We start from the raw sequence: 59,497 nt of genomic DNA, 5'->3' as shown, positions 1-59,497 counted from the left end.
AGGAAGTGTAGGGTAATTGTAATTGAACATGTAAGTTGGCACATGTAAAGTTATTACAAATTAGTAAAATGTAAGGTGAGAATCATTTTTTTGGCAAAGAAATGAATTAACGGTGTACCCCATAAGGGGGCAGAACCAGTACTAGATGATGCCTCAGGCTTTTTTGTCCTTGGTATTGCTTCACTGTGGTATGTTTATTTCTGACTATTGGACCGTCACCAGAATTTTGAATCCTGTTTGCACAGGATATCTGTTCCTGGAACGATTTTTAAAAAAAATTTTTTTTTTTTTTCTTTTGCTACCATATGTCAAATGTGCTAAGAACTTGAAGCTTGTTGTACTGTTTTCTTAAGGTATCTAGTGCTTCTAAAAATATAGTAGCTGTAATTTAAGCACTTGATATGTTCGTAGTCTGTATTTAGGCTCTAGTTTTGAAAATTCTTGATTTTTACTGGGAACTGTTGCTTTATATTTGTCAAGAAGAAAGCACTCGTGGCATCTGTGATATCGCTGATTTAAATGGAAGGTTGCTATAACTGATTTTTCGAAGAAAAATTGTGTGTATGCTTTAGCAATCAACCGTGGGTTTGTGAGACTGTTACTCCTAGGTTTCATGGCAATAGGCTTTGTGTTCTGAAGCATGTGGGATGTTTGTGCTCTTTTGCAGCTCGAGAGTTGTAACTTCCCTAGGGGATAAGTTCTTGTTGTAGGATCCGTATTTGCCATCATAGCCTACTGAAAGGAATGGTAAAATACAATGAGAGAATTAAAATCCTGTAGAAAAGAGGGGAAATCATTCTGCCTCCTTGAAAGTAAACCAGAATTTTATTTAAGTGTACAAGTACAATTTAGTATTTTCAGTTCTTTATTGACCTTAAAAACTAAGAGATGATACTCTTAGCTTTATTTTCAGGCAATGACATTTGGTTCATGAAGCTGGCATCTTCATATTTTTGTAAGTGAAGCTTATGTTCCTTAAAGTCTATTGTATTGCTCAAAGTTGCAGACAGAGTTAATTCGGGGTCTGTGGTCTTTGGCTTCTGTTGTTCCCTAATGTTCCCTGCCTGTAGTTTTAGATATAAGGTGAAGATAAATGGGAAGGACTTAAATTGGAGCAAAAGATAGGTAAAGCAGTGGGGAAGGCATTTTAAAGAGCATGCAGAAAAAAACCCATGGAAATACACTAAATAGTAATATACGTGGAAAAATGCCTCTGCCTTTTGATTCCTTTTCTAGCAAAGGAATTTTCTTCTAGGAAGAAAATCAATAATGTTACTTTCTTTATAATCTCCTCAGCGCAGAGAAAGCTCTGGCCCAAATCTTCCCATTCTAATTGCAGAATTGGAGCACAAACCTTGAAATGACTTAATTACCCTCCCGTCAGCATCCTCACTCCCTCAACCTGGAACTTACCTATTTCTTATGGTTTTACTCACTATTGGTGGTAGGCAAGTAAAGGACAAAGTTTAATGAAACTGTAACTTAAATTGTTTAATGGGATGACTGAAATGTTTAGAAGTCTGTTCTTGAAACTTGGAACCTTTCTGTCCTAGCAACAGAGTGTCTGGGGAGTGTGTTTGAAAGTGGACAGCCTATGTTTTCCTGGCTTTTGTGCTTTAACAACAGATCATGTGTTTAAATGTCAGCATGACATTTTGATGTCTCGCCTGCACGAGGAAGATGATTTAGTCAGGTCAGCTATTAAGGAACAGCTATTCAAGGCTCTTGCGCATCCTTCAGAGACAGCATTGACTGTGGTGACTGCTTACTACGAATGAAGGAGTTTTTGTTTGTCTTCTTTGGGTTTTTTGCATTCCCAAATCCAAGGGCAGACCTGGACATCTCTAAAGAGTAGTCACTGGGTAGTGAGACAAGCTTGGGAAATACTGTAATGAAGGTAGAGGGGCACATGATTATAATATAGCCATAAATTAACTCCACTGAAGTATTTGGAGCTTCTGCAAGTTGTGCAAATTTACCTTGCAATATTTAGCAATGGTAGTTTTTTATATCCACATAGGATAAGAGCTTACTGAAAAATACCATCATCTTTTCAGTACCCTTCAGATTGGTGGGGTTTTGTTTTGCTTTCCCCTCCTCGCTTCCCAACCTGATGTTAACTTGCATCAAAGGATTCCTTATCCAGGAAATTAAAAATAAAAAAAATGAAACTGTGACACCTTTGGGGTAAATGTTGAATTCACTAGGTGGTGATTGGTAGGGTTTGCATGTGTTTTAAGCATTGAGCACCAGGACAAACTTCTGTGCCACAAGCAGGAGGCTTGAGAAACGTGAAATTTGAGAAACATGAAATAGCGATGGCCAACTGGCTTCTTCAAGGGAGAGTGGGAAGAAGCAGCGTTTCCCAAATCTCCCTGAAATGCCTGGCAGGGAAAAAGAAAATTCAGAGCTACCTTCCTTGTAAATGAAATTTTATTAAGCTATGATTGCCATCTATGTCATACTGTAAAGATGGTTGAAGAACGTGCTGATGCTCATTTCGTTCAGTTTATTGTCGTACCGTATGGGATTTAAATGAGACCTAATAGAGTAGTAATTGGATTTGCAGTGCCTGTATGACATAAAGGAGGATTCATGGTGCTGTGCTCAGTGTGTTCGAGAGAGCAAATGCAAAAATGAAATATCTTGTAATAAAGAACTGGCAACAAATGGATTCCTTGTATATATTCTTAAACTGAAAAAAAAAAACCCAACACTGAAGTTGAAGAAATTGTTCTAGACTTTGCCAAAATGTTTCTGGCAGCCTCAGTGACTGCATGGTTCAACTGGAAGCTATTTTAAATAAACTGTGTATTTTTTTTGTTGTAAGAATATAGACAGAGTAAATTCTATTATTAACAAGTTTAGTTAAAATTGTCTCTGATGTTCTAAGTTATGCTTTAACATCAGAAATTGTGGTGGGTTACTGATTTGAATTTGGTCCAGACTGGTAATATACAAAATTGCTCATTTGCAGAAGGATCTCTGTGCTTGCCTCTAGAAATGATTTTGAGATTAAATGCACTGAGAGGGTGAAGATGGTAGCTAGGCTTTGTTGGCACTGCTCTAAATTAAGGCTATCTTGAGTTCTGGAGTGCAACCGTGCATTTGTGTATTACCCATTTCTTTGAATTTCTTTCTGAATTAGCTATATGCTCTACAATGTACCAGATTTTGAGAAGAAAGCTTCTAATTTTCAGACTTTTCTGAATATGCCTAATGACTGTGCTCAGGGGAAAAAAAAAAAACAAAACAACAACCCAACAGCAACAAACTCCCTGCCACCTCTAACTGTGTGAGTCTTGGCATAAATAAGCACAGCCTGGAATTTGCAATCCTAAATATAGACCCATTCATAACGAATGCTTTATCCAGAATTTGATATTGTGTTGATAGCAGAAGCACTTGCAATATAGGTACAGTGAGTTCTATCCTTACCTTTGAAAGTGTTTTCTCCCGCATATGGATGGATCAGGGTTAGAAACTTTGCTTAAATCAGTCTATTTTTAATCATCATTCACTTATATTCATTTAAAGGTTTATTTATCTGTTCATAATAGAAATACAGCTTTCTAGTTACAGTGTAGTGACTAACCAATATATATTGCTTCAGTTATTTGGCAAGTGCAGTTTTTTCTTTAGTTTAGTAGCAGTTTTCTGAATAGTTTTATTAAAAAAACAGGTTACCTTGTGTTTATCTGTATTTTCAAAAGCAGTTGTTTTAATATGCCTGCAAAGACAGAAACCAAAAATCCTTGTAGGTTTTTCTTTGTTGAATTAATCTTTTAATTTATTATTTCCCCCCCCCCCCATCTTAATCATTGTTTTAAAACCAGAAATAAACAGAATCCTGTGGAAGGTTCAGCAAACTAAAATTGCCACATAATTAAGCAGTAACACAGACACTTCAAGGCAAAAGGGAAACGAGCGGTTACAATGGTTTAAATTAAGGAGAGCAACAAAAGCAGCAAGAAATTGTACTCTGAATTAAAAGCCCTGAATACTATTTGTCATTGCTGCTTAAGTGAGGGAGAATATTGTTTTATGTAGGTTTTAGATAAATTTAGTTTTGTGCTTCTGGGAAGTTGGCATGTTCTACTACTGCTATCAATATTTGGTTGGGAAAAAGATGTTTTGGAAAAACCAAAGTGGTAGCGGAGGATGTAGAGGTAAGCAGAAATCTTTTTAATTACTGGAGTCAATACATCTTATTTCTAAGAAGTGATCCTGGAAGCTATTATCTTCGGGGACAAATTTGGACAAGGTAATTGGCTTTGACCTTTTGCCAGATGTCTAACAGTTCTTTTTCCCCTCTCCCTTGTGTCCAGATAAATGTCGTGCCTTTAGGTTTTTGTTCCCTTGTTCTGGTTTCAAGTGTGGAGCTGCTTATGTAGCTAATCTGCACTTAAAATTATTTCCACTTCTAACCCCAGTAGGACTCTCTTTTGGGGTATTCAGACAGAATTGACATAATTGGCTTTCTGCCCAGATACTGTATTTAGATAGCTTTGGAGATGTCATTAATTTGACAGCTGCCATAGGAAATCTTTGTTTTGACTGTTGTTACAGGGCCTGCAATGTTTCTATTGCATTTTCATTTGTAGTCTGCCACTGAATTGGTATGATTAAAATGAGTAGAATAAGACACCATCAAATTTGTACAAGACATGAAAGGGAGAAAATCAGTGCTGAAAACCTCAGAAGGTAGGCTGTTGCCAAATTTTATTTGGGTATTATGAGATTTTGGAATATCTAGTTATCTTTCAAATAGCAATAATAGCAGTGCCTGCGGCTAGGGCTGCTGTGCTCCGCGCTGGAACCAAAGCTATGTTCATGTTTCTCTTCTTGTTGTCAACCTAAAGCAAAGTTTCTGGGGTAGTTCAGCCAAAAACTGCTTCAACAGTTTCAGATGATCAACTTGGAAGAAAAAGCAAGTGTTCTGGGGCACTTGTGTGTTCTCGGGCACCAGTGACCCTAGCAACTCAGGTGTTTGTTCCTTTTCATGGGTCGGAGGAACCCAGTGGTTTTGTTTTGACCAGCACATTGAAGATGCAGACTTTGGGGGCTGCCATTCTGCCATCTGCGGAGAGAACAGCCACGGTACTGCACGTCACCAACTACCAAGTTGTGTAGGAACCAAAGCCGCTCCTAGGTTCCAAGTGTTTGTCTTCTGCTTACCTTTGGCTCTTAGTTGTGAACACCTAGTTATGGTAGTTTTGTACTTGAACCACGTGAAGTTTGTTGTTTTCTTCAGTTGGGTCATCAGAAGAGACTCAGAAAAACTTTAAATCTGGAATGCTGGTTTTTCCCAGCCTTTGATATACAGAGGTATTGGGACAAAAATATCTCGTTCCTCCCAAGGAAGATAATTTTCACCAGTGCATTACCGAATTCTAATGCTATTTTTGCATATTCCAGTTTTGGTAAGTGATTTTGTTTTGTGGTTCTTTTCCGCTCCCTCAAATTTACTAATGTGTTCTAGTTTAACATCTATTTATGTGAGTTCTGCAGCCCTGTGCTTTTCAACATTGTAAATGAAATACCAAGTTTGAGTAAACAGTAAATCTACTCTTTCTGCTGGTGGTGATTGAGAGAGAGTTCTTCAACTTGCTCCCTCAGCTGAAGTCATTATAGATTTCTACACCTGAGGACCGAGATGCCTGGACTTCTTTCTGCCATCCCTTCAAAGTGAAGCAGCTCTCGTTTGTGCTGACGGTACTTCAGATGCAGTTTGTCTTGCATACTCCTCAGAAATGGGAATCTCTGCTTGGACAGTAACGCCTACAGCACCATGGTGCCTGGAGGAAGGGTAAACCCCAAATCCCCTCAGCAGACAGCTGGGGCACGGGCAGTGATTGCTGGAGCTGCTGGTGATGGCTGCTTTTACAGCAGGTGGGGAGTGCCCAGCCCTCCTCCTGTCAGCGTAAGGCATCAGGTTGCCACTTTGCTGTATGTTTCAAGTTTTCAAGTCATTTCTGACAATATTTTCCTTGAGGGCATCAGTCAGAATCTGCTCTGTGCATTTAATCTGGTTCCCTGTATCTGCCTGGTGGTGCCAAAGACAGCCCCATACCTTGACCTATCCCTCTTAGCATCACCTTATCTGTAGATTTTAGCACCGAGAAGGAGTGGCACTCTTATTTTGAATTCAGATAGTGCTATTCTGGCACAGACAAGCTACTTTGTTGAATGTACACATAGAAAAGATTTTCTTTGGACTAAGAAAGATTGAATAATTTACCAGAACAGGAGCTGTAATAAGGGTTGCAGTCAACCTTTAACTTTGAATTGCTAGTGGGCTAAGTCTGCCTTACTTGACTTGATCTGTAGTCTCTCTGTAACCCTTGTTGCAGTCCATTTTCTGTTACATCTCACCCCAAAGCAAATCTTCTCTGTGTAGATGGGAGATTTATTTGCTTATTTTAAACATTTGTCTCCCTAGCCAAGTGTGGTAACCAGGTGTCTCTACCTAGTCTTTCTCTGATAGTGAGTTAGCATTGCATCCTTCTGTGGTACTGAATTCATCCGAATATGTGGTTTTCACTTCTCCAAAAGGCATCTCTGAATGCCTTTTTCCAGTGGAGGCGTGCATTTTCAGTAATTTACATGTGCGGATTACTAGATTACTGTAAGCAGTATATTAATATGCTGTTTGTAGTCATCTTTCACAGCTCTGAAATCCACAAGTATCGAATTAAAAGCTCTGACTCTAGCAGAGAGGTTTGGAAGAACTGGTATGATTCGGTGGGTCGTATATATCTTTGTGTAAAACACTTTAATGGCAAAGATGCAATAGGAAGAATAGATTTGTGAAGGAGCTGCTTGGGCTGATGAGTTGTTAACCACTTGGGCCCTCAAAGATTCTGAGCTAATTTTACTTAATGGAAAAGTCTGTCATTATGCAGTTTTTACAAACAAAAAATTAAAGTATCAATCAGAAGGAGGCTGAAGTTCTACTGGAATCAATTATTAAACTATGGGTACAAAATACTAATTTCTAAAGTGCTGAAGAAAGTTATCTGACTATAAATGCTAAGATGTTTCTAAAAATCAAATCTGTAATTTGAATAATAAGGTATCCTATTAAGGAAACCAAAATAATTATCTCGTATTCAGACCATGACCTGAGAAGCTTGCTTAGTTAAGTACTACCTCAGGTTGACATCTAATCCTTTCCTTTCTTATACTGTGATTCAAAGTTTAAGAACAGCCTTGGTAGATATAGTTCCGTTTTGGTGTATCTATCCGTAATTGGTAATTCAGGTCTTTCAGCATATGTTTTTAAGGGTTCTTGAGGTGCTTAGAGCTGTCCTAAGCATAAATCAAGACCTTTGTTGCTTGTGCTATGTGGGCTTTAGGGTTATTTATACATGTGCTTACATAGCCAGCTTGTAAACCTTTAACTAAGGAAAATTAGAAATGTTGTGAGTTCCTATTCCTTGTTGTAAATAGAAAAGAAAAACTAGGGGAGTTCATATAAAATGGAGTTTGAATACTTCACCTTTCACAGATGGCTTTTGAATGCTGAAAAAACCTGGGGCTGTTTTGGTAGCCTGGTGCCTCTGTCGTGAGCCTCCCTCAGCTTGCAGAGAGCGACTGGGCATGGCTTGCATTTATTCTGATGGTTGATGATCAGTCTGAAAGGCAGGAGTGTCGGGGTGTTTGTTGGTCATGGGTTTTTTTGTTCGTTTTTGAAACTGTAATATTGTATGTCCTTTCAGAGAGTTTGTAGCCTTGCTGGGGGAAGCTTCCTGACCTCCCATTCACGATTTCTCAGCTCTACTTTGTGGATTTTTTCTTTTTTCTCATGCAGGGACTGCCCTGGAAGTTTGCAGCTCAGCATAATCAAGTTTAAATTAGGTCAATATCAGTAAGTATCAAGATGGAAAATCCTGCTTAAGCCAGAAATTAAAAAATTTGCATATTACAGTGAGTTTAGGTAGTAATTTGGTATCAGTATTAGGTTTTTTAATAGCTCAGGCTTTTGGGGGAAACTTCTAGCTGACAGAATGTAAGAAGCATGTGATTCCTCTTAATAAAATAATGTGAATCTCTACAATATATATTGTAGAATTCTTAGCAGATACAGTCACTAACAGATGTAACCCTACTTATTTTTTTCCAATTTAAAGAGACGCTAGTCATACATGTATTTGGATTGCAACTACAGAGAAAGCTGGCAATAGAAGTTGATTTTTGAAATACAGTATTTATTTTAAACGTTGATATTATTCAGACAATCGACTACTTGTGTTTCATGAGTAGATTGGGAGTTGGTGGTTGTGCAAGTAGATGTGAAAAATGTTTTTTGAAAACGTATCAGGTATATAGCAGAGTCTGCAGAGAATATGCATTTGACTGCAGGAGTTAAATGAGAATATAGGTCAGCGTAACCTCTTTGATTGCATGTAGTTAAAGTGTGAGCCATTGCACTCTTTCTCTAGCTGCGTTCCTCTCCCCACTCCTCCCCTGCCCCCAAGTATGTTTATTTAAAACCAAAAACCAAACAAACACACCCACCCCCCCAAACCACCAAAAAAACCCCAAAACTTCGAGTGTCCAGTGATACATGTCGAGTTGGCTACAGCTCTTGTGTGCCAGATAGGACCACAAAGAAGATTCATAACCTCCTGCCCATGCACTGTTTGGAAGAAACACGAATTTCTTAGACTAACCCTTACAGCCTCTGGAGATGGCTCCAAACCTGGACTGCTTAAGAAAGCCTATTTAAACACAGAAGTTTGTCTTTGATTCAAGGGCCAGTCTCGTTTTCACAGCTGGCATACAGGCTTAAATATTTTCCAGCGTTTTAAGTATCTGGCAGTCTTTTCTGCATGCAAGGCTGTGAACCTGTTCTTGTACCCCGTTTCGCTTGCTTCCTTGCCATTAAAGATCCTCAGTCTTAAGAGAAGAGAAGCTTAGTTGTGTAGAGTATATAGTATGAAAGGATTTTAATTTTTTTGCTTTCAGAATGTTATATGTGTTGTAATGCAATGTTGCAATTTGCTGTCTTTTTGAAACCTTAAATACGATGTGAATCCAGTCTTGCTTTCTGTTTTCTCCCTGTGTTTCATACTCAGTTTTAAAATGTAGTATGCAGTGAATGCCTTGACTTACCTGAGTTAAAGAATAGTTGAGTATTTTAACATTACCATTTTCTTAGCTTTAGAAGAAGGTAATATGAAGTGAGTCTTGTGAGGGTACATGTGACTAGGAGGTTAAAAATACTAAGCATGTACTAGAGTTTTGAATAAACTTGGTGAGTTTCCTTTCCCTTTAAGCAAATTCAGGCATTGAGCATTTGAGTGCTTAGGCTGATCTCTCTGCTGCTCCGTGGAACTAGATTGTGCTTCCCTGATTGTCTGCATAGTTAAAATATTTTGAACATAGCCTATTTTGATGTAACTTCATTTGAAATATCTGCCTAATGGAGAAGTCTTAATGGAATACTTTAATAGCCCAAAGTGGTTACCTGCAATTGCTCCAGCATATTTCAGTCAATTACAAAGGAAGGCAATATTTAATGTTGGAGTGGAGCTAGATGGTGTAATGAACTGGCAGATTGCCAGCTTGATCTTCTCCACAGGAGAATTTGTATTAATGTGATGCTTTTCATTTGTTCTCCAGAAGGTCACCAGTAATACGTCAACTGTTGAATTTTATCGTCGTTATCGCAGTCACTTGAATGCTTTACCATTGGAGTTAAAATTCCCACTCTGTGCAGTACAGGTTTATGGTTAGGTCATTCTTGTGTATTAGCATATTAAGTATCAAAGAGATTATTTTAGCTATTTCATGTCAGAATTTAAATAGGAGGTGGTTGGGTATTGGGAAGGAGAGCCTGAGAGAATTGTCATTAAAATAGTCATTGTAAAGCTGAATCTGGATTTTAGCCATGGGGATAAAGAAAATGGGGCATATTAGAGCTATTAGTGAAGGAAAGGTGGTTAATAACTTTGGATGTTACTTATAATCATGACAGGAGCACTAATTTATTCTTAAGGTTGTAATCTTTAAAGATTACACAGTTAAATATAAGGTGCTTATATCAGATGTTACTGATACTTATCTTTTGGTGCTTGTTTGCAAGCATCAAGTTCAACCTTTTATTTCTGACGATTCAAGAGTACTTTTTACTTGTGTAGTCCTTGTGTTCGGAAGACCTTGGTCTAGAAAACAAGCAGGAGTGACTGAGGTTGCTGTTCAAAGGTGGGCAGAGTTATCTTCCTACCTTGCATGTTCATAATCACATGTTCATCCAGCTCCTACACTCTACCATTCCTGTTCCTTGTTGTTGTCTTCTCTTCCTCTGCTTTGGGCCTCATGGTAAGCGTAGGATATGAAGGCAGTCATGAGTAGTAAAGGAACTGTGGCATTGTGCATGCAGCAGGGCTGGCATTCCTACAGTAGTACTGGTATTAAGATTGAGATATCACAAATGGATGTCACACTAGATGGGACAGAAGTGATGGGTGCTGGTGATACCACAGGACACGACTGCCCAGCTCTGTGCCTCCATTTGCCTTTCAAAAAAGTTGTTGACTTAATTTCCCAAGTTTTCTAATGTTGCGCCGGTTTGTCTCTTGGGTGGGCAGTAAGTGTTTGCCATGTGTGCTCCAAGGCTTTTGAAGGTTGATGAAGATTATTTTGTACTCTCAAAGTTTAACTATTCATTCCGCAGCCTGGCTTTGCTATCAAATACAGCTCTCCAGAGTCCTGGTAGGATGCAGCAGCAGAACCAGAAAACCCCACCTACGGTACAAACCCTCTGCCTGGGGCCAGATAGTCCCAAACCCTAGCCACTGTTTCCATTTGCTGCCCTTTAAGAAGAAAGATCTTGAACTTCTATAACTGAAAGATTGTTTCAAGGAACATATTTAAAGTATAGACGAATTATTTGCGGTCCAGGTTTCCATCCTGAGTTTGAGTCACGTTGCAAGTCACAACGTTGCAGGCGAAGCTTTGGGCCGCGGGGGTGTGTGATGGAAATTGGTTACTCTTCTGGGGAAGTGACTCTTGGTGTGACTCCCAGCAGAAAACTTCCTCTGGCTCTTCCATAGCAACGTGAAGATTTTTACCAGCAGAAAAATAGAAAAGGAGGTCACAATACAACGGAATTGAGCCCAAAGAGGACAGAGACCAGTCTGCATCTTGTGCTCATATGTCTGTTAGATTAATAGACTTTTATTTCGATCCAAGTGTTGGTAGAAATGAGGTTTTCTTGTGCATCTTCTTCCTTTGACTCTTTACACTATCACCATTAACATTCTGAGCTACTTTTAATGTATATTAATTGAACTGCGAAAATAAAACCATTCTTGCTGTACAGAAGGAAGTTAGCATTGTTATATTGAGATAAACACGACTCATTGTTTTCCTATGTGTTTAGATAGAATTTAGACTCTTATTTTCCCCACTGTACTTCCTCTCCAGTTGTCTAATAAATACAAAGTTAGTTTTTCAGGTATTGATGAGCAACAGTACTTTTTTTTCAGCTCACTTTCAAACACAAGTTCTATATGCAAATATGTGTTTGTGAAGGTGGAAGCAATAATTGAGAGGTGTTGGGTTTTTCTTCAAGGAACAAAACAAAAAAAACCCCTGAACAAAATCAGAAGCTTGGTACAGTACTTCTAGTGGTGGCTGGTAATGGGCAGTAGATGATTTGTGAGGTAGAAAGGGGAAAGATAGTACTGCTCCGAAGATCTTGTAACAAAAAATGAAGTGACTTTTATTTTCACACTTTTTCCTCTTAATAGTAAAAATGTTCTTGCATTATTGACAGCAGAAAAACATGTTCTACAAAACATTTAGCCAGCAGGAAAATAGATCTGCCCTGCTTCAGGGTTTTAATGTTGCTTCATTTATTAAAGTATCTTTCCCATTTACTTGGTATCTGTCCTATAATTTCAAACATAGAGCAGTTTTCAGCAACAACACAGTCAAGGTCCATAACTGGGTAGGAAAATTGATACAGCAAAGTGTGGTTGCCCACGGTCTGTGTCTGCAGAGAGCTGGAAAGGCAGGTGGGGTGGTGGGTCGGCACCGTTCCAACCAGCACCCTGGCAGGGGAGAAGGGGGCAGATCACACTCCAGTCCTGGTGGCTCTCTGCTGTCATGGGCCTGTCTTCATTCACGTGCTGAACTGGATCAGGAGGCTCGTCTGTTTGAATAACACTTCCTTATGATTTGCCTTCCTCTGTTTTTTTTTTTTCCTTGTGTGTTTTTTGGGATGGCTAGCAATGCTCTGGCTCCCCTTTCTAGTTGCTGGGGAGCTGAGGGGCAGGGACTTTCTCATGCTTTGCCCCCTAACAAAATATGTTTACGCTTAAATATTTGTCAAACTGTGGGTTTGGTAGTTGTGTTACTCCGCTTACTAATGGGTGGAAGTCTAAATCTCACTTTTAAACATCACTTTTAAACTTTAATACCTTTGTCAACGCACCCCCCCTTCATTATGATGCATGGGATCATTGGATGAATTGCTCTCTTTAATTTAATTTCTTCATGGGATGCTTTTGTAGAGCGGTAACTGGTTGGAATCTGTTCAGTGAAGACTTTGAACAGAAATGTTTGTGCATGAGTGGCCTCAGGTTGAGTAGGAGTTGTAATATATCGTCCTTATGAGCTAGGGGTTGCAGCGCAGGAAGACACACAGAATTTTTTTCCTTCTCTTTGAATTGGATCTTAATGGGTTTACACTGCCTGAATGTCAGACATCCTATGGAGTTAGAAGCGTCATTAAAAAACAGAAGCAAATATTTAAATACTTTGAAGTCTCTTCTGAAAGGTTACTTTTGTGCCCTGAAATACTTAACAGGACAATGGAGGCCAGGAGGGACCTCTGGAGCCTTGTGGCATCGAGCTCCCGGCAGGGCTGATGCCACAGCTGGGGCCATGTCCTGGAGAATTTGAGACTCTCCCAGGAAGAAGACCCATCACATCTCAGGGAGCAGGTGGCTGTGCTTAGCCACCCTCATGGCTTCTTTACATCCACCCAGAATTTCCCTTAACAGAGTTCTCCAGCCCTATGACCAACTTCACCACCTCTGTCAGAACTCACTCTTTTTTGGGTCAGTACCTCTTGTGCCGGAGGCCCCAAACCACCCGTGGTAGTAATCCAGCTGGATTACACGTCCGAACGTGTGTGAGTGCCTCCTGGGTGGAAATAGTCATGTCCCACAAAAGTGCTGGCAATGCTTTTGCTGATGTACCTCAGGTTTCCATGTGTAACAGCATTTCCCTTTTCTTAAGAAGTATGGGCAAGTTAAACTGACTCATGTAAAAGTGAAGGAAGCAGTAAATAACGGTGCTTTTTAGAATGTAATCTTTCTAAAACTGGGCTGACTTTTTAATTCAATTTCTTGACTGATTTTTCTTTGTACTGTGATGGCTGGGTTTGTAGTTGCTTTTTTCCCTAGACGATTTGGATTGTCTGTGGTAAAATTGACCTTGTATTCATCAAGAAAAGCTAAATATGAAGATGGGTTCTGTTTATCCTAAACAAGTGGATCAAGTTAGAGCCATTCTACCTGCTCTTCAGCATCTCTTAGGAGATTTTGATAGCATGAAAACTAAATTACCTACCTAGAGGTCTTCTAAGTTTATTGCTGAAACTAAAATAAGTGTTGTTTGTTGTTTCAGATAGCGGTGTACTTAACTTTGTTGGAGAGTCCTGCCTTTCACTGCCTGGGTCCTTTTAACAGTGTGCCAAAGGTGAGTGGTTGAAGTTCGGTAGTTATTTTCATAATTAAAGATAATGAGTGAACTGGATGCATTGCTTGGGTTTTGCTTTTATGTAGTGTAGTACTTGCAATTTTTATGTTATGTTTGTTTTTTTTTTTAAACTGCTGGATGGATGATTAAATAGCAAGCCTTTCTCCTTCAGTGATCTGAGACAAATCAGTTTTAGCTCTTACTTTCAAAAAAAGACAAGAAAAAAGGGTAGGCTTGGACTATTAATGAAGTACTAGATATCGCTACTACTGGTTTTTGACTCCTATCTCCCATTGCCTGCTGCTTTGACTTGGAGGTTTTCCCCTGAAGGTGCTGTAGGCAGGACATGATGGTGCGGGAGGTATGGTGGAGTAGTGGCCATCAGTAGCCTGTGGTGGAGCAAGCTTAAAATTATTCTTTGATTGAATTCTAAAAATTCTAAGGAATAGCTTATAAAGTATTGAGAGGAAAGGAGGTTTGTGGGTTTTCTGTGAGAGGAGAACAGAATTGCATTCAGTATATATAAAGTATCTTCCTGGGCTGGCTCTGAAGACCTGAAGTAATCTAATGAAGCTGATGTTTTCCATAGGATTCATTTTGTGCTAGAGTCTGGCTATCTTTGTTAATTCAGGTACTGTGTTGTCTGTTTCTAGTAAGTGTAGTTGATCTCTGTGGCTTAGTAGAGATTTATTAACAGAAACTTTTAATAAAGTGAAACCTCATTACAACTGTACCAAAAATAAAAGCAAAAAGGCAGAACAATGAATGAACTTTCAGCATTGTAATGGAAGTGTAATTTCTGCACGGAGCAGAAAACGGGGAATCTTAGTTTCATTCATTACTTTACCAGGTGATTTATTATCTGTTACTCAAATTCTCTGTTTATAAAATAAAAATGATGTTACCTTCTTCAGAAGGAAGATATGAAGGCTAATTATTGACATTTTGGAGCATTCAAAAGGAAAGTGATGCATGAAGTCTTCATGTGCCTTGATATTTGTTGTGAGTTCTGTTAAATACTTGTTCAATGAAGTGTTATCAGATGTTGAAATTAGACTTAATTTGTTTAATAAAGTGCAGGTGAACCAGTTAGAATTGAAAATGCAATCCAATCTTAAGTATAACATCTACATATGTTTTTGCAAATGATTCAGTTTCCTTCAAACTGAAAAGGAAATTCTGCAGTACTAGGATAGAAACTCTGAGATGCCACAGTTGGCTTTTGCACTACATTTCTACATTTTCAAATTGTCTGATATATGTCTTTAAATATAATGGACAAATTTATAAGCCTGGCCTTTCCAATAGATGAGACTATAGTCCTGGACATTTTGTATTTGTGTTTAACGACTAACAGTGAGAAAATTTTTGTAATAATTTTCTGGAGTAGAAACTCCAGTAAGTTTTCTTTATATTTTTTGTGTGTTGTGTAGGTAGCAACATTAAAATATTTTTGAAAGGTCTGTTAATGTAAAAGCAAAACATACAATCCTAAAGCTAATAATTCATCAAGCTGTAGACTTAACCATAGTAAAATTATTCTATTTTTTCTACCAAAATTTCTACTGAAAATTAAGCTTGTATTTTACTGACTATGGCCCAAATTTTGTATTTATTTCAAATGTGTAATATAAAACTCTTTAGAGTTTTATTTTAGGAATCTCATTCTTTTTTATAATAATTTTAAGTTAAATGTTCAATGAAAATAATTAAAAAAAAAATATCCACAGCTTTTTTCGAAGAAATAGTTGTTTGGAATCTGGGTTATGGATTTAGAGTCATCTTTATTTATTGGACTTATTTCTGTAATATTAGGCTTATTGAGCAATTTTTTTTCTTCTACCCTTTAAAACAAGAAGGAGGGAAGGGAACCAAACATGCCCAAAGTCAAGGTGTTTACAGCAGGTGAAGGTTTTATATACTTCCCAAAAAGGCAATAAATAGATAATAGCTCACTGAAAGGAGAAGAGGAAGAGCTATTTGGACATCTCAGTTGGCAGGGAGTGTAGGGGGGGTGTCCTTTTTTTTTTTTTTTTTCTTTTCTAAAATATGGGTACCCAGAATACTTGCTGTGTCCAATTAGACAACACTTAATTTCAGCAGCAAAATTAAATCTAACTTCTGTATTAATATTTTATGTGCATGTTTCTGATGGACTATATTCCACTTGGTAAAGATGTGATTTTGCAAGAACATGGAGCGTTCTAATGCCTTTCTTGAAAGGAAGTGAAATGCATAGGTGTAGGTTCAGTAAAGCCTACACTTGAAATGCTCTGTTGAACCAGAACATAGTAAACCTTTTGCCCTTTGAAAAGGAAATGCAATTGGCAACAGAGTAAATATTCACAAATTACACTCAAAATGCTCTTAAACGTCACTGAACTGTGGACAATAATGTGCCCTTATAGGATTTTGTTGAGTCAGAACTACAGTGTAATTAGTATGTGGTTGTCCAGATCTGCCAGCTCATCTTTTATCTAGCTGGCCAAGCCGGCGTTTTTCAGTTGTTTGGTTTTGTTTTTCTCTCTGTTGTTTTTGTGTGGTGGGTTGCCGGTTTTTTGTTTTTTGGTTTTTTTTTTTTTTGAACAAAGACAACGATATGGAAAACACCCTTTTTAAAAAAGAAAATCTGTCATTTCTGCAATTAAATTAGTATGAAGCTACAGATGAAGTCTAATGGTCTGGCAATTTATTGCAGTCAACCAGTTGTAGCAAATCTGAAACTATCTGAAAAGCATTTAACCTATTTTAGAATGTCCTATTGTATGTAGTGCTATTCTGTACTTTTGAACTTGTTTCTCATTCACTTAGCCTTTGATTCAAAAAATAAATCGCATCCTGTATTTTCACAATAGAATATTCTGAAAAGTGACTGCAATATTACTATGTGCCTTGAGCAGTTCTTTTTTTTGTATTTTAGATAAAATCTTCTGGGAAGTGTTCTTTAATAGTATAATTTTTTGGGACTTCATACACCTTTATGGAATGTACCGTTTGGTTCTTCAGGGATATCTCTGTACACAGGAGGGAGATTGATGAGATCAGAAGCAAACGGGTACAAGCAAAGTTATCAGTGTCTTAGTGCTCAGCAGATTTGCCAAACTGCCATCAGTTGCCCAGAGAAGCTGTGGATGCCCCGACCTTGGAATTGTTCAAGGCCAGGTTGGATGGGGCTGTGAGCAGCCTGGTCTGGTGGAAGGTGTCCCTGCCCATGGCAGGGGGTTGGAACTGGATGGGCTTTAAGGTCCCTTCCAACCAACTTGTTCTATGATTCTATGTCAATGGCTACAGTACCACAACTTTTGGTGGAAAGCTTGGTCTGCAGAGGTACTCGGAACAACCGTGATGTGAGCACACTCCTGGCGTTGTGAGACTGAAGACCTGCTCACAGCTTCTGAAAGACTGATCCTCCTCCTCTTTTAAAGAGGAAGAAGCACCACAGACATTTCAACTTGATGGAACTGCCTGCAATGCTGTATCAAAATATTTCTTGGTATTTTTCTATGGATTAGCATGTTTGTAGTTGTTGGTTTTTGAGGAGTTTAAACCCCAGGAAAACAATACCTATTCTTAGTGTTTCGTATGAGTTAGTTATGGTAAATTTTGATTCTGGCAGTAACTAAGAGAATGAAAGATATGTACTGAGTGGATGTCTGGATTCCTTTCCCTTAAAAAAAAAAAAAGTTTCCTGTAATTTCGTCAATTATCCCAGGTGCCTAAAGTGTTGATTTTAAGCCTTTCAGTGCAACTTTGGCATTACTTAAATATATTTACAGACATTTAGTATAATAAATGAATTTGTAGAATACTGCACATTATGTTATGCCAGTGGCACAATACCTTCTAATCTGTAATGGTGGATAGCAGGGAAGAACACTTTTGTCCCACTCCTACACCCCCATAACCACAGGTATACCCCCGAAATAAATTGATTGCCCCTGAATTATGTAATTTTAGTACATTCTTTTTTAGATTTTTTTTACTACATTTTTTTCTGTTTGTTTTTGTAGTAGTTGTAGTTCTTTGCCTGAAAATACAGGCAGGCTTTTATTTACTAATAATATAAAATAGATTATTAAGAATCACTTGCCTATTTTTTTTCCAGCTTTAATAGCTTCAGGTGCAACACAGGTTTGTAGATATCAGTGGTACCCGTTACGGCCCACAAATGGCCTTTGCAGTATACTTTACCTGCAATCTGTATGGATTCCTCACCACTGTACAGCTTTCATCAATACGTGAAAATTCGGTTCAGTAAAAATAAAACGATGACCATGTTTTTCCGGGTGGGAAGTAGTTTTGTGGTTTGATAGCCAGTATGGTCTTTGGCTCTCTTCTCATCCAGCGTGTCAGTTTTTCTGAGCCAAAAAAAACTTTGCCTGCTGAAAAGAATCTAGTGGGTTGCTCATGACTATAGCTATGAGTTACGCTATATATATAAAATAGATATACATGAGTAAGCTAAGGTTAAACTTGTGCCCGGGTGTATTTGTGAACTGAGTGCAAAACACTCAGTGACCGACCTCGTGTCCTCGGTGTTCAGAGGAATGCCACTGGCAGAACTGGTTATTGAGCCCCTATCCCTGCGTTACACCAGTTTTGGTAAGATTTAAATATGCACTGCACTTTTGAGGGACAATTGATGTGGCTTAGAATATGATCTTGAGAAACTCTTCAAGATAGCTTATGCAGTCAAGCTACGTCGCAGGGAGGGTATCCTGAGATGCTGAAAGCGTTCCTGACCTTGGTGAGTGTTGGATGCAGAGGCATACATGGGGGAAAGTGGGCTTGAGGCTTTTGGGGTGTGGGGACTGGGAGCAGTCCTTGTGCCAGCTCGGTGTAGTGCGATAGGGCTGTGCGTGCAGGGCTGGGTCAGTGATCCCAAACCCTCTGGAAGGAGGGAGCAGATTAGCATCTGAGGCCATCATTGGGAGACTCCAAGATCAAACTGCCACGAATAAGGAGCTGTTGGCATCTGCTGCTTGCAAACACCTCTTGGAGATCCCCTCCCCTCAGGTTTCTGAGCGGTGCCGTGCCTGTTTTCTAGCTATTTAGGGCTGAGAGCTTGAGCTGCTGCTTTGCAGAAGCGGGCACGCAGCCAGCATTGGTGTAGGTCACTTACAAAATCAGTTGAAGGCTTGTTCCCCCATTTGATAATGGCTGGAAGGCAGTTCTTCTGGTGTGGAGGCTTTGAGGGAACTTTAAATGATTCGTTGTTTGTGTTAGAATTGGTGTGTAGTAGAAATACAGCTAAAACTGTAAACGTGTATTCTCAGTACAACACGTGTTCTTACACAACATGTGTATGCTCTTAACATACTCCATATAATATCATATTCAAATGTATTATATTAAATAACAATTCAGCTTGCTGAAATACTGCTTTTCAATGAATGGGAAGAAGCTGTACAGGCAGTTCATCTCGTTTTGTATCTGGCGAATGGTTTTGTGTGTGTTACCCAGGGCACTCTGGCTAACTGCTGAAATTTCATACAACAAAATATTTAAAGGTTAGTGTGGTATATTTGCTGTGAAATTCTGTTTCTAATAACTTGGTTAATTAATCTTGGATTACAATTACTGTTTGCGCTGTAGTAAGAAATCTCGAATTGTACTAAGCAGAGGACTGAGAAAATGAGCTTGTCCTGTTTATTTTTTAAGCCAGTAGTAAGGCAAAGCGTAGAGTACCATGCATACAGATACAAACCTTTCAGAGTCTATTTTTCCTTCCCTGATTTTAAGTTTGAGACTCATTTTAAGACATCACAGGCTTCTTGCAGTCTCCTGGGTTTAACCCCCACTTTCCTTTGTGTTCTTTCTTCACACCCTTTTGTTTCAGGGATCCCCTGCAGCTCTCGTCCCTCCTTATTTTGGAGGCTGTTGTCTGTGTCAGCTGCTCTTAGTTGTTCCCCATAATAGAGCCTCTGTGCAGCTTATTTTCTACCTGCTCCATCACCCTCTTTCCCCACTGCTCCTTTCTTTTAAATGATCCTACTCTTGCTTTTTGATTCAGCAGCTGCATACATAATCCTTCCAGCAGGTCCCCTGCTACTGTCCTTGCTACTCACACTGGGTTTTTTCCTTACTGGTTTGAGTCCTTGCATTTCTTTTAAGCATGTCTTTTCCTTGTGACCATTTGTTCCACCTCTTCCTACTAACCTTTAGAATTTACCTGTAGTCTGATATTTTCTTTAATGTGAAATACAGACATCTCGACAGACGTGTTCCTATATGCCTTGGTTAAATGCCTGCCTCTCGTGCAAGCAGGCTACAGCAGGTGATGTCAGAGAGCTCCTTTCCCTGAAGCAGCAGGTATTTGGGGGATCACGATTTTCCCAAGAGGCTGATTTTGAATTCTCTGTCTTGCACCAAAATCAGTAACTCTTTGTCCATCGCTTAGCACATTCCCTGATAAGCTGGGTTGTCTCATACCATTAGTTCTCAAGTTATCACATACCAGCCTCAAAAATGCTGTTAAATGAGGGTTAGACCTCTCTTTATGTTTGATCTCTGAATTTTTTTTTCAAGATTAAACACAGTATTAGTTTTCCTTTCTTAGCTCTCCCTGAAGATTACTGAATGGCATTTTCTGCCAGCTCTGGATTTGTATAGTATCTGGAAAGTTCTGTTCCGTAATTGCTAGAGAGGCTTATGATGATGAAGATCAGGGTGCTTGGTAAGCTAAAACGTTTATCTCTAAAGAAAAGGGTGTGACATCCTTGGGTTTACTTAATATTTTGACTAGAATTGCAAACCTGGGGAGGTGTGTGTATATGTATGTTTATAAAACTGGTTTTGAAACTACCTCATAAGCAAGGTTTTGACAGTTGCCCTCCTTAGAAATTGAATTTACTGTCAAATGGATAATGGAAACTTGCATTCTCAACTGCTGACTTGCGCTTCAGGCACCCTTTGGATGCATGGCTGCTGTAACATACTTTCTGACTGCAGTAAATTACTGAAACTTCGGAAAGTCTCGACTTGTGAGCTGTAAGGCTTCTCTCGTGTAACTGGTAACACATCATCATGTAGCCAAAATGGCGGTGTCTCATATGTGTGCTGGGCTTATGCCCAGTTGCGTGAAGAGCACCTGCTGCTGTGTTATTCTTCAGGAAGAAAGGTGGTGGCAGAGAGGTCAGTAGGTTGTTGTGACCTGCTCCATGGCTGTGGTTTAGGAAAAGCGGAGGAAGATGACGGGACAAAGCAGGCCACTGGTCAGACTTAAGGATTCTGGCCTGTAAGTGGTGGCTGGGCATCTCCGCATCCCGAGTCAGTACCCTCACTAATTCTGCAGAATCCTTGAAAATACAAGAAGCAAAAAGCGAGGGCAGCATTTGATGCGATGATGTAGTGCTGCTTTTATGGAACTAAAGCTTGGTTTTGGGATTGGGTTTTTGAATCTAAATGTATTATACACTAGAGGAGCAGGAACAAGGCATCAAATAACACTTCAGTTGAAGACCTGTTCCTCAGAGCTTGATTTTCAACAAGAAGCTTAAGATCAAGAACAAATAAAATAAAAATGCTTGGTATTAGTCACTTGAAGCATTCAGAGGTTCTGTGATGCAGGAAAGGAAAAGGGATCTCTCTTCTGTAAGTTCTCCCTGAGGTCCAGGGGGAGAGGGGATGCATGTGTCTTCCTCTTTCTCTCTGTTCTCTTCCCCACCTTGAGGTAAGTTGTGAATTTTTACATACTTGCTCCTACTTTTGATGAGACAAGGGATTGTAACTTGCCACTCCTTTCATACTCTGCGCCACAGCTCCCAATATTTGTGTATGAATTCTCTTTAAAAAACTTTTTTCATTGAGGCCTGATGCAGATTTGGTAACACTATTGGCTTCTCTTAGGGAGATCTGATTTAGGTACTGAAGAAATTGTCTACTTCTGTTGTAATATTACGTAGAGTTGTGGCATGTCGCTCTTGAATTTTGACTACAAGTAATACTAAGGTACTTCAAGAAGAAGCTGTCAAGTGTTAAATATTTTATGTGTGTCTCAGCTAAAATTGTGTATGAAACAATGATGGCATAGTCGCTTTTATTGAAACTCAGTAGCAATATAATTTTTTTAATTTGTATTAATCTAGAAGGAACAAGAACTCAGTGGTTAAACTTCCAAACTTCAGACCTGTAGTTTTGGACATGTTCTTCCTTTATTTAATCTTGGTTCTAGTACAGATACTAATCCCCACAGTCTCTTTCCATATTTGGAAATTATTTGGGTACTATTATTTCCCTTTCACATTTGTTGATGCATTTTATTGTTATCTGGTGGGAGTATGGAAGAAAATGTGTCCGTGAGCGTGTGAGGATAGAACATCTCGTCAGTGTAAGAGTACGTAACACTTCTGCATGAAAGAGAATGTGATGTAGCAGCCAAAGACAAATGTTTAATTTTGAACTGATTTGTGTATTGCAGGGAGGTTTTATTTAGAAAAGTGAGCTGTGGAGAAATTACTGGCAGAAGATAAAACAGTAGGAGGAGATTTAAAGGAATTTGGAAAGGTTTGGTTTTCTTCAAGTGCTGGAGCTGAGTGGGGATATAGGAGGATGACAGTCTGCCATTGCCAGGCAGTGTTGATCTCTATTGAATGTGTATTTTACTCATAGAAATGTGGACTCTTCTAGTTACTTATTCTTGGGTTTTAGTAACTTTTTTTATGGAAAAAGTCTGATATTCCTAGTCTTTATCTGGTAGAAGTTTACTTTCAGAAGTTTATCTTTTTGAGGGGTGGTTCTGGTGCAGTGGAAAATCATGTTGGGGTAAAGTAGTGGAACAACTTTTTAGGTTGTCCAAGTAAGCCGTCTTAGAGCAGCTGACACCCGAACTGCCAGGTAAGAGTTCAGAATAAGGAGCATCTTCCTAACGTGCCTTCAGCAGGCTGCGTTCTCTGGAGCATGCCTGGCAGAAGGGTTTCAGTAAATCCTCTTTCATCCTTTTCCCCCTCTGGTGCATGGTGTTTCTCTCTTGGTTTTGTGTCCCACCCTTCGACTGAGGAACTAACAATGGCTTGCTGCTTAATCGTGTGGCAGAGCACTCACAAGTACTATTTTTTGGAAAAGGACCTCGTTTGAACTGGAGGAAGATATGTAAGAAATAATTTGATTGAAATAAATGAATGCTGCCAACATTCATGGGCAAAAATGCCGTCTTGACTTTACATTTAAAGCATTTTTAAGAGCTATAGGACAGGTCATTTTGAAACCTGTTTTATTTGCAAAAAATGTGAAGGATAGAGTTCCCTCTGCACTTGTGTTTTGGGAATGGCAAGAGAGGATTCCCATCTTGACTCTGAAGAGCTGTTAGATGGAAGAACAACAGATAACTTGAGGGAGAAACTGGGATGGCCATTTCTTACCTGGGCTGATGCTTTCCCGGTTGTGTAGCATTAGCACATCAATCTGACCGACAATAGACTTGCAAAGCTGCAACGTTCGCTCACGTCTCATACAAGATCAAAGTGTCTCTTCATTTAAATTGCGCTTTCTCTTGGTACGTGTCATATCAGGAAATTAAAAGGATAGCTTTCCGAGTAACTTATCTCATGGTCCAGTCTTCTTCAGGAAGATGTACAGATTTGTGCTGGAATGAATTTAATTGTATTGGCTGTGTCTTAATGAAATCTAACAGTGTATCTTTCGAGCTGCCTCTTTGGTTGTGTACATAAGCACGGAATCAAGAATCATGTCTTGCATCCGGTGATTATTTTTACCTGTACTATTCAAAGACTCTGCTTCTAGAAAGTAGCTTTTTGCCTGAGAAACTCTCCTAGTTATGAGAAATAGGTGTTCAGTAACCCCAAATTCAGTTAAAAATCTGTGGAACTTTGCCTTGAGAGTTAAATTGAGAAGTATCTTAGGATTTTTTTTTTTTGCTGCTGCATGCATCTTTTTTTATTGGATGAAAATTCTAGTTCAGGTGACCTGGTAAAAAAAAAACCCAGAAGTCTAAGTATTTATTGAGTATTTGAAATGACAGTAAACTGGAAAGCTCATGGGGAACAGGGTCTGAACAGGCTCTTAAATGACTTAGTGCTCTGTGAGCTAGAAAGTTTAAAATTGTTTTAATATACGTATTTTTCACATTTTCCTCCTGTCATGAGGTAGATTGAATGGGTTTTTTTGTAAAGCAATTGAGAAATTGCTTGAGACTATGAAGTGAACATTGTCTAGAAATGGACAATGTACTTTTTTCCCCCTTAAACGGCTTTGGTTGGGACTAAATGCATTTTTGAACTGAGCAAACATCTCTTCCTCTTTCCAGTTAAAAAGCGAATCTATGATTTTTCTATTGGGGAACAGAAGGTCAGTAGTTCAATTTTATTTTCAGCATTTTATAGACAGTTTAAAGTGAAATCCCTTGAAAAGTAGGTAGCAGTGTTTCAAGGGATTAGCGGTAAAACATAGCAATCCACAGTGATTCTGAGCTTTGTCCTTCTGTGTGAGATCAAGGTTAAACTTCTTATGTCTGAGGACTGTTCTTTGTTTATACAATACATAAATGTACTAATATTTGAAGTGAAGTATAATTCCTGCAGACCATTGAATGTTTGGGCTAGGGAAAAAGAAGCAGCAATGGAAGCAAATCATTCAAATGCCTTTTTTTTTTTTTTTTAATCTTGAAAGAAATTCAAGGATGCCTCCTTTATAAAATTTCATGGTGTTCATCATATCCTGAGTGGCTGGCTGTTTTAATTCCAAGGTGAGAAGGAAGGTTGATAGGTAGTGAGGATGAAAGTGCAGGAACAGCGGTACATTTGATTTGTTCTTCTGTAGAGCATGTTTCACCAGTCTGTCATATAGATAATATTACCTAAAGGTCTTCTCAGTAGAGTGTCTGGGTTTTTTTCTATGATCTTGTGTGCTTGGCTTCCTCCTACCCCTGTTTTGTAAGGGACTGTGAAGAGGATGGTAGGTGTAAAATAATTTGTAATTGTGTCTTGTCTAGACACCTAATGTATGCCGTATTCTTCCTGGACTTTCCCCTCTCTTCTATCTTAGTTTTTTGTTTGTTTGTTTTCATGTAATTCCAAATGTATAGGTAAGCTTAAATGTTGTCTGCTGGGAGGAATGGAGAGATAACAGTCCAGAGCAACACCAACAAACATTAAGCTTATCCCTGTCTCTGACTTAGTAGGAACACCCATAAACCAAGGCAGAGATGTGGCCATTAATCATTGTGGCTGTTTTAGAGGCGAGATGAGGTTTCTTTTCCCAAAAGTTTCCTTTAGTGCAGTTGAGCTCTTTATTAGCTTTGTGGCTTTTCTGAAACTGCTTTTGAAAGAATTCAGGAAAAGGTGAGCCGATGCTCTTTTCTGACCCTTTTGCTGTATTTATCTAAATGTAAGGCAGCATTTGGTGTTCTGATGCGTTTACTCTGCAGCCAAGAAACATGGGCCAAAAAAGCTGCCTCCTCCCTGTTTGCCTCATGCCGTTTGCAGCTGAAGGGTCTGAAGATGTCCTCTCTGCACAGTCTGGGTTTTACCGTTGCTCTCTAGAATGTGGAAAACCATCGCTCTTGATGGCAATGCCTTCGAAATAAAGCAAGAGGCAGCTTTTTGCCCTAATAGTGGAAAAAGTTGCCGCAGATTGGGTCATCTGCAGTAGTTGCATCTGCAGTGGCTGCTGACGGAGGCAGAACGAGAACCTTCAACTGCTGCCAGCACCAGCTTGAGCCTGGCCTGAGCCCGGCCTGAGCCCAGCCTGCTGGTGGAGCTTGCAGCAACAGGTGCAGGAGAGGGAGGTCCAGGGCAGATGGCACAAGCATGTGGGGGCTAAAAGCTGGAGGAAGGGGTTGGTAGGAAGGGATGTTAGCTGGCTATCTGCAGTTGGAGTTGCTTATATTCAAATGTTACTTCCCCCCGTCCCCTTTCAACAGACTAAAACCAGCTATGATAACTTAATAATTCATGTTTCTTGTGTTTTCTAAGGGCAAGAAAAGATGTGATTTTGTATAGTCTACAGGATATGGGGAAATACCTTCTTCCAAAAATACTATCTAGGTTAGATGAAGCACTAATAAAATCATCTAAGTGTAAAAATCCTCTCTCTTAGCATTTTTTGCCGGGTCTCTAGAAGGTTGCCAGTACTGTCTGTTAATCTTTGTCCTGCTTTCTGAATGAAATAAAGATGTAAATTTCTTAAAAACACACGTGTCCCCCCCTCGCCCCCCAACAAGCTGAAATATGTTTGCTTGGTTTTTTTAATCCCTTAAGGTTGTGCTTAGCCCATTTTTTAACAGTTGTCCCATCTTTATGGAAAGACTTGAGCCAGGTTTTTATGATAAGCCCTTTGCCCTGTGTGTTGGTGACCATACTCGGTTTCAACTTGGCTATAGACCTATTAGAGTGTTTTTTCTGTGACTTCGATTCCTATCATTATCTATTTTTTAAGCATATGTAACTTACAAGGCTCCTAACTAGTACTGTAAAACTTTATCATATGTTGCTGTAATACCAGCTTGTTCCTGTAGAATACCAACTTTTTGTCCTTTGAAATAGAATTTTAAATTTAAATCATCTGTCAGAAGCTAAAAATGAACACTGCTTACTTTATAATAGGCGTTCTGTTCCAAAAAGGGTATAGAATTATCCTTTTCTTTTTAAGTAAGACATCAAAAGATTTTAAAGAACTTAGTTTCCTGAAACAGCAGAGTGCTTATCACATAAATAGGAAAGATAAGACCCAGTATTATGTGTTTTAAAGACTGTCACGTTGATTAAGCATTTGTATCTTGAACTGCCTCAAACCAGGAAATTTTGTGGCATAGCTGTATTACTACTGAAATTAAAAAAATACGGAATTGGGAAGGTTAGCTTGTATGAAGGTCACACCATGAAACAGAATGAACGTTGTATAAAATTAGGGTGGTATTGCATGAATTAATAGAAGGCCAGAACTCAGATTTGTGTTCTTTCAGCACTGCAGCAGCCTACCTTGGAACAGCCCGGGCAGCTTTCTCTTTTCACCGCTAGAGAGGTGGCAAGCTAAAGTACCTGCTCCTTCCTCATATAAATGTTAGCAAATTTATTCTTATTTAACAATATTTTCCAGAGTCTTACTGTTGTGACAGCACTGTGTCCTCTTCTTAGAAGTTCAACTTCTTCTGAGACCGTATGCCTCGAATTATGAAGCTGTATTAGTCTGAATAATGGGCAGCCGTGACTATGAGGTGACCTTGGCTTACAAGATGGTAGGAGAGATGTGAGCAGGGGGATTACCCTCACTGCCTGCCTTGTGCTTGGCAGCCTCTACCTTCGAGGGCATCCCTGCTGGTCTTGCCTGGTAGACAGTGGTGCTGCACCTTCTTGATGGAGTGGGCTTGGAGAGCTGGAAAGGGTCTTGTCATCACCTACAGCCATCAGAGTTCATTATTGAGGAGTCTCTGGGCTGCACCGAGGAGCTCGTGGGAGCACTGAGACGCTGGGCTGCATGTGCTTGCTGAGGAGATGCAGACTTTGTGATTAAAACTATTCCTTTTCCTTAAATGGCCAGTTCACAGTTTAAAAGGTCATTTGAAGCCGTCCCTGCTTGTTTCATCTGGGCAGACTGATTCGTGTGATAGGCTTGATGAAACACTGGGTATGAAATTTTTTTACAACATCCTTATGTATGTTATTATATAAACATATATAAAGTGAGATTTCTTTTTTGTTAAATGGTAAAGTGCTGTACAGACTCCTTTGCAGGAAGGATGTATTTCTGGGTGTTGCTAATCTGTATTCTCCTTTATTTCTTTGTGTCTTTTAAAAAGACTTCTAAGCCACTTACAAGACAAAAAACAAGCTTAACTTTTGGGTTGTATTGGAGCTACGCAGAAATTCATTACCACTAAACTAGTTTTGAGGTTTCCTGTTTGCAGTTGTTCTATAACGCAAACTACAAGGCGCGAGAGTGTAGCTGCAGTTGTATTAGAGATTGGGATATCAGATACATTGTGGGGCCGAGAGAAGCAAACATTGCTTAGAAGCTGTCAGAGGCATCCGGTTGAAGAAACAAAACCCCAAACCTTGCAACGTTTTGCCCTGAAAACAACAGGGAGGAGGGTTTGAGGTGTGCGGGGGCAGGCCATTGGGTAGCATCAAGATGAAGTTACTTAGCTAGTACAGTTCTAAATTACTTGTTAATTAAGACTGGTCCTTCACTTTTTTTGACGCTATACAGCCCGTTTATATTTTAGCAAGAAGTAACATCTAAAAAACCCACACTTTCGGCACCTGTAGAAGCCGTCCGTGGCAGGGCAGTCCTGCCTGTGTGATTAACCGTTCCACCGGGCTATATCACCCTCACACTTTTATCTATAATTATTCTTTTTTTTTTTTTCCGAAGTGACTCATAAGGAAACCGAGTACTTTTGCACCTAGGAACAAATGTCTTGGGACGTGCCGGAGAGGCTCACAGTGTCTGCTGAGCCTGCCTTTGAAGTCACCCCTGCGGCTGGCCCTGTCCCTCGGCTGGTTGTTCTTCAGTCCAGCATGGGTGCAGGCTTGGGTAGATGGGTAGACCTGAATCAGGAGCTCAAATGAAGTGAAAAATGTGCAGAAAATATAGTTTGCTCATGCCTATCTTCTTTAAAACCATTTTAGTAAGGACTAATTGCACATCCATAATCTGCTGGTATGCGGTGTGGGTTTTTGGAGGGGTCCTTTGTCTCTTTCCGTTATTTCTAATCTTCAGGATTAGAATTCACCTGACTACTTGATGGTGTTATCAGTGATCATCCAATTTATGCTTTCAAATTAGTGGCACAATTGTAACTCTCCAGAACTACTTCATTGCTCCAAATTTTCCTCAGAGTTGACACTAAAACTGTAAAAGCTTTGTGGACGGTTCTGCTATTTTGGGGTGCATTTAAAGATTAAAAGTGTTTCATTTTTCTTATTATGACTATACCCTAGTTAATGACAGAGAAGAAAATGGTTGTCGCTGTAAAATAATCCCATAGCGTAGAAATAAGTATTAGACTTTTTTCTACATCATGTGCACAAAACTTAATGTTCTGTCTAATTCTGTACTTAGTCTATTGCTAATATTTAATTTATTCCAGTTGCAGTTTAATAACTCTTTATAGTTCTTAATGAGCTGAACTGCACTTCTTTTGATACCTTCAGTTTGCATTTCCTGACTTGAGCTTGTTGCTATCAGTTTTTCCTTTTCAAAGAAAGGACCAGCAACAGGGGACACAGAAAACGTCTAGAGCTTCTTACCTTACTTTTTAAACAGGATATTCTTTTAACCATATAATACTTCTTTCATAAATGCTAAATTGTGAGGATGGGTTGGGAAATCTAATAAAACATTCCTCCTTTGCAGTGAATCCATTTATTTACATCTTTGTTCACATTTGTTCTTTACAGCTTCCACTCATCCTTGCTTTCAGCTTTGGAAAACTGACCCTCCTAAAGTACCGACAGCTACTTCTATTGATTGTGACTGTGTCTTCAGTTTGGACATCAAAGTAAATTAGATAGTAATCACTTGCACTTAATCAGCTATTGCTTTTGGTTCTGTAGTCAGTGCATCCTAATGAGACCTAATAGTGAAATACCCCAAATTAATTGTCAAGCTTGTGTTAAAACAGTCAGCAATTTTAGGCTGCCCAGGTATGTAGATGTTTTTCTACTCAGGTATTGGTTTAACGCCTCAGAACTGCATAGGGGATGATGAACGTTTGGTCACTAGAGCTATTTAGCTAGCTTTCTTTAAAAGAGGAGGGGAGTATTCTTACAGTAATTTTTGATGCAGTGACCTCTTTCCAAAGAAATGTGTCCCTTGGGGCAGATTGACACACATTATGTGCGGTATTAAAGTGCAGAAGCAGTTAGACATGGTGGCCTTTATGTGATCCATCTCCATTTGTATAAGCACCAGCAGATAGCCTATGTAACAAAGCATGGAAAGGGTTTTACTGGTTTTAACAAAAGGCTGTGACTTGTCATAATTTGGGTCAGCTTGTTCACTCTTTTTTAAACATCTTAATTTTGAGATTTCCTTGTAGCAAACATTAGAAATACATTTTGCTTTGTTTAGGATAACTTTGGCCTTTGCTTGAAGGAGATTATATTTTCCTGTTTTTTCAAACATACATAAAGTGTCAAAAATACTGTGTTCTACTGGAAGTAGCTAAAAATATGTCCAAAAGGTGGATTCTCTTTCTCAAGTTTTCATTTGAATTCACATTCCTGTTCTTTTTAATCCCTTTTGAGTTCTGTCTTTGAGTTTGGTTCTTTATTGACCCCCAAGAACTGAGTGAAATAATCTTGAATGTAGAGAAGCACTTTTTTGAAACCTTTCTGTATGTCAAAACTATTCATTCAGGCTGATTAAGAAAAAACCTAACCACACACCCACACACGCAACAAAGAAAACAACTGTAAGTGAAAACAAAACTTCAAACCTCCTGAAACAGTAGACACGCTAACCAGAGATTACATCTTCAAAAATAAGAAACCTTCAGACTTTGAGTGTACTTCAGATGAAGTGATCTACAAGTTACTTTATTAATTGCAGAATACAGTAAGCGCATCCACTTGCTATGAAAGAGGCCTTGATGGAAAGAGACTTTTTTATTTTCCACAACTGCGTTACCTTAGAGGACCAAATATCGCCTATTTGCTGTAGCTTACAAAAGGTTAACCAAGTGGACACCAGGTAACTTACCCATCAGCAACACCTACTGCAGGGTTCAAAACCCATTTTGATTTTCCAAGTTTGGGGGCAGGAGAAGGAGAGTCTGTTCAGCTTTCAAATCTTAGAAAAAATCGTGATATGTCGTTAGTTAGCTTTTCATTCTCCCAAGACAGTTAACTAAATATTGTGTAGTAATTATGTCTTATGTAATAGTGTATAGCAATTACATGTTTTATGTATATCAGTGTCATGTAAAAGCCTCCGTATCAATTGAGTGCCTTTCTTTCAGTGTGTCTTAGGAGGACATCCAATTCCAGAACAGTCTGTTATATCAATTGTCACTCCCTATTAATAGAATTTTTGCTGGTTCCCTTGGTGAGGGATTACATTTCAAGCATTACCGTCAGGCATTTTTCAGCCATGTTCCTTTTTACAAAATAAATTGTGAACGAGGAGAGCAACTGCTTCCTTTCTCCGTGCATCTTTAAAGCTCAACCATAGCCCCTGTTTGCACTGTTGTAACTAACTGTGTCCCTGACATAACCCTGAGCCTTCCTCCCGAAGGCAAGAAAAGATGCTGCTTTTCTGCCCGTTGGGCCAGGGCATTAAACTAGTGGGAGTGTTGGCTTGTGTCAGTCTGCAGGAGAAGATTCCAGTTCAGGTGGCATGTGGGAATGGATCCTTTCTTATTTGTCATTGTGGGAGAAACACATTGGCCATATATGGGGAGGAAAAAAAATTGAGGCCTGGTAAAAGATAATGAGATCTGTGTAACAATTATATGTATGTTTGATATTTAACATCAACTGAGTAAATCTTTCACGTTAAAAATCTCTAGCAGGTTTGCAAGTTTGTGGGAGCAGATTCTCATAAGTTCCTCTACGTTTAAGTTTCCATAATCTCAAATATTACTTGCATGGTTCAGTTTTAAGCATTGATTCAAAATGGCATAGGTGGTTGGTTTGTCTCTTTTTTTTTTTTTTTCCTGCCACTGCTAAATTCTTGAATCATTGATAGTTCATTGAGCATAACCTTTTGCTTTCTGGACTTGCTTCTGATGAAGTCTATACAGGAGCTATGGTACTAGGTAACCCACTGATGACTGCCTTAGGGTTAGCCGGTGTTCCTCACCTGTCTCAGCTTTCAGTACAAACTTCTTAGAACTGACTTTGCCTTGGCTGGGCTTTTGTTTGCTATCTTCCTAACCTGGCAGATTTTTCAGTTTTTTGCCTCTCTCCCAAGGGTGGTTTGGTGTAGGAAAATTTCCAGTTGTTCTTCTGCAGCTGCCACTGAAGACAGAACTCTTCTCTTAACAAAACCTAAACTGGAGTGAGGAAACAAAGTGGCTGAAAATACCCGAGCTCAATCTAAGCAGACAAATGACTGCTTGATATGGTAAGGTAAAAAACCAAGGCCATATATACGCTTTTTAAGGTGAAACAATCTTTTACTGAGAAACGACTGTCTTGCATTTCATAAATTTACAGTTCCTTGCATGGGTATTTCAAAGCTTTTCACTTGTGCTTTTTAAAGTGGAGGGTGTTATCCTATCAGGTATGAGGAGAAGACTGTATTTCAGCACTAGGACTTTTGAGCTTTTTGAGGAGGAACATTCCAGAAGGCTGTACACTCTTAGCAGTAATGGATTTTCATTGTCTTGATGTGAAGGCGTCTCATGTTAACACTAGAATCTTTGGGGACTGTGGTATTTTTTGTTGTGCAGCCTATAAGCAGTACAGTAAAGACATTTCATTTTTTGAGTGCATGTCAGGTTTTTATGGGACACTCAGATGCTTTGGAAGGCTGTATTATTGTTTTTTTTTCCTTATGGTTTTCCCCAAATCTAGTTATGTTGCTTGCTTCTAATCTTTTGTTTGGCACACAGCTGTGTTGCAGAAGCATTTCAAAACTATTCAGATCTACTGCTCCCCTTCTGGGGAGCAAATGTGTCCTTATTCACATACAAGGAAATCTTAGCTCTGCAAACGTCATAGGAAGAACCTTATTGTCCTTGATGGAGCCAGTCTAATGATTTAACCATAAGAAAGTAATTTTAAGAACTTTTGATGTTAGTTTTCCACATTTAAAAATAAATAAATAGTTCCCTACCAAACAAAAAAACCCCAAACCAAACAACCAACCCCCCTCCAAAAAACCAACCAACCAAAACTAAAAGACTGACACAACCAAACTCCTCCACACACATGCATACAGCTTTAAATGGACAAATGTTTAGCTGCAATTGTGTGATGCACGTTGACTCTTTATAAATCCTGTCCCCACTTGGGTAGAATGCTTGTGCCATTAAACATTCAGCAAAACCTGGAATACTTTCCTGAAATGAGTTCTGCATGAGCACGGCACTTGAGAAACTTGGCTTCTCTACACTTCTGCCAAAATTGCATCATGCAAGGGGTCTGCTTGTGAAATGCCATTTCTCAGGCAGGCTGGCAGTTTTACATGTTGACAATAACTAGAATTGTAGCAATCGGGTAGCTTGGGGCTCCCTGTCCTGAGTGGATTTCAGCGGACTATATAGTTGGCGGCGTCAGCCCTGACGTGTGGTCTATTCCTGTGCTTCTGTCCTTGCCCAACACCTTGGGGATACACTTGGCGACTCTTACAACAGAGGCCAATTCAATATTTATTTTTTTTTCCCCCTTCAGAGAGATAGAAGAGTTTAATAGTTTAACATGAGTCACTAGTCAAATATTATACCTAATATGTTCTTTTATTATTAATATATTATAATATTGATAGATAATTTTAACTTGCCTGTGTTGTGAAAATAATCTTTTTTTAGAAGTGGAGCCTGTATGTTGGCAACATCAGCCAACTGCATTGATGGTCCTATTTCTTCATGTTCTCCATGTCCCCAGGAATAGTAAGAATTGATCATTATACAATTGCTGAGATAAAATAAACTGATCTCAATTGGAGAGAGATATTATATTGACAACGCTGACTTCCAGAACATACTCAACTGCAATCCCCTGTGGCTATATCAGCTTATCGACCTGTAGGCTCTCTGTCTGTTTTATCTGAGTCAGAAACCAGGGCAGTTTGTTGGAAACTGCAGTACAAAGCTCAGGCTCTCCTATGTCATTGTCAGGTGGGATTATTATTTTAGGGAAAAATATTGTTGATGGGTATAGTGACTTATTTCTTGTAAAATCATCAATTCCATCTGCATAAGTCACAGCCTTTTTGAACTGTAAGGGTTGTGGTTCTTCTTGATTGTTCAAAACATCATAACTTCTTTTTGAATTAATCTTGGGGCTCTCAGCTATGCAAACACACATTTGAATAACGTTTTCGTTCTTTTATGTTCCTTTGTGTTTTCTAATTGGAAAGTGAGAACTTAAGCCTGTTGATTTCAACCTCAGATTTTCAAAAATGTTGCCCTGCCTTGGCCATGAGGGATGATGTTGCTGATGTTTTCCAGAGCTTTGCTGTCAAATAGTTCAGCAACTGTAGCTCAACCCTATATGATGCTCTCCTGGAAACAAAAATGGTGATAAAAGGAGGCTATTAAATTATAATAGAGTCCACTATTGTGTCTTATGGTTGTAGGTTAACTTTAGACAAGGAAAACACTTCCTTTTCTTTGAAAGAGTAGACTCATGGGCTGTCTAGCGTGTAGTTTTCACAGCTTGTACTGTAGCTAAAGGGAGAAATTTTGTGTGCGTGTCTTTACAGACTGCCGAAGGAACCCTTTCTGAATATAGGTGATATAACTTACATGCTGAACAGAATTTCTAAATGAGTTTTGGGGTTTTTTTGATTACTTTTCTGTCACGTAAACTATGGAGTTCATAGGGTTGTAGACTGCTAAGACCTAAGCAACAAAGTCAAATCATGTTAAAAAGATCCTTGGATATTAGTAGTTTGAAGTACTCTGGGACCTGTTTCTACTAATCTGCAATTTAAAGGAAATCTACAGCTTTTACTTTTTTAAAAGAAATAAACTGCTACATTGATTTTCAAATATATTCTCACCTCCCACTCTCTCCCATCTTCCTCCACTTCTCTCTCCTGGGAAGCGATTAGAAAACTTTAGGTAACTTCTCAATTTAGAGGATAAAATCAACATGTTTTAGTTGGCATTATAATGTGTTTGAATGTCACTGGTACTGGCATGGGACTTTTCTCTTCCTTGCACACTATTGTGCTCCTTCACATTGTTCCTGGTAATTACTGCGATGCGTAGGAAAACGTGGAGGCATGCAGCTGTCTCTTATGCAGCTGACAAATAGCTTTGGAAAAGATAGTTCTTGTTTTACAGGTAAGTAAAAAAAGACAACTCATTCAGTCTTAACAGAACTCTGGATAAGTTTTGGGTAGGGAGGAAATGCAGTGCAGTGGAGGGAAGCGCAGTGGGTGCTCCGTCCCACCCCACTGGTCCCTGCCCAGCACAGGACCGCCGTGAGCTGGGATCTTCCCAGCAATAAAGGGGGAGCGAAGGCTTCTCCTAAAATGCAGTCTTGTGCTGCCTCCACAAAACATCGTGAATAAAGGCTTACTTAAGACGGTCTCCTCTTCTTGATGGCACATTTCCCTGCGGAGTTACATTACTTCTTGAAGTATTTTTAACTTCCTACTAAAAAAAAATATGGATAACTTTGTTTAAATGCAGAAAACTTATAAATAATATGTGAGGATAAGGAACTAGGGCAGAAGGAAAATATATTTTTGGAATACTGCTATATTATTTTTTTTTCTCAGATCAGAACTTTGAATGCCAGGTGTGGCATAGTTTTATAATGCTATATGCAAAGACTAAATGGGTTTTATAAATTAGCCTTTGTTAATGTATATCTGAATAATACTTTATATACATTCAGAGGAAGCGGACGTAATACATTATGACTAGAATTTACTATGAAGGTGTTGTTGTATTTTAGTGGCAGAAAAAGCAAGAAAGATTAATATGACTTCCCTTATGTTTAAAACAGGAGTTCCAGTCTATGAGGTTTTTCTCTGTATGGCTTTCTCATTTTTCTCTATGCTTTTCTTGCTTTTTTCAGAAGAACTTGAAGAAAAAATTGAGTGAGAATTACATGATACCATTTACTGATGAGCATGTTTTAATATTCTGTTGCAGAAGGACTCCATGAAAGATGACAGAAGAAGTTATTGTTATTGCAAAGTGGGATTACACTGCACAGCAGGACCAAGAACTTGACATCAAGAAAAATGAACGTCTTTGGCTATTAGATGATTCCAAGACATGGTGGAGGGTAAGAAACGCGGCCAACAAAACGGGATATGTGCCATCAAATTATGTGGAGCGAAAAAACAGCTTGAAGAAAGGTTCTCTGGTTAAAAATCTAAAAGACACATTGGGTAAGTCCTTTTGTATTTTGGAAGAAGTTTAGTAGACTTGATGGGTTTCAGATTGGGAATGTGATGTTAATATAAATATTTTTTAACATGCTTGTTTGGTTTTTCTTAATCTTTAGTATGAGGTGACATGGTGGATGATTGAAAGGAGGGAGGGAGAGAGTGGGGGTGGGGGGAGAATCATGTGGAAAAATCTGTAACAGGTTTTCTCACATCACAACCAGGAGAATAAGATGTTATTTTTGTTCCAGTTTGTCAGAGGTTGTGTATTTTCAGTAGCTGAAGAAGTGTGTTTTCATTGAGATACCAACTGCTGAATCCTCTCCTCTCACGCCAAGTCCTCTCACTCAGAAATAGAGGGATGTAAACTGGATTGTTCAGCATAGCTATCATAGCAAAGATAAATCTCTTTATGAATGGGATCATACAATGTGGCTATGTGCAATGTTAGGGGTTAAGCTTCTGTGGTCCAAGATGTTCCTTCTGCTTCCAGGTCCTTACTATGTACTGTTTTATACTTGCACAGGAGTTCTTCACAACAGTGTATCATACATATAAAATAATATACCTTTGAGTGTATTTTGAAGAACTGTAAATTTTTTATTTGCATTTTTATTTATATCCAACAGAAATGTGTTGTGAGTGAAGGAACAGAGACGTGTCCTAGCATATATACATGTTTACCTCCTTGATCTTAACAAAGCTGCACGCTGCAGGGTGCTTCGCTTCACTATGGTGGTCACTGATGAAACGGTGTGAGAACGAAGCTTGGTGGTTTCATGGCTGAGCCTTCGCTGGTGTCGCATCTTCCATACCTCAGCCCTTTGCACACACGTGCACGGGTTTTTAACTTCTGAAGGACTGTTATTACAATCTACCAATTTCCCTGTACCTTTTCTAATAGTTTTCTCTGTGTGTTGTTTGTTCATCTGAAGCAGAAAATACCATGTGGTGGAGCCTGGCTTTCTCTTTTGCAGTGACCACATGCACCTGCCAAGCATACAGTGCAAAGCACATCACATACCCTTTTATGCGCATACATCCTGTGACAGTAAAAAACTGCCTAAACTAACCCACAGATTGGCTCAGGATATTCCTAACACCTCCCCCCTCCAAAAATGTTAGTGCTTAAGAGTATTCTTTTTTTCTAGTTTAAGGGCTGTGAACTGCTTAGCATAATGAAACTTATATCTGTTCTGTGCACCACGTATTTGTACAATTTTCTTTTTACCTTTCCTGAATCAGAGTCCTCAACTAAACTGTAGTCTTTAAGCCTTGCTTGTCTTGCTGTACAGTAATTTCCCATTCAGAACAAGGAGACCATGTGTCCTTCCTTAGAGGATCCTTTGTTCTGAGCAGCCATCAAGAATGCACTACTTTTTTTAAACAAAGGCTTGCAAATTGCAAGGCTGATGCTTGATCTAGTGAAACAGCTTTTGAAAGTTTTGCTGCACCCAGTGAAACAAGTTCTTAAGTTCTCTTTATAGAAATATGTCTAATGTCTCATCAAACATGCCTCTCCTAAGATCACAAGAAAATTCACATTAAAATACCCGCTAACCCAGCACAGATGGGAATGGCAGTCATGAATATAAACCAAATCTATTTTCAGCTTAGATCTTGAAGCTGTTACCAAAATATCAGGTACTGAACTTAAAAAAAAAAGAGAGAGAGAAAAAAAAAAAAAAAAAAAGTATTTATCAACCAGTTAGTCAAAAGTCTTGTGAAACCTCAAAAGAGAAACAGCAGGCTGTTAGCTGCTTCCAGCAACAGGGCCAGTGGGCTTTAAAGAGAGGGACCCTCGGACATACCTGGACCCACCTCTCGTACTTGCAGCATTCCAGCAAATGGTTGCTTCCGTGGAGATGCGCTTTTCCCTACCTGTTCCTTACTCAATTACATTTCCTTGTGTTCAAACATGCTTCATCTGAAAGCATTGTTACCGCGCAAATGATGTAGTGTGTTGTCTATGTTATTGCCCATAGCTATCTGCCACTCTTGTGCTTACCCACGGTAATTACTGGTGGTTGATTTATACTTACTTCCAGATACTCAATAAATATGAAAAGTGCCAGCCATAGTTCAAATTGTGGCAGACCCCATAAGAGCTATTACTATTTAATTAATAGTCTCCGTGGTTGGCTGTTGAAGATGCATCATCTAAATAGTTCTTAATCCATATAGTCTGCGTTCTAATGAAAGTTTATGGCACCAGTTAATGCATCGGTGTCTCGTACATAAAAAGCCAAATACACCATGAAAGTTTACTACTTTTCCTGATTAGGGCAACTTTGTAAAACTTTTAATCTCATCAGAGAATGAAGTCATACTTGTTTGATGCTGAAAACTAATTTTCCCAGAACTCTGTTGACTGTCATTAATTGAATCTCAGCCCTCGAATACTTATTAATAGAATCCCATCAACTTTACTGTTGTTTGGCTTGAGGTTGGTGTAAGGTTAATGGGCATGTGCGTATCTAGAACATGCAGCTTGATGGTTTAAAACGTCAGTCTGTTTTCAGCGATGTCTTAAGGCTTCTGGAATTTCTGTCATATTTCAGCATTTTTGGAAAAGAACATCAGCAAATAAAACGTGGTCAGAGCCAGCTCTTTTAAATGTGTTGGGTGCGTATTAAAATGCTGATTAACACTTGTTTAGCGTATGTTCATTAAATCAGTTACTTGTGGACTGAAAAACAGCTCACCTCAAATCTCAAATGACCTCCAGTAATTTCTGAAGAGATACTTTTGGATCATCCTACATCTTTTTACAAAACAATAGCCTTTTCTGCACCGTTCGCTTTGTCTTTCCCCTTCTAAGGACTTACTCTATTGTACTGCAACTTCTTTTAGTCCTATCATCAGGGAATTTTTCCAAAACTTTTAGCTTTCCTTAAATGACTTGGAGACATTTTGAGACTTGTAATTTTTCTATTGATGGCTTTCTGTTTTTATCATTTTTCTGTTTGATATACATTACTTCTGTGTTCTTAAATCTCTTTCTGGAGTGAACTCTAATGGATACAGAGCTACAATGGCCCGGTTTTAATTATGGAAATGTAGCGTATAGGCCATCTATTAAGTATTTTAAATGATTCGTCTTCTCATTCCCCTTTTTGTCTTAACCGAGTGATACTGTGAGTAAAAAGTTAATGACAATTTAGCCATTTCAAATTACTGTCTGCTGTTTGCTCACATTGAATGAAATCTGGTAATTATTACTATTCTTAAGGCAAAAGCCAGCTTCCAGGCCTGTGATTAAAATTTCATCTTCATTCATTATAATGAAGTTTAAAATAGTTTCCTTTTACAGTATTTCTTTTGTGGGGAGGGTATTTTTTATACATTTTGATTAAGTCTTACTGAGCAAGAGACTTCCAGCATGCATCTTCCCAACTGTAATTTTCTGTAATCTAATTCTTTCCATGTGCTGGGGGTGGGAAGGAATTCCCGTATCCATTTGGATGGAGCGGGTGTTTGCCAGCACCACCCCCAGAGCTGCCTCTGAGTGTGGCTCCACGGGTTTCCCCTTCTGCAGCAAAGATGATCTATGCTTGCTGGCTCATCTCCGTCATGCTGAACAGAAACCTTATCTGAAGGAAGCAAAAATAATTAAGAGTCGGCTGTTTGTGTAAGCAAAGTTAAACTTCTGCATTTTTTCCATCCCTTCGCAAGTCATTTTCCTGGCAACCGCACAACTCCCAGGCAGCAGTGTGCCACGGGTGACTGGTGCGTGTGATCCAGCGGCAGGGTGCTGTTTTCATGGGAATCCACGATTTTCTGAACGTTACTGCTTTGGCTTCAAAACCAACACTGCATAATAGGGATTTCTTAAAGATGTCCGGTTTTGCTCCCTTTAGTGAGCAACCACCGAAAAACCTTGAAGACATTTCCACTTGCTTCTTGGTGTGGGTTTTTGAACAGATGCCCAGCAAAAGAAATAAGGTTTATGAAAAAGTATTGAAAGAGAGATTGGACATCAAAAATACAGGAGAGATGTGTTTGCAAAATGTGTAGGAACAATAGAAACACTAGAGTTTGGCAATGATGTCGTGTTGGCAATGATGGCAAATGACAGTCATCTCGATAGCGTCTCACAGAGATGTTTAAGTTGCATGAGAGACTCTTCAAATGCCTTCTTTTTTAAGCTTCTGTAAGTCAGTAAAACATTTCAGTAACTTTTCAGTTTTAATTCATTCAGTGTGCCAGATTTTCACATCTGTAAAGTAAGAATTGCCAAGTGAGATGTAAAGTACAGAAACCAGTCCTTACTTGCATCGCTGTTCCTAATACGTTCTTTCAGAAGTGTTGTGAGCATCCAGGAGTATTTCATGTGTTTGTCAGCCTCCACGATGCGTACCTGGGTCAATCTGTAGATCTGTGCAGCAGTTCCTGAGTGCTGTATATGCTGTTGCTTCCAAGAACCAACAGTTTACACCTCTCCTCTTCTCCCCTGGTTATTTTAATTTATTTCTATGAAAAGAGTTTTTTCACATTTATAACTTAGCATTTTTCCATTTGAGAGTTACTTAATATCACCTTAAGCGTACCTTTCTGGAAATTGCTGGGGAAGTTAGCTTTTTTTCTTGAGACAGTCACTGCTTACTAACAAGCAGAAATGCGGAATAGGTCGTTTTTTAATGCAATGTTTTCTTTAACATTGGAAAACACTGTTGGTTAAGAGGTTTGGTGTACTTCCTTTTTAAACTCAAATTTAAACTATTACCATCATAGTTCTGCATAACATGGTCATGAAATCTCATTCTCCAAATAAGTCATCAACCTTTAACTTCTGGTGTGTGGGTTAGTGGTCCTTCTTTTATTATTTTGGTTTTGAGGATTTTTATTTTTTTTTAATATCCTAGTGGCCCAGTTTTGGTAGTTCTAGCATGGTATGTGTAGTACATTTAATTGTACAAGGTGGTATTTTGACATTCATCAAATCATTTCTAAATCTTGTCTTGAGTTGATTGAAATTTGATTACTGCTTTAGTCTTTCACTGGTGAAAGTTACATATGTGACTCTAATTGTTGTGGTTTTTAACTGAACTTTTTCCAGTTCTTCAGCACTAGTTTTTAAGAGTGTAATTACGAGAAGCATACACAGTATTTCTGGCACAGTCGCAGCTATAAATTGACTCTTCCGTAGTCTTTGCTTGATGAATTTGTGTTTGTTTATCAGCAAATTGCCTTAGCCATATTCGCTGCAGGATCACAGAAGACACATTAAATCGGTAATATAACCAAGTACTAGTTTGAAAATATTTCTATTAGTTTCTAATTAGTTGTTTTCAATTTAAGTATTTTCTGGACACCATGTGGGTGTAAAATATACTACAGAATGAAAGAATAGTGGAAATAAGAATAAATGATATCGTTGTATAATAAGTACACTGTTGTATAGCACAGCCTCTTAAGCTTTGTGGAGTTTATGTTCATAAAACCAGAATTGCCTTATAAGATGGAAGTTATTTTAATCTCTTTAGAACTTTGAGTTCCTGATGTTGTTGGACCTCCTTGTCACAGACCTGTAAGAAGTGCTAGTCTTTCCACTCAAGAGCAAGCATTTAATGAATTTAATTTTAAACAATAACCAACCAACCTTCAGATCTTTATACAGTACATAGCTACTTGTCAAGTTATTTATCATATATAAAGATTTGTAAGAACAAATGAATGATATGAATTCTTTTATTTAGCCAAACATCTCTAGTTGAAATTGGCAGTAAAATCCCCTTGTAGGAATTCAACACAAATAAAAGTATTTTTCCTGTGTCACTTTATGTTGCTTTGAAGCTTTCTAGCTTGTCAGAAAATGTGGGCATGACAGTAGTGGCATGTCTGTCATGTCTCTTGGAGGACTGGGTGAGGGTAAATAGTCTGTACTGACACTTCTAAGCAGTTGATGTACAGGAATTTAAGGTCCTCTTTACAGAGAGGAGGTGGTTGAAGTTTTTATATACAGCACAAATCGTTGCTCAGTTTCCTAGAATCTGTGTGTTAAAATAGCTTGTTCCATGGTTGAATTTGTTCAGTAAAAGCACTTTCGCTGCTGCACTTGATCCTGTTTGTTAGTTGCTTTGCTCAAAGTAAGCATGTTTGTTTGTGGGGCAAGGTGGCAACGGTGGTGACTCTTCACCAGTGAGGAGATTGAGGAACGTGGTTTTGCGGTAGTGAGAGATGCTGACGGGAACTCTGTTTAGGTGTGGTGTCTTTGGTGGTTTGGGAAGGAAAAAAAAAAGCTAGAACAATTGCATTTCTTCCATCTTCACAGTAATAATAGATTGATCGGGTTGCATGGATTGCTGTCATTAGATGCTGAGAAAGGAGAGATGGGAGATGCTCACAATGATTTGAAAACACAGGGAAGAGATTTCTTCCATTTCCATGTGGAGTTAGGAGCTGGCAGTGCTGATACCACTGGAGCGGTAGCAGGTGATTTGTGTAATAAGGAATTCAAATGCTTTGCTACTTTCTGGAAATGTATCTGCCTCATGATCGTCATCAAAACCTAGACTTGGCTTAAGCGGCTGTTTTCAGTTCATTGATGATCTTTGAAGATCTAGAGACATATTCAATAGTAGTAGCTCTGCATATGGGAAATGATACAAGAAGACATTGATGACATGGTACGGTCTGCTGTCTCGCTATCAATTTGATATATACGTAATGGCAGAAGATTATATTTATTTTGAATTAGTGTTACTATTATGCATATTAAAATAGTCTCCCAGAATGCAAAACAAACTCACAAATTTATCATTATGGACCTATTCTACGCCTGTAAAAATTTAAATAACTTTATGCATATCAACTATGTCCAGTGAAAGCAGCATTAAAGGAATTGAAGTCTCTGCTTTGTGGAACTAAAATCAGACTTTCTAAAAAATACTGTGCTATAATTTCTAAAGGAACATGGGCTTAAGAAGGAAAAAAATCTGAAATTGCAGAGCAGACTGATGGAGGGGGAAAAAAAAAACACAAACCAACCCCAAAACAAAATAAAACACAGACTTCATGCTTTTTTATTACCTGCAGCAAAAAGACTTGAAAACAAAGAAAATTCGTAAATGTTCTGGAGAGCTCAAGGTACACAGTAGTGCTTCCTTTACTGCTTGATAAAAGGCTGTCTCTGCCGGATGTATGTATCGGGACCTTTATCTGATCAGAGATGAAAAGCCCAAAGCAGCAGTGAGAGCAGAACCTGCAGCTTGTCGCAGTCCCCTGAGCTCCAGTGCTGGCTGGTGATGGGAGCAGAACTTTGCTCTTTTTCCAGTTTACAGTTGCGTGTATTATATTCTGCTGAAAGTTTGTCTTAGGCGAATTATTTATTACTGTGTGCTATTTAAAGGATTTGCGGCTTCAAGAGTTTGAAACAAACATATAATGGAAACCATGATGTGTCCTACCTTACAGCGGATTTTCTAATACAGTGGTTGCAGTAAAATGTTGCAAGGCTGAAGGTGTAAAGAAATCTTGCTGGTTTTAGTCCACATTGAGTGAATAAATTTGTTCTTTGAATTGTATTAGAAGTTTTGTGTAATAGGCACTTCTCTCTCCCCTCCACACGCAGCGTGTGTGTGCTTGGAGGTACAATTTGACATTTAAAGATCACAGAACGAACCTTCATTTTAGTCATAATTATGTTTTGAAAAGATAAAAGGATCACCTTAACTCAATGTGGCTGCATGTATGGTGTCTTTGGTATTATTTCCCTCAGCTGTCACCTTCGAGGACCCTTGGTTTTGCCTCTCTCTGAGCCATTTATGTTTCAACACGTAATCATGTTTGGCCTTAGAGCAAGCCCAAAAATTAGCTCCCAAGGTAGTTTCATTGTTCTCTATTAAAGAGGGTCACCCTGTTGCCGGTAGCTCTTCCTACACCCTGTTGCAGCCGTGGAGGCAGAGCCTTTTGCTCTCTTAGCATTAAAAGTTTGTGTCTGAACCCTCAACTCTTTTGATGTTTCATTTTTTTCCATAGAATAAAATCCTTTAAGCAATCTACTAATTATGTCTCTTTTTCTGAGGCAATGAAAATAGAGTATGGTTTTTTTCCAAGTAGTGTCTTGTACTGGATTTCTTGCATCGTGTTCCTTTTGGTCCTCCTTTCCCTCAGGTTCCTGGGAGGACCAAAGTCCGCTGAAGCAGCAGAACTGGGGCCGCAGTGTGGGTCACCGCATTGCACCCTGCTTCCGTAAGCGTGTGCTTATGGGGGGATGCACTCACCGCAGTTCTTCAGAAAACGTGGTATCTGTGTGCTCTATATACTGTCCTCTCCTTTAACTTCACGTCCTAGCGCATGAAGGTGGTAGCAGAGAAGAAACAGTCGACAGTAGCTCATTTTGAGGTCTTGCATATACCTTGTTTGATGTATATAGCTGCCTCACCCTTCTAAAGACCGAGCTGAGATGGCCGGCAAAAATCAATAGCCTGAGTGTGTATGCTGGGGGACAGCATTTTCCTAAGAATTCCAGGGACTCAAAGGACAAGCAATTTTTCTATGTTGAAGTGGCAGCAGCTGTTCTTTCTATTGCCTTAGCATCATCAGGGAATTCTTCTCATTTAGATGTGGGTATTTCCTCCAAAATGCATCCCTAAATAATTCTTTCAATATTACTGAATCTCTCTTTTTTTGATGCCTTGGGCTGTCTTAACATTTAATCTTCCAGGGTCTTTCAGAGTATTTTGTTTCTTTTTCTCTGTGTAGTCCCACTTGGGTTCCATTGCTTTCTGTTTCCCCGGTTGTTTGAAGACCCGAACAATAGGTGGCTATTCTGTGACATGTTTTTATACCATGCAAACAAAATTTCTAAATTACCATTCAGGCTAAAAAAATGGTCTTTGTCTTATAGTGTACAAGAGAAGTTTCTTTCCTTTTTCTGAGTCTTAAAAATGTTTTGTTTTGTGGAGTGTGTCCATAAAGCAGTACTCAAGATGCATGCAATGTATGCAGACACCCAGCATAAACCTGCTACGTGGGAGAAAATGTCGGCCTCTGTTGGTTTTAAGGAGGAGGGTTCCAGTGGCAGAGATGCCGTGCTTTGAGAGTCACTTCAACGGTAAACCTGATTGTTTAGTGACAAGTAGTTTTTGCGGTCTCAGCAAACAGATTTGGACAGACACCATTCATGCGAATGGGCGGTCAGGTTGGCCAGGTGGACATTCAAGGATGCTGTTTCTACTAGGTGACTCTTTGTATTTTGCACCAGAAAATTGATTTAGGACTTTGGCTGTAGACAGCTTAAACTATACACTATCATTGCCATCAATCCTGTTTAGCAGTCTTTGGGACCTTGTAAATGACAGAAAATAAAAAGTGAAAGAAAGAAGAAAGGAAAAATGTATTTTGATGTAATGAAAACACTGTTGTTGTTGTACCTGGGCTCTACCAATTTACAAACCTGTAAGATTATTTTTTTAATTGTTCATTCAGGAAGTTGTTCTCTGGAACAGGAGCTAAATTTATTACTGTATTACTTACTAATTCATCATTGAGTTTTCACGTACAGAAGAAATCGGTTTAGTTTGTGTGTGAGTTGTGGGGTTTTGTGTGTGTTTTGGCTGCGAGGGCGAAACCTCAGAGGAGATGGGCTGTTTTGTTAAGTGAGCCATTTTCCCCTGCTACTTCCCCTTTAGTGATGGGGAGGTCTGGTTTTGCGCATGTACTTGCAAATAACCCGAGAGCCCTTGGTTAATGAATCTGTGAGCATTGCAATTCAGAGAGGAAGTTAGTAAAGAAAAGGTGGTATTTGCTTTCCTTTCCTACAAGGAGCTTGGAATAAAATTGCAGTATCCTTGACAGGCTGCTAAGGAGTTCTGAAGTTTCCAAAGAAAAATGAAATAAACACCTTGAATTTTCTTGTAAAATAGTATTTAATGTTTGAAAACATTAGTAGAGTATAGCATTGTCATTCTGACCTTACAGTAGAATTACTAAAACTTTACATCATGCTTGGTGTTGGTACGGGCCACCTGGAATAAAACGCTATGACCTCGAAGAGTAGCTGACCATGTTACATTCAGGAGGGCCTACCATGAGTTCTTTGATGCCGAGAGATTGCCCTTTAGTTGGTATTTGCATCATTGTCTTCTAATGCATTTCTTTGAGTTGAGGGGCTATATAATTACTGCTTTGCAATTTATTTGTTCAGGTTTGGGCTTGAGGATCTGAACTTCAATCTGTATTTGTAACACCTATTAAGCCTTTCATTTTCATGTACAGAATTGAGAGCAAATTCGAGCAAACAAGAAGTGAAGTGACCAAGTTAGTCCTATAATTGCCTGCATCCAAAATAGAATGATTCTGTCTTGGTTATCCAGAAGAGTCTTTTTAAATTGGAGGGTCATCACCTTACATTCACAGTAGTCTACTTTGTACTTGCTGAATTATTTGGTTTTTTAAAAAATAAAAAATTGAGTGGATTCGTGTTAGCAAGTTGGATTTGTATCCCGAGCTGTCCCGTGCACCTCTTAATTCATATAAATGCGAGATAGCTAAATATAAATCGTCTTTCCATCAAATGCTGGAGGAGGAGGGAGAACATAAGCTGTTGTATACTTACTGAGGGATGGGAGCATGTATTGGGGTAGACAGTTTGGAGCACCTCATGCATATTAGGGATTTCTTTGTCAAATTCTGTTAGCATTTGTGAAGAGACGCAAAATGGTGTAGCTTTCCTTCTCTGCATTAAGGGAACAGAAAGCACTTGGATGTCCTACAGGGCTACTGTGCCTTCTCCCCGTACCTTATAAATCTGTCCTTAGAATGATAGGGCTGCCTTAGGTTTAAGGTAGTCCTGGTTATTTTTTTCTTATCAAGGCATCCTACAAAATCAAGAGAGCATCATTAATAAGATCACACAGGTGGAAATATCTTTAAAGGATCTCTATTTGAAAGCAAGGTCTGTGTATTCAAAGCAAGCTCTCTTCAATTTAAATTTGAAGGTAGAAATTGGATCCATAGATCTTGAGAAACCCTATTCATTTTATACGCCTTCTGTTTGAGACTGAGACAGCCGTTTGCCTATTTCATAGAGGATTTAAAATCCCAAGGCCATTTTAAATTTGCCTAGTAAGACTTCATCTACTTCACTTTTCCGTTGAGGTAAGAACATACACGAGGTGGTTGCTGGAAGCCTTTGGATCCTGTGTTTTGATGCCTTTGGAAAACCCTGTCCACATATGTCCCTGTAGTACATCTTTCATTTTAACCTTTTGCTCTAAAATGCTCTGAGTACAAGAAACTCATTATCTGGTACTGGAATTTGAATGTACCTTTCCTGATAACAGATAGGCATGTTTAACACAGTCTAAATTACAAGAATTAATGCAGTAGTTGTTTTTAATGCGGTTGTTGAGTTGATTTCTTTATGGAAGCCTCCATAATAATAGTGTTTGATGTGTGGGAGACTTTGACACTACTTTTTTCTGTGTTTGAAAAACACAGTGGTAAATCAGCCTGGTTGTCGAAATGTCAGAATTTCACTTTGACATTTAAAGAAGAGTTTCCATTTTCTGATTTGTTCTAGTGTGACTTTTTCCGATATTGAGCTTCTTAAAGAAGATACAGAAAGTCGTTAATAGAGCTGTAAGGCTTCATTTCTGTATCACAAATGCAGTTGAAGACTTCTGGAATTTATAGCAGTGTCCTTTAAAGAGTGCTATTGATGGAGATGTTGCTTCTAAAACACTGACTATCCCATATGGATCTTGGCCTTTGAACGTTTGCTTGGAAACTGGATGTGTAGGTGGAGGGGGAGAAGAAGGGGTGGGAGGCTGCAGACTGAAAATGTGCAGAAATGTTTGGGTTTTCTTTCTATGTAACAGAAGAATCTTAAGTCTGCTGAATTCCTTTTTAATAAAGAACCAAAGACAAGTTAATTTAAAATTATAAAAATAATAATAATGAATAACATAAAGCTAAATGAATGTCTGATCTGGACATTCCAGCTGTCAAGAAGTTATGTGTTTGTCTCTGTATTGGGTGAATTTATTACTTAATTTACATTGGTTTTATGTTTTTCCTTAAGAATTTTCCTGAAAAGTTAATTACTACTTTCTTAATACAATTTTTTTTGGTTTTTAAAAAAAGACACTGTACAGTTTGCATACTTATTAACCGTATGCATTACTATGCAGTATAACCCAGAGCCTTAGTGTTAGGAGATGAATAACTTACTTCGTAAACAGAAAAGGATTATTTTTTTTAACTGCGTATGCATGAAGCCAGATGGAATTGCAATTCTATTAAAATGCACAAGAAAAATCATGATGTTAAGTATCTTAAAAATTGGCTAAAATGTTGAACAAATATTACCTCTAAACAAAAATGGGTTTTGCTAAACTTGCTTGTTTCTGCTGCATCTAGCACAAAACACTTGATTAGTAAATTGAGAATTTCTGGTTACTTTGTCTTTGAAGTTTTTTAGAACTGGGAGAACTGTTCTGTAAAATTTGGTGTTATATTTGAAGGGAACTAAACATATTTCCATCTCAGCTGAAATTGATTTCTTAACTTTTTATATGTCACTAAACTTCACTGAAATGAGTTAAAAAGTATTTTTCCTAACTGTTTCAGAGATGACTATTCAGTATTTGAACAAGCTCTTGCTCTTGCTATTTATACTGGGAGTTCTCCTAGCTTATTTGTTTGACTTCCTTAAATTTATCAGCTTCAAACTTGTTTTGCTTAAATGTTTCAGCTGTTTAATGGAAGTTGTCTTAATAGATTATAGTAATGTTAAATTTTTCAGCTGTGGAGTGCCTTGTTTCAATTTGAATTATAATAGGTTTATTTTTAAAGAAGAAAATTTATTATTTTAAAAATCTGATTAAAATGAAAATATTTTCATAAAAACATACCGTACTTATGTTTTTTGTGGTGACTTCTATGATCGTTTTTTTTAAGCCATAAAGCAAGTAGTACTGTTTAAAGCATTTTACTGTAAAGGAGGGTACACAAACTGAGATGCATTAAAATTTGTAGGAAAAATTTTACAAGTAACTGCTTTGGGTTTTGTTTTTTTCATTCAGAGAAGAATGACCAGTAATGTAAAGGAGTTTCAGTTACTAGGTAATTTGTAATGCCAATGAAAAACACTTTTTAAAATTATTTTTCCCTCATAAATAAATTTTCAAATACTCATTTATGTTATGTTTAAAACCCATGTTTTGACAGCCTACATGAGAGTCATGGCAGAAAGATTTAAGGCAGAAGCTGAAGGAACCATCTCCCAGAATTTTCTCCCTTTTTCCTCCTCTGTTCAATACCTTTGTTTTTATATATTAGTCAGTTTGATACCGACTAGCTGCAGGCTGAAGTTGAGCATCGTGCTGAAAGGCATTGCCGTTGAACGCGAAGGGGGAAGTTGGGCGAGGGTGTTACCGCATCCGAGGAGGAAGGTGCTCGGCCCCGCAAACCACAGCCCCAGCACTGTGCATGGGGGCCAAGGGGCACCGCGATGCTCTTGCTGACCCATCAAAGTCAACCCGGCATTGCATTCATCTCGCTAACATCATGCTGATTAGTCAGCTTTTGATAGAACCGTGCATCACGGGTTGATTTTTATTTTTTAGGTACTAACCTGATGGCAGAGCAAGCCTCTTCAGGGAAGGCATGGCTGGTTTGGGCAACGTGGGGGCTGGCGAGGAGCCTGGAAGTGGGAAGACGGGGATCCTCCCTAGCCCTGCCTGCCTTTCCAAGTGGGCAGAGCATCATGTTTCTGTTTCTAGAGGATTTGAAAACCAGAAACATCTACAAAATTCAGTTTTAGGGAGATAAAAATGAAATATACCAGTTTTTACCTGCCTTTGGTTTTGGCTGTACATAACCTCTGCTTTTAGTTCAGCTCTAGTATCAGTTCTGGTGTTTTGACTAGGTGATAGAGCATAATTTAGTTTTTCAGTTGAGAAAAAACTTGTTGTATTTGTAAATAGACTATGAAAGAAAGTAGCTGGCTTTATTTGATATACTGTTAATTCAAGATACCTATTTGATGACCTTTATCATACTTGAGTTAATTTTTTGCTGATTACAGCTTTGTAATAATATATAATAACTGATGGAAAACTAATTTGAAACATAAAAGGTTGAATACAGGATACAAAATCAGTTCTGACTTGTTATGAGAAAAAAATCTATTAAGATGTAAATATAGCAATAAAATATATAAAAAGTTGATTTTCTAATTGCCAAGGGGAGAGGGAAGGTGACAGCATTACTTGGCAGCATTTGTTGTTATATTTCCAGCTGTATATTTAGACTTGAAACTAGCTACTCCGAAAGTGATACAGAATATTTGCAAGACACCATGTAGTAGAAATCTAGTTCCTTAAATAGGAAGTAGTTTCCAAGAACTCAGTTGTGTTGAGACACTTTTGTTGTTGATTTTGCAGTGTTTTTTATAGCTTAAAGGTCACTTACTTTGGGGGAGAAGGGGGTGTCCTTCCTTAATTGCTCTCAATGTTTTAATAAGAAGTTGTTGGAGGCTTCTTAAGCAGTTGTGCCTGGCATGTTCAGTGGCATGGTCTCTTGCATTGAGTTCTGGATTGAAGAATTCTGTTTTGGAAATTGTTTAGTGTTGCCTTTATGATTTCTCAAAGCAATACGGTTTTCTTGTATTGCACCTTTTTTCTGAAAGGCCTTAGTTTTGTCCTGTGAATTTGATTTGACGTGCAGGTAAGCTACAGAAAATATTTTTGCTCATGATTTATGTATTAAAATCAGAAAAGGTTTTAGAAAAGATAGGTTGGGAGAATTCAGATGACACTAGTTTCACTTGCCAGCTAGTTTTCAGAAATTGGCTTTGGGTATTGACTGACCTTTCTTTATATACAGAAGATGGGAGAATGGAAAAGTCAGTAATGTGAGATATCAAATAAACTTAAAATTCCTTTGGAAAAGAAATGCAACTGTACTTAGTCTATTTAAAGTTAAGCTGCATATGAGATGTACTAAATTTAGGGAGCAGTCTTGGGAAGGGGGTGCTGGACAATTTGACTGCAAGCATCTTCAGTGTTTAGTATATGTTATTCTTAAATAGAACTCCATAAAATAAATATGACTACGGATAAGCCTGCGGAGATGCATTATACAGCCACGTCAGTGAATCTGTTCTTTCACCTCTGGGGATGAGCAAAAGCAGTTAAAATACAAAATGTGGTCGCTCATCAGTTTCAGGCAAGGACACCAGCTCCCAGGAGCAATAAAAGACTCATCAAATAAGTCTTCCTAAAATTAGGAGAAGATATCTATTTTGTAAGTGGGCTTTTTCTACTAAAGGTAATATGTAATACGAACCATAAATAGCAAATGGAATGTGAATTTTTAGTCGTGGCAAAAAAAATCCCTTTCTATACAAGTGTTATGTATGTATTTGATAAAGTATGTAGTAGTATAAAGTTTTAAAGATAATTAAACTTGTTTAATTAAGCACCAATTCTTGTAACGGTTGTAGCTACGCAGCCTTGTTCCAGTGCCTTCACTGAAGGCAGAAGAAGGAGGGAGGAAACCTCCTTTGGGTTTTAGCAGGAGAAGGCTGGGCAGTTGGGGTATCTGTGCTGTCTGACAGGCGGCCAAGCGCTGGGCTAGGAGCGTGACCAGCATGGCAGAAGGCGTGGGCAGGGGTAGGGGAACCGACACCATCACCATGTCGGGCCAAAGGGGAGTGAGCAGAAGGAAATTCCACTGCTATGAGGTTTGGGCTTGGGGGCAGCTCAAGACCTTTCCTGGGGGAGCTTGAGGAGCGTGAGGTGGGAAGGCTGGAAGTGCTGCAGGGAGCAGGCATTGGAGGTGCGAGCTGGAGGACGTACGGGTACAACGGGGAGGCCGACACGGGGACAAGCTGGTAACGAAAGGGTGCGAAGCTGGGGTTTGCACAATGGGGACTTAGGAGACAGGAAGTAAATTCATAGGAAACTGGTCTTCCTTTGGCCTGCTGCTCGCAAAACAAGCTATTCTTTAGAGCTGCAACTGAGCGAGGAGAGGAAGAGGGCACAAAGTAATGTGGGAGGCACATTTCTGAGCCTCCCTACAACTAACCTTGGGGCCAGAGGATTTCTTTCACTGCACAGAGAGAGGAGGATTTGCAGTGGATTCCTTCTCTGGAAATGATGCTAACTAGTTTTGTTTTTTTTTTATCTCAGCAATATATCCACGTTAAAATTAAACCTACTCACATTACTTGGCAACTTGTCTGTAAGAATGAAAATTAACTAGTTTGGTGTAGGTCAGCTGTAGATTGTGAACAGTGTTATTTCCTACGAGACGCCATAACATAGAACAAGCTTTCTGCTACTTTGCAGTGCTTTTGCTCCCACTCTTTTCCCCTCACTTGAAAGCTAATCCATTGCTTCAGGTTTCTCCTTACGACAACTAGTTATATTACAATGGATTATGGCTTCAGGTGAACTGTGACCGATGAGTCAGAATGGGAAAATACAGTTGTATTTCACTAGTAGATAAGTTTCCATTAAAACAAAACCAACAAAAATGCCACAATTACGCCTGCATTCACAAGTATGTTTGACTCTTCCGAATGTGACTCCCAAAGTGCTTGAACACTTTGTTTTCCATTAAATTCCTTACAAGGGTTTCATTCTATTTGGATATAAGAATAGGGATACCCATACAAATAGTAGTAAGTGAACATTTCGATTAGTAGCAAGTATTGGCAGTGTTTACTCTTCCAGAGGTGACTCGCGTAGATTGTACTTTTTATTTGATGGAGTTGTGATTTTTGTCATAGACGCATACAAAGTTATAATCGTACTAACTTTATTCTTGCTTAGCTATGACCAGCCATCCAACTAAATTATATTTTTAGACTTGTTTCCTAAGGAAATGAAGCTTACAGCAGTCATGCTGTCACAGTCAGCTGTCATCGTCCGTCCATCTGTCCACCCTTGATAACTCAGCCAATTTTAAGCAAACTTGACAGACTGGCAGAGATAAACTAACTAGTTTTCTCCAACTCGGTGCCTGGGAGGGTCATTACTGGTGTCCCTCATTGGAGAAGAAGCCAGAGCAATCCTTGCTCTTTGCTTGGTCCAGGCAGGGCTGAAAGGCAGCGGGGCCCCGGGCGGCGTACTTGGCTGGCCAGGCTGATGAAGATAGGGAGGGCAGGACCAGGGGAGATGGAGTATACTTTGAGGGCAGCTTGGAGATTGCAGTGGGGAGCTGGAGGTATGAGAAGGACCTGGGGATGTGAAGGCAGTCATATGGTAAGGGGGCTTGTTGTGGATCCCGCAGGAGTTGGGGGAGGCAGAGGAGGAGGTATAAGGAGAAAAACAGGGACAGATTTCCTTCATTCTGCTCATGGAACAACTTGTTTCCTCTTCTGCCGTAGACGCAGTTATGAATGTTGTAACCTGACGGAAAAAAATGAGTGTTAGAAAATGTTGTGCGTGCCCTTGGCTGTGCTCGGCTGCAGATGGGGCTCTGCATAGTTAGTTACCTTGGTCAAACCTGCTGGAAACACAATCTTTGGTGCACATTGCTGCTATTGCAAAAGGCTAAGTAATACTACGCTGTCGGCCTTATTGTGGTTGGTTGCATTAAATGTTAAACTTAAACTGAAGAGCTCGGACTGCCTTTATTGATAAAGAAAAAAAGTGACGTTTCTGATTCCGGGCCCCCGCCTCCCTGCCCCCACCATGTTGTTAAAGTTTTTGTTGAACGAGGAGGATAGAAAGGAACATTTGAAATGTCAGATGCAGCATTGGAAGGTTTGTGGAAAAAGATGCAAATTACGAAACTCCGAGGGAAAGAAAGTGCTTGGATGATAACCTTTTGCTAAATGTTTAGACACCTTTATCAGACGTGAGAATTTGGGGTTTTTTGAGAAATTTGTTTCTTTCACCTGTTTGTCAAGAATTTTTTCTTAAAATACTTCAGTTTCTGGCATTCTCTTATCACACAGCATCCCCATATCTCAGAGTTACCTCGGTGCTCTGATTTTCAACTGGTTTTCACCTGGCCAGCTACCTCATCATCTGCTGGCTTTTTTTTATTGTATTAGTCCTTCTGCTGTAATTCCAAGAAGTGGTGCTGCATATCTCCATTACAGAGCACATCAAAACCTAAGCTTTTAATCTGGAAGATTCAATCTCAGTGTAGGGCTTTATGTAGAGTGAATATGTTGAAATAGTTGCTTGTTTTCCATGAAGTTATAACAAGTAATTTCCCCTCTTTCCTAGCAGAATGACCCTGAAGTTGTGTGTGTTTATATCACCCTAATTTAGTGCTCCTTAGTTCTGAGACATCCTTGTCTTTTGGTTGAAAATGATCTCTAAACTGATGAAAATTTCCAGTCTTGGCAGAGATCAGAGCCTGGCCAGCTTTCCATTAGCGCTTGCTTGGACAACGCTCTTTTCCTGCGATTGTGTCCCCTAGTACAATGAGCTGGTCTCCCTCATTTTGCCTGAAAGCGCGGCCGCCGGCTCTCGACTGAAATGGTGTGGTTAGAATGACAGTAGGATGTAAGCAGGCTCCGGCAGGAAGCAAGGAGCTGCTGGAGAAGGTCAGGAAACACTTTGGGAATTTTCTGCTGTCTTCTGAGACCTAAAGACTATATGTATTAATGTATTTAACCCTTCTAGTTAGCAATCCCTGTGTGGTTGGGTGTGTGCTGTTTTTCTGTGCTGTGCAGCTAACTCTGTAAAAGAAGGTAGTTTTGCAGTGACCAAACGGCTTTGCTGAAGATATTAATTGTATATGCGTATATATTAAAAAAATGAATGCACTTTTCAGCAGCAGAGTGGCCAGATTAAATAGTCCTGAGTTGTTAAAAATGAAATAGCATGCATCTCCTTCTGTCAGATTGTTTGAAGAAATAACAGCAAAGTCCTGGGTTTGGTTTGGGTTTGGGTTTTTTCCATTCAATCTGCCATAATCAGCATGTACTCATTGTATCTCAGGTGAATCTCTCGCCTGCCAGCAAGGCTCTAGGAGCATGGAGAAAAGTACAAAAGCTCCTGTTTCTTTGTTGATTTTTTGCTTTCTGTCCCTTGCATGACATTCTGAGTCTTGCTTGGTTTGTGCTATACTGAGGCTTCATCTTTTGTTTTCTTTTCAGAACTTTTATATGCGAATTTCACGAGAGGGCTACTTGTTCCCTTTATCTTTTTGTTTATACATAAGCTTATGCAGTCCTTGTTACAAAAGCTTGAAAAGTACACTAAGTGTGTTGTGCAGTTTTTCTTCCACATTTAAACAGACATTAGCATGGTTCCTCTAAGAAAAAAAAAAAAAGTAAAGTTACGCGTTTAATTGTTGTTTCTTCTGTACATTGTATTTCATGCTGTAATTAAAGCCATGACAGTACATCAGAATTTACAGATTATAGGGGAATGTATGCAAATGATCTTCATCACCGTCAGGTTTATGCTTTTATAGTACGTGATGAAATGTAGATGAAAGAGGTGTGGATATCAAAAGGGAGCTTGCAGTCGGAAGGAGCTGCCGCTGTAGCTGCCTCGGGACTGACTGAAGAATGAAGAGAGCAAAACGTAATTTGCAGAGAAACTTAAGCTTTTATTGCTGTGCTAGTTAATTTTTGTAGATTTTCTTTCATGTTTTGCTTGAGTCAAATTGAAGTCATCACTAAAATTAAAAGGCATGATCATTTGGCTGGGTTTTTAAGAGACATAACAGCAAGCTCGCAACCATTCCAGTGGTTAGCTGTTCTTGTAGTGAAGAAACCACTGGTTTTAAGTGTATTAAAATGCTGGTACTTCTGGAAAGGGAAGAGAGCCATTAACGCAAATTGTTCCTTACCTAATGGTGCAGCAGCTGGATGTTGAAGATAATGTCTTAAAGGTGTTATAGTGTCCCGACTATGTAGTGGTACAGAAGAGATCTCCATGTAGCAGTGTTGTTAAAGTGATGGAGGAGCGTGTATTGGAATCCAGTGTTTGCAGCCTGGGGACAAGCATCCCGAGTGACCGCGTTCTGTTTCTCTCTTTAACAGGTTTGGGAAAAACCAAGAGAAAGACGAGTGCGAGAGATGCCTCACCCACTCCTAGCACGGACGCAGAATACCCATCCAACGGCAGCAGCGCTGACCGGATTTACGATCTTAACATTCCAGCCTACGTGAAATTTGCCTATGTCGCGGAGAGGGAGGATGAACTGTCCCTCGTTAAAGGCTCCCGAGTGATCGTCATGGAGAAGTGCAGTGATGGCTGGTGGAGAGGTAGCTACAATGGACAGATTGGCTGGTTTCCTTCGAACTATGTGGTAGAGGAGGTTGAGGAGGCAACTGCAGATTCACCCAGCTTTCTCAGCTTAAGGAAAGGCGCTTCCATGAGTAACGGCCAGGGCACCAAAGTACTCCACGTTGTTCAGACACTGTATCCATTCAGCTCCGTCACAGAAGAAGAGCTCAATTTTGAAAAAGGGGAAACGATGGAAGTCATTGAAAAGCCAGAAAATGACCCAGAATGGTGGAAATGTAAAAATTCCAGAGGGCAAATTGGTCTTGTTCCTAAAAACTATGTAGTAATCATTAGCGATGGTCCTACCATTAACACTTCCCATCCACCTCAGATAAGCTACACGGGACCATCTTCTACCGGACGGTTTGCTGGAAGAGAGTGGTATTACGGGAATGTTACGCGACACCAAGCAGAATGTGCCCTCAACGAAAGGGGAGTGGAAGGAGACTTCCTTGTTAGAGATAGTGAATCTTCGGTAAGTGGTACTCAGCCCGGCAGGCTTTGTAATACCCGATGCTCGGGTTAGCAGGCATGACAGTTAATAGCTTCCCTATCTGTAGTAAAGGGCTTTTCACCCTTACAGAAGCAAGCAACGCTTCGGCATTACCCACTGATAAGCTTACTGCTTGTGAGAATCCGTCTGTTACTGAGATGCAGTGACATTTACACTGAAATTTAACAGCTGTGTCTGTATTATCCAGGGTTTTTTAGTTAGTGGGTAAGCAAGTTAATATTTCAGGCTTCAATTTGATTTTTCAGGTGTTCCTCATATGCAATCCTCCTGAAATTTGCAGTTCTACAAGATAAAATAGTTCTTATGACTTGCAAATTTGGTCATTAGTTTGATTTTAAAGCTAATTGCAAATAGGATCTTTGCATTGGTCAGTTTTGTTCTGCTTTTAATTGAAGAATAGCATAGGTTCTTTATTGGTTAAAATCTCGTTTTAATGTATTTCTGCTCTACTTACATTATTTAGGTTGTAATAAAGTAGTTATTATTGTATCTAATTGTTAAGATTATGATACACAACAGAGGGGGTCAAGTCAGCAGCTGATATACTTTGTAAATTGAGCCTTGATGACATCAGAGGGATATCAGCAATGCTGATTAGCGATCATTGTAATTCTGAAAGTTCAAATTTAAAATTCTACTGAGAAGCCTTTCATGTATGCTGAGACCAGAGAATTCATAGTTAAACACTTAAAATTTAATTATCCCTTGACTGTGATTTTGAAAAGGTGACATATTTTAATAATTCTCTAATACATCTTTCAAAAGCTACCAGAAAAAAAAAAAGGAATCAAATCTGAATTTGCGATTAGGGCTTTTCTGCATTTGTTTCAGTTGTAGGACCAGTCCATGAAGACAGATTACTCTTTAGTAGATGCCTCCATCTAAGTATTTATACTTCACATATAAAAATTCTAAATTAATGTAGTTATATTAGCTCAGTCTTCTAATATGAGCATACGGTACTACTAAAATCAGTATACCTTCTACAGCTACAGACCCCTATCTCTATGCCGTATTTGTATCAGCTTTCACTGTGCCTGTGTTGTGGCCTGTCCTGGTTCTCAACGCAGATTGTGAATGAAAACTGAAGCAGTGTCAACTGCATCTAGTTTGAGCCATAATATGGTTTTTAAGAGATTTCTTGACTCTAACTAATGTTTTAAGGCGGCCGTATTGATTGCCTATATCACTTCTGGTTAGAACTTGTGATACTCTTTATCATAATTATCTATAAATTGGGGTAAAACTGTTCCTATATACTATTCCTTGTGTGCATGATTTCAGTAACTAGTCAGTAGTAGGTGTTGACATAACTACACGCTGGAAAACGAAGGATTTGCTTTAAGTAAGGGGGAGAATTAAGCTTGACCTCAAATCTGGAGGCAAAGATTCTTTTAGCTTTTGATACTTTTTTGGAATTATGTTTCACATTTCATTTGCTGATTCTGTTCTTCCTAAGTTACAATTTCAGCTACTCAGAAGAGATCCCAGAGCGAAGTCAAAATCTGAGGTAGTATTGAGACGGATTCATTAGGTGGTGCGTACTAAAGGGTACTCTTTAGTGGACAAGTAACTAAATATTTCAGGCTTCAATTTGACTTTTCATGCGTTCCTCATATGCAATACTAAAATTTGGGATTGTCTGGCATGTTGGCTCTTGGTGAGGGAGATGAACAGAGGCTTCTAGTGACAGCAGAACAAGAACTGAAAGACAAGGAAGTTGTTAATTCTGTAGGATTTTCTAAATCCAAATAAAACCTTGCATTCTAATTTTTTGAAAACATTAGTAGTTTATTATTATTATTGAAGTTAGGACTTCTGCTGTTCCCTGGAATTTTTACATCATATGTAATGTTATTGACAAAATACAATTCTGTAATAGTCCCGAATATTTTTTTTTTCTGGATACAGGATTGTCTGGTTAAATTTCAGGCATCTTTCCTTGATGAATTTGCTCTATAGAAGACATGACAGCTGTCAAACTACTCTTTCTTTAAAGGTCTGTGTCATTGAGTTCCAATTTCTGCCCTTAGTTAACCGTAATCCCTAAACGAAGGCAAATGCAGATAGACCAGAGGAGAACAGGAGGAAAAATAGAAATTTAGAAAACATGACTGGCTTAGAGAGGCTGAGAGGAATCAAGTTTGTTTAGTCAATAGAAGAAAAGACTGAGGTGGGCGTACAGTCTTCTAAAATGTAAAAAGCCACTAGATGATTATGGTAGTCATTAAATTACAGCAGTTCAGCGCTCTCTTCAAGGGAGCATCCTGACTGACAGGGGCAGGCGGGTATACTGGATGCGGTGTACCCTTGGTGTGTCCATCCAGGAGGTAGAAGCTCATTTTGGATTTGCTGCATTTTGGATTATCCTGAGACAGCGGCTGTCAGTTTTCTTCTGTCTTTTGGGAAAGTGCCAGAAGGACAGTTTGAAAATCAATGTTACTTAAATTACAAAAATGCACAGCCATTTCTCAGTGCACGCCATGTCACAGTGACCACTATGCTATGGCTCGTTTCTTTCCTCTTAAGAACCTACCTCTGGAGTAAACAAACTTCCTTGAACAAACACAGTAACCTTTTAATTTAATGTGATATCATAACGCTAAACACACATGTATTCAAAGCAGTTTCAAATTTGCTGCCTGCATTGTTGCTGGTGAATTTGTTGCTTGTGGAGCACAAAAAGATTCTTTCAGAATGTGGTCTTCAAGATGTTTCCAGCATCTAACACTTACTGGAATCCCAGAAAATTTACTCAATTCATATTACGCCAAGTTTTCTGCACACACGCAAAAAAAAATGTGCTGAATTGAGGAACTTAACTTTTTTTTTCCCGTTTTCTAATTCTGATCTTGTCTTGCAGATTCTGTATTTGGGGTTTTTCTAAGCAATGAGAAAAACTTTAGTTATGCCTTCTTTATCCTAGTACTACTCAAGAGTTTTAGTTTTTATTAGGTTTAAAGAAATATTTTACCACATCTCGAACTTCTGTCTGCCCGAATATTTATATATCATACATCATATAGTTTGTTTATGTATGGAATTATAAAAGCATTGGGGATTATCATAGAATCACAGAATG

The 59,497-nt window shown here is 38.9% G+C and overlaps 1 protein-coding gene across 1 annotated transcript; it reads left to right on the top strand.

Annotated features, from left to right (window-relative positions):
- Nucleotides 1-13,644: 13,644 nt before the first annotated feature.
- Nucleotides 13,645-56,376, top strand: NCK2 (NCK adaptor protein 2; the record flags this gene model as incomplete). Its single annotated transcript, XM_009705990.1, has 3 exons — nt 13,645-13,716; nt 35,450-35,691; nt 55,655-56,376. Coding segments are annotated over exons 2-3 (948 nt in total), but the record flags the coding sequence as incomplete, so codon positions are not given.
- Nucleotides 56,377-59,497: the final 3,121 nt, after the last annotated feature.

Source organism: Cariama cristata, unplaced genomic scaffold, assembly GCF_000690535.1.
Source record: "Cariama cristata isolate BGI_N322 unplaced genomic scaffold, ASM69053v1 scaffold5608, whole genome shotgun sequence".
In the NCBI taxonomy this organism is placed as follows: domain Eukaryota; kingdom Metazoa; phylum Chordata; class Aves; order Cariamiformes; family Cariamidae; genus Cariama; species Cariama cristata.
The sequence above is the reverse complement of the archived record's forward strand: the minus strand, read 5'-3'. Positions and strand labels throughout refer to the sequence as shown.